The 72,089-nt window shown below is 40.9% G+C and overlaps 3 protein-coding genes and 1 non-coding gene across 5 annotated transcripts in view; all 4 read right to left on the reverse strand.

The window, feature by feature from the left end:
- The window catches only part of SAXO1 (stabilizer of axonemal microtubules 1), a 30,341-nt gene extending 15,760 nt beyond the window's left edge, over positions 1–14,581 (reverse strand). The window contains exon 1 of the mRNA XM_075727146.1: positions 14,505–14,581. Within this exon, the coding sequence (XP_075583261.1) occupies positions 14,505–14,581 (77 nt within the window). The remainder of the gene's footprint in view (positions 1–14,504) is intronic.
- Positions 14,582–16,044: 1,463 nt separating this feature from the next.
- HAUS6 (HAUS augmin like complex subunit 6) lies at positions 16,045–34,194 on the reverse strand. The gene is made up of 18 exons (XM_075726437.1): positions 34,100–34,194; positions 33,439–33,534; positions 32,616–32,694; positions 31,451–31,583; positions 30,718–30,865; positions 27,016–27,081; positions 26,841–26,892; positions 26,455–26,637; positions 25,636–25,820; positions 24,903–25,032; positions 24,206–24,308; positions 22,322–22,412; positions 21,711–21,719; positions 20,842–20,905; positions 19,989–20,174; positions 18,965–19,100; positions 17,581–18,594; positions 16,045–16,105 (listed from the first exon to the last, which is right to left on the reverse strand). Exons 1-18 carry the CDS (start codon positions 34,192–34,194, stop codon positions 16,053–16,055), a joined length of 2,823 nt encoding a protein of 940 aa, XP_075582552.1. The 3' UTR covers positions 16,045–16,052.
- On the reverse strand, positions 21,007–21,136 carry LOC142596766 (small Cajal body-specific RNA 8). Its single transcript, XR_012831888.1, has one exon.
- Positions 34,195–35,143: 949 nt separating the features above from the next.
- Positions 35,144–49,287, reverse strand: PLIN2 (perilipin 2). 2 transcript variants are annotated; one of them, XM_075726533.1, is made up of 9 exons: positions 49,253–49,287; positions 46,829–46,885; positions 46,550–46,745; positions 45,768–45,850; positions 44,958–45,243; positions 44,453–44,637; positions 43,562–43,696; positions 42,564–42,854; positions 35,144–36,050 (listed from the first exon to the last, which is right to left on the reverse strand). In XM_075726533.1, exons 2-9 carry the CDS (start codon positions 46,856–46,858, stop codon positions 35,916–35,918), a joined length of 1,341 nt encoding a protein of 446 aa, XP_075582648.1. In that variant the 5' UTR covers positions 46,859–46,885; positions 49,253–49,287; the 3' UTR covers positions 35,144–35,915. The 2 variants fall into 2 exon arrangements, with proteins under 2 accessions (XP_075582648.1, XP_075582647.1); XM_075726532.1 differs by having other exon boundaries at positions 46,550–46,748.
- Positions 49,288–72,089: the final 22,802 nt, after the last annotated feature.

Raw genomic sequence — 72,089 nt, forward strand, 5'->3', positions numbered from 1 at the left:
TTGGATATAGACATCATGTTTGGCCTCTACATAACAGAGAGCTGAAGCAAAATCTTGGCTACCTAAGCATCAAAAGATTGAAGAAAATTTAGATTTAATTCAAATGTTGATGATTTCACTTCTAAATAGAAAAATCTGTCAGACTTTTACTAACTGCTCCTATTCCAGGTAATAGTTTGCTGTATATACTCAAACAAAGGAAAGTACAGTCCAGCTAAATGATGGGGAAAAAAAAGTAGAGAAATAATGGAGAAAGCTGAAACATCCATGAAAACCGAGAGGAACCTAAGCTATCTAGCAAAGTGCACAAGTTTCTCAATAATAAGGTCCAAAGTTGCTCTCCTTCACACCATTGCAAAGCGTGGGTAAATCCAGAAAGCCATCTGAGGCATGACAGAAGTACAGAAATGATCATAAACTAGATGTAAATTAGGCCAACTCTCGTTAAAGAAAATGGTGAAATAGATATAAAAGTACTCAGGAAAAATGGACGGAGAAGGGTTTGAGAGTAAAACTGAATGCTCAAATAATAAGCTTTATAATGATTTCTGAGATGTGAATTCATCAATTTCAAACAGAAGAAGTTTCCCATGGTTTTGTGCTAAATTAACAGCTGTTGCCTTTACCTCTGCTGAGACAGAGCATGCTGGAAAATGAGAACAGAAGGTATTATTCAGAACTGCAATGGTATGCCTCCCATTTGATCTTGAGATGCTCCTATCTAGTGCAAGCTGCTCAACAAGGTTCCTCTTGAGGAAAAAAGTGAAAATATTCTATCTCTGCTCATAGGTTTTCCAGCACTGAATCTCACTTAACTTACACACACACCCCTTCCCCAAAATAAGAAGAGTTAGCATTGTCTTATCTCTACCAGTGGAGCAAAACCAAGACTAAGTGACTCCACAGAGGCTGCCAAAGGAGACTGTATTCAATCCAGTGGCTGCTGCATTCTGGCTCCATCAGTATCTGGGCCATGTGTCCTGTAGGTTGTGCTTTCTGCCCTAGCACTACACCAGGAGAGCGCAGCAATGCAGACTTTATACCAATAACAGAGTACGATAAGAGGGACCCAAAAGAAGGAGCCAAGCCCAGTTACCATTCGCTCAGCAAGCTCATGTTGTCTTAGCCTCTGCTGCCAAACCGGTTAAAGAAGCGCTATGCTCTCCTTCCAATCAGAAGGGGTAACAGTCCAATCATAACAATGATGTGGCCATTGCTACTTGAAAGACACACAGGTCTAAACCAGAAGTCATGCTGTATAACCATGTTTAATGGCAGGTATGTCCCTCAAAGGTTAAGAGCCAGGACAGAAACCTCTGCAAAATGAGAGGCAGAATTCTCAGACAGGGTTTTCTATGAAAGCTTACGGCCTTGTCCTCCTTTTGAATTAGGGCTACTTTACCTTGTTCCATGACACAGAGAAGGAATAAAACTTTTCTGAGCAGAAGACTGAATTTCCCATGTCTGAAATAATAGGGTGTCTGCACTGAACTGTATCTTCAAGTGCCTCTTTACTAAAAATACAAGAAGAAAACTGTGCTACACATGGAGACTTCTTTGATACCTGTATAAGAGCCTTTAAAGTCCAGTGTGGGAAACCTACTCTGTATATTATAAAAGACTGTCAGTTGTCACCACACCAAATAGGATATAACACAAGCAACAGTGTTTGAAAACCTTTCATCTGAAGATATGTATTGACAGAAATCACTGTGAACTGCAGTTTTGGGTGGGAACTGCCAGAACTGACCTCAGAATTGGTGCAGAAATTTATTTCTACATACACAACACTTCAACTGCCATTAAAAACACCAAAAACAACAACCCAGCCTTCTGGATGCTGGAGAAAAACCCAGCACCAAAGCAGAAGCAAACAACCAAATTTTCAAGAACAGTAAGAGGGAAGGCCCTGGTAATTACAGGCCTGTCAGTCTCACTTCAGTACCTGGTAAAATGATGGAGAAGGTCATTCTGGGAGTTACTGAAAAACACTTGGGAGACAATGCAGTCATTGGTCATAGCCAGCACAGGTCCATGAGGGGAAAGTCCTGTTTAACTAACTTAATTTCTTTTTATGACAAGGTCACCCATCCAGCTGACCAAGGGAAGCCAGCAGATTTGGATCTTTTGGATTTTAGCAAAGCTTTTGATACTGTCTCTCACAGTATCCTTCTGGACAAAATGTCCAGCATACAGCTAGACGAGTCCATAATATGTTCAGAGAAAAATTGGCTGATGGGTTGGGCTCAAAGAGTTGTAGTAAATGCAGTTACATCAGGCTCGTGGCCAGTCACTAGTGGGGTTTCCCAGGGCTCAATTTTAGGGCCAGTGCTCTTTAATATTTTTACAAAACATTGGACACAGGAGTTGAATGTACATTAAGCTTGCCTATAATGACAAATTAGGAGGAGCTGTGCACTCCCTCGAGGGTAGAGAGGCCTTACATAGAGATCTGGATAGACTAGAGAGCTGGGCAATCACCAACCACATGAAATTTAATAAGAGCAAGTGCTGGATTCTCCACCTGGGACAGGATAATCCTGTTTATACGTACAAACTGGGGGACAAGAGGCAGTAGAGCAGCCCCACAGAAAGAGATCTGGGGCTTTGGGTTGATGGCAAGAGGACTATGAGTCAACAGTGTGCCCTGGCAGCCAAAAGGGCCAACCATGCCCTGGGGTGCACGAAGCCCAGCATAACTAGCTAGTCAAGGGAGGCGATTGTCCCACTCTACTCTGCACTGGTGCAGCCCCACCTCGAGTCCTGTGTGCAGTTTTCGGTGCCTCAGTCTATGAAGGACATCAAACAATTACAGTGCATGCAGAGGAGGGCAACCATGATGGTGAAAGGCCTCGAGGGCAAGACTTATGAGGAGTGGCTGAGGTCACTTGGTTTGTTCAGCTTGGAGAAGAGAAGGCTGAGGGGTGACCTCATCACGGTCTACACCTTCCTCAGGGGTGACAGCAGAGGGGGAGGTGCTGATCTCCTCTCTCTGGTGACCAGCAGTAGGACACAAGGAAATGGAATGAAGCTGCATGAGGGGAACTTCAGACTGGACATTGGGAAAAGGTTCTTCACTGAGAGGGCGGTCAGTCACTGAACAGGCCCCCCAGGGAAGTGGTCACAGCACCAAGCATGTCAGAGTTCAAGAGGCATCTGGATGATGCTCTTAGTCATATCGTTTAGTTTCAGGTAGTCCTGCAAGGAGCAGGGAGTTGGACACAGTGATCCTCATGGGTCCCTTCCAACTTAAGATATTCTATGATCCTATGATTCCACAGAGTTCCTCTACATCATGGTGGTAGCCTGAGTCCCTTCCCTCTGCTCACATATCCCACTCTTTTCTCTCTGAGAGACCTTCTTCTTTAGAAAGGAGAAATTCTCTGCCCAGCAATCTCTGATTCCTCCCAGAATCTCACCCATTTTTTCAAACCTTGCCTCAAAACATGCAGGCCACAAGCACTTCCACAAACCTGGCCTGGAGCTGGTGGAAATCCCTAAGGCAGGTGGAGTGGTGATCCAACCCGAGTTTGCTCACTTTGCCTATGACCTTGTTTTTCCTTCAGATTTGTTATTGCTTTAGTATGTTCTGTATCTTGGATGATTTACCTGACACAGCAGTGGGATGCTGTGCAATCTGTAAACATATGGACCACAGCCCAGTGTCCTCAAATTCAATTAAGACTTAAAATATTTATTTTTTGTAAAATAAATCCACCAATTAATTTCTGTGTTATAAAAAATGGGAAGTGATTTCCATTGATTTTATGGTAAAACAATAATTTTGTTTAAGAGACAGCTGAAGAGGACTTTAAAAACTGCTATAGATTCAGACAACCTGGAGCAATACCTTCTGCAGGTAATTTCATTTTACACCAGTGAAATGAGGAGCTGGTCCTCTGTAGTCAGTAGATTTAAACTGGTGTACAACAGAACAGGAGTACTTGAGAGGGAAATAAGGGCCTGTGCTCTAACAGGACCTGAGCCCAGTGCTGTAGTAAAAATGAAGGCTTCTGCAAAACAATTTCCGAAAGCATGTTTTCACCAACTGCTCCAGCTTTCAGGAAGCATAAGGCGAGTGCTGCTAAAACTTTGCCAGAAAGTGTCCAACATCTACTTGCTGTGATCTGTGTCATTTCTAATACACTCTGCATAATCCAAGCCAAGAAAAGAAAGAGGGAAAAAAGAGATTGACAAACAGCTTTCTCACTCCTACATTAAATTTGTCCCTGTCCATGAAAAAGGAAAGGCAGTTTTCCACTACTACTTTTGTATTAAATTTACAACCTGAAGTGCTATGGAAAAGTCTGGTTACCAACATGGCAATACAGTCTGACAATATAAACAGCATGGAAAGATCATAAGCTGCTCTAGGAGTCCCTCTAGCTTAGAGAATTGCAGGCAAATTTTGGCTAACGTTAAAAGAGATGGTCACCTTGCTTTGCCAGGACGGAAGTTCTTAAGCCATAAAAAACCTGTTGATGGGAAAAAAGTCAAGTGGAGTAAGGTTACGTCAGGAAAAAATTAAGTTTCCTGTTGAACTATTCCCTGTATAAAAGAATTCCAGCCCTGAGGAAACTGTCAGAAATCCTGAAATTCTTAACAGCTTTCCATTTCCGGAAATAGAAAGATGGACAACCAGTCATTTTTCACTGCTGACAGGTGAGGGGCTTCCATATTTCCAGAGTTATAAAATAATAACTCAATCAGCCCTTTTGGGGAGAGATTAATTTCCTAGTCAATCCTTCCCTGTAGTGAAGTTCCTTTTGTATTATCATCTCTGTTTTATCAGACTTTCACCATCTGTAAGTTTGAACTGGATCCTGAATTATCGACAGCTTTTCTTGGTCAATTTTGTCTCATCCTAAGAAAGCAATAACTAACAATAACTAAGAATAACTACCATGTCTATACCTTGGATAGGTTCTGTTAACTATGGAAAAAGCACACATTTCTGGTGAAAACTTTGAGCAGTCTCACTTTCTGGAAACAGATACACATACTTTACATCAAATTGGACCTACTAATGGTGCGTTCATCATAGGGCCCTCTAAACAACAGCCAAATAATGTTGTAGCTACTACCTCCTTTTTCCTTTTTTTCATTGACTTGATTTTTTTTTTAAAGTGTGGGAATGGCAAGTGAAAAAAAAAGAGACATATAAACCTTGCATATCTTGTTTCTACCATGATGTTTACATTAGACATTTATATTACTGTTGCATGAGGCTATTTATGCTCTAACGCTAAAAGCACACATAACAGTTGATAGTCACTGTTACCATGCTCTTTATCATGAACATTTCTACAAATCTCCCTCACATCCCTTTTTAAATATTAATCAACTACTAAAGTATGTTTCATGAGCAACAATGAACAACGAGAACTTCAGAAATTCTTTGCATGTATCCCGTCAAGCAAATATGGAAACGGATATGGAATTTAAGAAAAACTATTTTTTTTGTAAGATATTTAGCTAGCATATAAGCTACCTTCTTAGAAATGGAGGGCAGAAAGTTTAGAACTCACAACATACATTAAAACTATGAGTTATTCTTCAATTACAAACCATTACTTTTAATGCAGGTACCACACAAAAATCAATACATTATGAAAGAAGTCATACTAGGTAATCACATGTCCTTCCAGGCTTGAAATTTATTTACAAAGCAACTTAAAGGATGTAGATATCCATCTTCCCTTACCACAGATTATTTGCCTTCAATATTTACAAGTATTTTAAAAGACATATATTTCTCAGAGACATGCTAATGCACTAGCAAATAGTTTACAACCATTCATTCACAAGGGACATGAGCCTCTGGAGTATGCTCTCTTTGCCTTATTTCAGTACTAGCAATACTATTCTTTCTGCCAACTTGTACCACGCTGCAGCATGTCAAACTATTCAGTCATGAAACAGTTGTTTGAACATTTAAATAAAGAACAGTAAGAATTATGGAAGGATCAGTGACATTCCACACATAAAATTTGCCTGAAATACTTTTCTTGAAGCAAAAATTTTATTAAAGGGCCATTTACTTCTCCTCTAAGAAAGACACCTGCATTTTCCTCTCCTTACATTCCTCAGAAGGAGGTTTTTGCCAATGGTGAAGCTATTTTGCAATATATGAATGCACTGAAAATAGAAAATTCATAAATGTATCCAACTCTGACATTTTGTGCTTGTTAACATGCTAAACATTTACTATGGTGAAGATTAATTTATGGCTACAGGGTAAAAACCATCTTTGTTTCTCTGGCTAACATAGCTTATTTTCCATTAAAGATATCGCTAAAACATCTGCAAGAGCTGCTGAACTCCACATTTTTAATCAATATTTACATAGGCTTTTCACTGAAAACAAGAATTCTTTCTGCATCATGCAGTGTCAGTTCCAGTCCCTTCCATGCTTTTGCTGTCTCTGTCACAGAAAGCATGCATTCACATTTAACTGAAGTTTATTGCCAGGTAAATTCATTCTAGGAACAGAATGAAACATTTGCCTGAACTAAAAGGCAATATGCAACAAATGCAAACTTATTTAAGCAACAGCCCTACCTGCCTTGATTTTTCTTCCAAAATAAATTCTCTTGAAAGACTGTCAAATGAAAGCACATCACTGAACAAGGACTTGCAGAGGACTTGCAGGCCAGCAGCCAGCCAGACCTACAAACCCACAAAACTGCTTGACATGCAATGCTTTGCAATGCCTGGCTTCTCACTGTGAGCTATGGTAAACTATTCAGTTCAAAGTACTTAGCACAGTATCTCCACATTTATCCAACAGTGAGCAGCAGAAATGTTTGTGACTAACATCAGCCTGCTGCCATCTTCTGGTGAAAAGTTCAGAACATTAAACAACCACAAATACAATCAATTCTTGCTTGCTCCCATTATCTTAGGCTTTTACCTCACAGTAAGGCAATGCAGTATTAATTGTGCAGTATAATAGCGAGAAACAAGCAGGTTAGTGATCTTATAGGGAGTAAGGATCCTTTTCACAAATCCCCTTTCACTGACCCTTTACCATACCTGCAATAATCTGGATAGTGAATGTCAGAGGAACAAAGTGGCTTCAGTGTTAAGTAGTAGCTATTATTTTACTTGGAAAAATACACCAATCCAGCAACAGTAAAATATACTTCAGAAGCCATCTATTTGCATGCACTGTAAATAGGAGAGACAAAACATGAGTAAAGTCAGGAAAGGCAGAATACAATACTAAAAAGGCAAAACAAGGTTACATTAACGAAGCCAGAACTGCACGAGTATAAACAGATGCCACTCCACTCACTTCTCCTACCAGTTAGTCTTGACTCTTGCCTGTTCTTTACACTAAGCATGTGCAGCTGGGAAATGCTCCTCACAAAGTGACACATCTTGGGACATGAGAAACCAGCACATGATAATTCCAAGGGGAGATACAGGATTCATGTGCCCAAGTCACTTCTTCCCATATTCACAATGAAGAGCAGCAAATTCTTCACTGCAGCATACCCAAACTAATGGCAAGGAAAAGGAATACAAACAAGAAAACTACGTTAAGTGCACTGTGGTATTAGGTTTGATGCTTAGAAAAGATGCAGCAGAAATTTGCAATTTGCAATCCTTTAGCCCATTTAATCCAACCATAACTAGCTCTTGATGAACTGAGGTTGACTCACATGAAAAATTATTATTGACACACAGTATCTCAAACACTTAGATGAACATGCTCATGTAAAGATTACTCAGAAGACAGTGCTGACATAGTTGAACTGAGCATCAAACATTAGTAGGGGTACAAGATGCAGGTCTGCAAATTACTCTGGCTGATGAAGCAACAAAAAGTCAGATGCACTATTTGCAGAATGCTTTACAAGGCTGAAAAAAAAAAATAATACTGTACTCATATGTAGTATAGTCATTCCGTTCCTTAAGGAACAGGAAATACCTCCTGGTGCACTCAAACATAAGCTTCACCATAGCCTGAAAAGCAAAGGCTCTAGTATGGAAACTGAAAATGGATTGAAGGTCACAAGTTCCCAGCTGACTTCAGAAACCCAAAATCTATACCAGTACCTATCTTCAAAACCCTGCCAAGAGCAACTATCTGTGCCATCATAACACTGACCCAAGTTTTAATAGAAAGAGACAGTAATTTTTGACAGCTGTTTTCCATCAGAAGGTACTGATGGAAATAATCCATGAAAATAGGTTGATTTTTAGGCAGCTTAAAACTATTTTTGTTTGATTTTTAAAACAGGTGTGTTTTCCTGTCAATCTGTCTTCAAACTATCCCTTTTAAACAGTTTAAAGTTTTAATGTTTTATTTCATGTTCAGGCATTTTATGCTCTTGTAATGCCATATTGATGCCTCTGAAAGAAGTTACATCAAAATGTATTGACATCACAAAAACTGTTCTCAATCCACTTGCGTTACAATTCAATAAATAGAAATTTTGAAATAACATGTAAAAAAAGATTAAATTTGCACTCCTACATATGCAATAAAGAAAATACTGCCAAAGCATTAAACGGTAAGTTCTTGATAAGTCAGGATTTTCTAACAATTAGCACTCCCCACTATTTCAGAAACAACAGTTGTAAGAAGTATTAACTGATGATTAATACTGACTTCCAAATCTAAATCTGCTAAGCAGCAGGGAGAAGCCTTAGAGACAAATATTGAGTAAAGCTTACTCTCCTGACCAGCATGACCACAGAGATTGTTCCTCTTACTGTAGAAAACCTGCCTAAAAAGTAAGCCAGCACAGCTGCTCAAGCCCCGGGAAATTACTCTTGCTGCAGCCAATGGTTTGCATCTTTCTTCAAGAACAGCAGCTTTGATTTGCAAGAACTGGCTGTTCATGCTGGTTTATATTGCCCAATTATATTGAAGAGTGAGGGCATGACTCCGAATCTCAGTCTCAGCCCTGGTCTTTACTGGTATGACCAGCTTTCAGCAATCTAAGGTCCCTGAGATCAGTGGGGAAAGTCTGGGACAAGGAAGACTTACCCTTGGTGGAGGAGGAGCAGGTTAGGAAACAAAACAAAAGGCATGCCCATGTCCATGGAGCACCCACAAGCACTGAGGGAGTTGGCCCATGTCATTTTGAGGCCTTTCTTTTTATCATTGAAACACTGTGACAACCAGGGGGAGTTTCTGTAGGGCTGGGAGAAAGTAAATGTCACTCCTGTCTTCAAGAAATGCAGGAAGGAGGATCTAGGGAACTACAGGCAAGTCAGCCTCAATCCCTGTGAAGATGACAGAGTAAATAATCCTGAAAAACCAATTCCAGACACTGGCTGTCAAAAGGGCTGGAGGAGGTTATTTGGAGTGGTCAGCATGGATTTATGAAGGGGAAATCATGCTTAAACCAAACTGAAAGCCTTCTACAATGAGAAGACTTGACTTAGTAGATGAGGGGAGAGCAGTAGATGTTGCTTATCTTGACTTTGGTAAGGCTTTTGACGCTGTCTCCTTTAACATCCTCATTGACAAACTGATGGAAGTATGGGCTAGATAAGTGGACAGTGAGGTGGACTTAATAATGCCTGAGCTGCTGGACTTGAAGGGTTGTGATCAGTGGGACAAAATCCAGCCAGAAGCCAGTCACCAGCCGTGTGCCACATGGCTGGATAATCGGGCAAACACTATTAATTATCTTTATGAATGACCTGGATAATGGGACAGATGGCACCATCAGCAGGTTTGGAAATGATACAAAACCAGGAGAAGGGGTCAACAGACCCACTGTGTCTGTTGCCATTCAGAGGGACCTCAACACCATGAAGAAATGGGTCAACAGGAATGTCATGAAATTCAACAGAAGAATAAGGACGAGGCTGAAGGGAGACCTTATCACTCTACAACTACCTGAAAGGAGGTTGTAGTGAGGTGGGTGTTGGTCTCTTCTCCCAAGTAGCTAGCAATAGGACAAGAGGAAATGGGCTCAAGCTGTGCCAGGGGAGGTTTAGGTTGGATATTAGGAAAAATTTCTTCACAGAACAGGCTGCCCAGAGAGGTGGTGGAGTCACCATCCCTGGAAGCATTCAAAAAATGGGTAGACGTGGCACTTTGGAACATGGTTTAGTCTAGTCTACTCTTAATTGGTTTAGTGTGGACTTGGTAATGTTGTTAATGGTTAAACTGGATGACCTTAAAGGTCTTTTCCAACCTAAACAATTCTATGATTCTTTGATTCTATGAAAAGGAAATGCAAAGTCCTACATTTGGAGAGGAATAACCCCAGGCAGCAGGACAGTCTGATGTCTAACCAGCTGGAGAGCAGTTTGTCAGAAAAGGCTGTGGTGGTCCTGATAGACAAGTTGGCCAAGAGCCAGCAACATGTCCTTGTGGCAAAGGCCAGTGGCGCTCCGGATTGCATTGAGCAGAGCATTGCCAGCCGCTGTGAAGGGAAGTGCTCCCTCCTCTACTCAGCACCAAGGAAGAGGCATCTGAATGCTGCATCCAGACTGGGACTCCCCCGGTATAAGACGTGGACATACTGGAGCAAGAGGCCCCAAGGATGTTAAAGGACTGGAACATCTCTCATGCGAGGAGAGACTGAGAAATCTTAGAAGAGAGAAGGCTCAGAGAGAACTTATCAGTGTGTATAAACAGTGAGTGGGGCTGGGCATAAAGAGGGAGTTAGGCTCTTCTCAGTGGTGCCCAGTGACAGGACAGGTACACCAGCCACAGAAGCAGGTAAGAAGTAATCCAAAATAACCCTTGCCACACCAGCATCCAACAAAAATACAGACAGGATCCATGTCCTGTCCTCCACAGCGTCTTCTTCGTTCTACATACTGATTCTTTTTACACTACTTTTTTTATTGTATTTGATACAAAGCCGTTGAGTTAAGCAGGACTGAGAAGTTATATGCACTTTTGCTGATTTTATGCCTTTTCCAAATAAACTCTGTGCTATACTGAAGACAAGGACTCTGAGTACTCCAGGTCTGAGTTTTTAAGTAGTGCTTAGTGTCTCCATCTCCCATGGGTTGAAATGGGATTTGTAGATACCCTTTACTGGCCACCCATGTCTGCCCCATTTTTTTCATTCTTCAAGCCAAGGCCAGAAGAATAATACCTTATCTTTCCCAACACCATGAAGAATCAATTACTCACTTTACAGCCTTTAAGCTGAGGGAAGATGTTTCATAAAAGGATGAGAGCCGTTCTGCATGGGCCCAGTGAAAGTTAAGTACATGAAGAGATTCTGCCCCCCCCCGCCCCGAAGTCTCTCCTTTGACTACTTAATGTGAAGTATACTTTAAACATTTGTTCTGTTCAAGAATATCACAGGAATCTAGAAAATACTTCCAAACCTTTCTTTTGATTTCCCACTCACCACCCACAATCATTTAAACATTATATAGACTGAATATTGGAGTCAATAGCATACAGCCAGTGGAGATGCATCAACTTACACCAGCACTGTAAAGATCTAATGCAGTAATGCCATCTAATGACCTGATGCCATGATGTCTTCCTGCATTTTGGAGATTAGCTCAGTCTGAACATTACCTTTTCCCAGCTGGAAGTATTTCATAACCCCCAACCCCCACCCACCCCCATTTTCTATGAATATTGCATGGAAAGAGAAGGGAACAGAAAAGGGTTAAAAAAATTGTCTTGAAAAGACAGAGGACCTCTGTTCTTGCAATGATAAAAGACTAATGTCTATAACAGGGGTTTAATTCTAATTCACCATCTCCTTCAGTGAAAAGATGCACCCAAGTGTCCAGAATTGGCATAACAAAGTGTCAGGTGAAAAAATACTTGCAGTATAGCTGCACCTGGCACTTAGTCTTGAAAAAAAGTTTGTTACAATTGGCTTGTTAAAAGACTGTTATTTTCACCATAGATGTCTTACTATGCAAAATTACATAATCAAATATATATTCAGTCTGTTCAGACTTTTTTTTTTGACACTACCCTTAAAAAATTCCCTTGTTACATGATGGATGAAGCTTTTAAGCAGTGCCCAAGCCTATGCTCCCAACTGTTTCCTATAAATAATAAGAAGGAATCTGATCTTTTAAATCTTTTAAAATAGTGAACAGCAACTGACAAAAAATTTTGACCCCAATGACAGGAAATAAAAGAACTGCCCAAAGATTCAAAGATAGGAGTACCATGCCTCCATCCATGATCTCACACACATACCATCCATGAGTGAAAGAAACTTGCTGTGAATTTGCCCCATAAGGAATGATACATGTATTTCTGTATCTCTCCATACATGTATATATACAGACACATCCATCAATGTCACTTACTATTTAACAGTTGTGTGGTAAACATCCATACTGAGAAGTACGGAGCAGTGAACATCCTGGAATCATTAGAAAATTTGTAGCTCTCACCTGGGACCCATACCCTAATGGCCTGGTCACTGTTGTACGTAGTATATTAACTAGAACAGCTAGGTCAAAAGAGTCTTTCCCCAACATCTCAAAGCTATGATGGAACAGGTCATCTTAATTAAAAAAAAAAAAAAAAAATCTCATAGCCTCTACTTTTTCTGCCTTTCCCAGCTGATAAAAAAAACCTCAATCCACACCATCATAGACAGTACAGAATGCATAAATTACGCCCTATCTTTCTGCCTTTATGCAGAATTAACATCCATATTCTATTCACAGCCATTCCCAGCACAAGTAGACATTTTTTCTCAGCTAGTGCTACCACTGGCTACAACCAACCATTCTAAAAGCTGTAGTTACACAATAGAGGGGACTTGCTGTTCATTAAGTCTTGTAATTGAGACTGTATCTCCCATTACTTGCAGAAATCCACTGGCAGAACTGTATTTGCATTTTTCAATGCTCAGTGAACTACCAAAAATCAATGATTTGTTCTTTTAGCTTTACTTTTCAATAAAAACAGACTGATATATGCTCAGTAGACAGAACATATACAGGACAGACTGGAAACAGTTATCTTTTATCCTGCAAAAGTTGTAGCAATCTATGTTTTGTTATAGCTACACATTATTTGATTACTACTACCAAACATTGTCCCACTTGATACTATACTTGGAGGAAAGATATTCCAGACACTTCATACCTTTATGAGAAATGCATATATGCTTTGATAATGAGAGAATGTTAGTATAATCTTCCAAAGTAAAAAAAGAGACCAAGGAGTATAGAAGTTTGTAAGCCTGTCCTTTTGGAACTCAGCTGGTAAGGATGGGCAAATCTAAACTGCAAAATACTGACTGCTCTGCAGTGCTGCGCTACATTTTGGCATATTCTCCTCTGGAAAGGAGAGTGAGGTATTTGCACTCTGTGCTTCAGCTAATGACAATCCAACACACCTAACTTCAGGAGCCCAAATTTCTATTTCTTAGGAAGTTAAATGAAGGAATCTTCTGATTAATAAGTTAATGAGAAAATTAATTTCCCAAGCTTAATGGGCAAGCAATTCTGAATGCTATTTCAGGATATATATCTTAGACATTTAACACTGTACATTATGAATACTGTATTCCTGTTCAGCAAAACCCGAGTTTTAGTGAAGTCACAAAACTATATACAAAGCTGTATTTGTAGCTGCTGATAATACCCTGCTATTCTCCCAACTCCCCCTCGCTAATCAGTAAGTCTCTACAAAGTCAAATATAAATACTGATCAAAAAAACGCAAATGGTACATACAGAATGAGGAATGGAGTGAGGAGATACACTTGTACCTTACAAATAAGAGTTTGATGAAAGTACTCAAAAATACAGTTTGCAATCTGCTTGGTATCAACATTTCTATTGGTCTCCTTTATGGAGTACATGTGCTTGTTACTCATGATGAATAACAACAATGCATATCAGCCTGATATAAACTCTGGGTGGAATTTTGTACTTTTAAACTCTCTTCACAATTATTTAGTAGCTTTAAAACAAACTAAGGCATGCAATCCGAATGAGTCAAAGATTCCCACCCCGCCCCCCCAATAATAATCTTATTCTTAACCTGCAAATATGGGTGAATGGATGTTATGCCAAAGGGCCTAAAGCTAATCAATTGCTTTCAAGAAAAGTTTGCATACATTCCGCAAGACTAACACTAACAAAACCGCTAACGAATATTGGTACTTTCAGTTGTCTCTTCCATTTGTAAGGCTCTACCCCTCTATCTTTTCCAGAATTAGCACATTTACAGAGGAGTACCATTTTGTATTACATTAAAACACAGACTCAAAGCCAGTAACACCCATTTGAAAGCAAGTTTGTGGCCAAAAAGTGGAAAGCTCTCCTCTTAGAGATGCAATCCACCTACATAAGAAAAATGGGAAGCCCCCCTGCCATTTGTTTACTCCTATGACAAAAACAGGAACCACGTGGTTGAATACGCAGAATAGGGTAAAAATACTTCCTGTTTTAAAGCTTTAAAAATGCTTTAAGATACCTTTATTTATAATTTTTCAAATGCAACTTATAGTAGCAAATAGCAGTGCAGCCTGCTAGCCAAATAACCACTAGTCCAGCTTCCTTCCCCCAGCCTCTTTTACATACCCACAGGAGCAGAGCTGACAAATGCACTTCTTCAAGGATGGAACAACATGCAAAGGCACAGGTGATACAGGAGACATGTTTGCTTAGAAAAACAGTTACAGTTCAGGTCTTTCCTGGCAGATGTTCTATTGCAGAACAAAAAACAAAACAAAAAAAACCCAAAAAAAACCAAAACAAAACAAAAAAAGAGACAAACAAAAAACCCCACTCTTCAGCAGCAGTCCCTGGAGACAATTATGTCAGAAGAAGATCTAGGAACATCCAGAAGCAGGGACAGAGCACACGACACTGGTACAGACTGCACTACACATCCCAGCTGACCAGCTCCTTCCTGGGGCAGCATGCCCAGGTTCCTCTGGTGGCATCCCAACCAGAGCTTTCAAGTCCTGCTTTCAAGCCTCTTCTGACCAGGGCATGAAAGCCTTGACAGTCACCTGGGGAACCTTTGTGAAGTCATCAGCACTGAGCTCTAGAGTTCTAGACAGATAGCTAAGGTCAGACCTCCCAATTCTCTAGCTGCTTGACCATGATTAGATCAACATGTAAATGGGCTACTAAGAAGGACTTCCGTCCTAGCTGTTAACGTGTCAGCAGCCACATTATAGCTTCCACAATCAGCCATATAAATCTCTTTTCATAAAGCTTGTCAAATTCTGCTTTATAAGGAAGATATCAAATACAGATGGGGATTCTTCTTAAAACCTATTTGCAACTGTTTTGGAAGAAAGAAGGAGAAAGATACACTAAAACAGAAAACCTATTTTACTTAGCAATGATTCAAAACACTGCAAACACATCAGGTTAGGGGCCAGTACTTTTAAAATAAGTTTATCTCCTGGAACATCAACTTTTACATTCCCATCCCACCACAAGCAGTATCATCAGTTATTTACACCATGTCATAAAAGTATATCAACTACTGGAAAATAAACTGGCATTAACACTACCACAAGTCATAAATTTTTACAACTGTAACGTAAAACATTTATTTGGTAATACATCTACAAAAACAGGCACTTCAGTGGAAGTTCATAAAAACAGACCAGCCTCTGTCAACAGCTAGAACTGATGGCAACATCGACTAGAAGTCTCAATAAGAGAGAAGAATCCAATGAATTCAGAGCACCAAGTAAAATTTGGGTGTTGGGGGTTTTTTTTTTGCTTTTGGGGGTGGGGGAAGGAGTAGAGTGGGGTGGCAAAATTAGGGGCAAGATGTAGACACCAAAGACTTCACTTTGTTTTTCCATTTTCTATCTAGGATTGTGCCACCTACTCAACATCTGCTATTTCAAAGAAACATGCTTAGAAAGGAATACATAGTTCTATACATAAATGATGGGCTGCACATAGAAGGCTACTATGGATGACAGGAAATTGGAAGAACCAAGAGCAGGCAACGGACACTAAAAACAAGGAGACTGGAATACAGTCTCTGGAAAAAACAGAAAGGAGTCCAACTTCTCCATCTAGGCAGTGCCTGGAGAAGATGCTTCGTGCTCAAGCGAACCATAATTGCGCTACTATGGTTATGCTTCTGCTTTACAAATTCTATCCTGATGATGGTTCCTTTGTGCCCGGCTTCTCATTTAATTGCTCTTCATCTGGAAGAAAAAGCGTATTAGTTAGCACTCCATAATATTCAATTAATTGACAGAAATACTGCTCCAAAAGTGTTTGGCATATATTGGTACTTCTGATTTTGGTAACTGTTCCAAGTAAGGTAAGATCATCTGCTATCAGTACAGTCACAATTTTAAGCAAAAGCTAAATTGCAGCAAGCCTTTGCACAAAGTATAAATCTCACTACTCCTTGAGACTAGTTTGTTGTGTTAAAGTCCTAGTACTCCATTAAATACCACCTGTTTTTGTGAAAGTCTTCTGTATAACCATTACTGGCTCATTTTTATTAATACATTTCAAAAGTTGACCTCACATGTAACTAAACACTGCGCTATTGGTTAAACAAAGTTGACACTTCTGTTGGAAATGGAGTGACAGGGAAGGTAGGCTGGAATGCAGAGTATTTCACAATAAAAAGTACATTAATAAAGTATTACAGAGTATGAACACCTGACTGACCTCACAAAAGTTCCAATTACCTACAACACATTACTAAATAGCCAACTTTGTTCAGAGGAAACACACTATTTCAAACTAACTTTGTGAATTCTCAAAATTTAATTTCAGATTACTCCACTGCTAATGCACCTTAAGTCTTTTCTTTCTTTCTTTAATAGCTGCAGATTACCTCAGAAAGTCAGATGAGCACATTTTCTCCTACTTGCAAGATGTTCATACAACAAAAGGAAGCATGTTTCCTTTGGTTTTATGTCTCATCTTCCATAAGGAACAAGCATACAAATCATCTGTCTCCTGTCCTGGTTTTGGGTGGGATAAATTCTCTTCCTAGTAGCTGGCATAGTGCTGTGTTTTGGATTTAGGATGAGAATAATGCTGATAACACACTGATGTTTTAGTTGTTGCTAAGTACTGCTTATGCTAGTCTCAAGGACTTTTCAGCTTCCCATGCTCTGCCAGGTGCACAAGAAGCTGGGAGGGGGCACAGCCAAGATAGTTGATCCAAACTGACCAAAGGGATATTCCATACAATATAACATCATGCTCATTATGTAAACTGGGGGGAGTTGGCTGGGGGGCAGCGATTGCTGCTCGGGGACTGACTGAGCATCAGCTGGCAGGTGGCGAGTGGTTGCATCACTTGTTTGCTTTTTCTGCCCCCCCCCTCCCTCTGGGTTTTGTTTCTCTCTCTCATTGTTCTCCTTTTCATTACAATTTTTATTACTATTATTATTTTTTTTTATTTCAATTATTAAAGTGTTCTTATCTCAACCCACGAGCTTTCTTACTTTTGCCCTTCCGATTCTCTCCCCCATCTCCCCAGGGGCAGGGGGAAGGTGACCGAGCAGCTGCATGGTGCTTGGTTGCCACCAGGGGCTAAACCACATCTCCCTACACTTCCACAGCAGGGTTCAGCTATTCAGAATAGGTTATTTATGGTAGTATACCCAGTGGCAGAATGGACAAAGTCTTGTTGCCAAAGTACATGGACACTTACCCTTCAATTTACGTAGTAAGTCTAATGGGATTTCGTGTACCATTGATGCCATTTCCTCCAGACGTTGACTAGATAACAGCAAAGATGACAGGGAATATTTTCTTTCATTAAGAGATATTGGCGATGGTGTCTTGGTAAATTCTTCATCCAAGCAGAAGAGTTCTAGAGGACTGCACAATTCATCTCTCTCTCTTTTTTCTGGTGCAATACTTTGGTCTGATCTACAACTTACAGATTCACCTCCATTATGTGTTTGATGCAGCTCCTCTTCACTTCCAGATACAGCCTTTTCCAGTGCTTTATATGTGTTGAACAGGGACTGTAGATCTAGCTTTGATTTTTTAATATCCCCCTCATTTTTTGAACTACTTGTTACATACATGCTGTCCATTATATCAAAATCAGACTCTGACCTTGCAGATTTGTTGGAATCTATGTTATCAATTTCTTCTGGAAGTGTCTCATCCACTATCGTCAAGCAGGCAGCTTCACAATGGATAGAACTTAACAATGGAGATACATTCCAGTGCAGCTTCCCCTCCATTAAGGAACCCTGAAAGTGGTCTGAAGATAGAACTTTTGTTCTACTATTATTTTCTGAACAAACATCTGGAGTATTTATGCTCTTCTTTACACATTGAGAAGTCTGTTCCTCTGTATCTTCTACAGAACTTCCATTCAAAACAACACATTTTAATTCCTGTTCTTCAGTTGTCTCACTTTCCTGCATTCCAGGTGTTTCCAAAATTGGAGATTCAACAACACGACTTATCCTCATCTGCTCTTGAGGTCTAAACTCTGTAGAACTTAATTGGGACTTACTTTCTGACAAGGGAGGATCAGCATCAGGTACAGGAGATGCAAGGGTAGAGCACATACAGTCTGCCACCTTCTGCATTATAGGTGTAGCATCCTTTGGAGCTTCTTCTATCATTAGTTCAGTTGGGGCCAGCTCTATGTCTGATGAGACCTCAGTCTTAATAGCTTTTCTCCATGAGCTTCTAATTTCAGTAACTAAATGGAACAAATCAAGGTAAAATTTCAGTACTTTCACACTCTCAATCCGTTTTTCTTCTGTCCTTTCAGTAACATAAGCAATCGAAGAAGGAAGACGTATAGCTGCTTTATATTGTTTATGCTTACTTTTCTTCCTCAACACAAAGGGGATTCTACACAGGAAAAACATCCATGTTAAATCAAATTCACAGTATTCACATCTTATTAGGCCTACATCTTATTAGGCCTACTATGTTGTGTTACAGAGTGAACCATTATGATGACTTGCAACTTAACTGAAATAATTATCTTGTGTGATGTGTACAATGTCAATGAACTAATCACATTCCTATCAATGAGTATTATAAAAAGAGAGTTTTAGACTTACGCAGATTTTCTGGAGTTCGGGGAATTTGTTTCCTTGTTACAAATGGGTTTAAAGCCAGTGAGCTAAGGAGATCTTCTAATGCCATTCCTTTTTCTTCACCACTCTGAGGTGACTCAGATACCACTGTTCTTGCAACCTGTAGGATGTTATAGAGAAGGGCAAATCCTGAGAAAGCAGAATTATAACCTCTTTATTTCTGTCAGTTATAGCTCAAAATAAATCCCATTCTCCAAATGATCTGAAGAGTTTGAATCTCCTGACTCTTCTTCTGCCATTTACTACTTAGGCTCAAAATGACCACAGTGTCCACAAACACAAAATGAAGATAGGGTACTGAAATCAGAATTCATTTCTAAGTTCCCTCATCATCTATGAATCCATCTTTAAAGTAAGAAAATGTTCTCAGATAGAATATATTTAAGACACCAGTCAAGAACTGCATAAGCATGAAGACTACAGCTATATTTACATAAGTAAAACATTTTAGCAGATGAAAAATAACTGTACTATTTCAGTGAAAGATGCAATTTACTTTTCAAATCAAGCAGTGGCACACTTCACAGTAACTCTTGTGAACCAATTCCTCAGTTAAATCTCAAACAACATACCTAAAAGGGGAAATACTTAAATTCCTGCTTAAAATTCCCAAGCTCCTATTAAATATTTAACCTGCATAACTTCAGAAACAAAAAGGACTGATGAATTCTTAATATATGCATTGGTTCATAGATTAAAGTATGAGATGTGATGGAAATCATACCATGATTCTACTCAAGAGTGCTATTCACTTCACCATGATTTGTAAGTATGACAACTACACAAGCTCCATACTTTCAGGGTGTACTTAATTGGGCAGTCATCCCTAAAACTCAGGGACACTGATTACTATCTAGCAGAAAAAAGTAACTTTTGATGTATGCAGATTAGAAGAGGCATTTTATAATATAATTAGTAATTTGGTCTCTGAAATTAATGACCATTTATTTAAAAACAAACATAAAATTTAAAAATAATTTTTCCCAACCTCTTCTGCCAGTTCATCACTGGCTTTCTTAAGAGGGTCTTCTTTTTTGACAGGAGACTCTGCCTGGATAACATGATCACCTGCATTCTCCCACACTTCTGAAATGGCAGACTCATCCTTTCCATTTTTTAAGATCTTTGGAGGCACAGGCTTTTTTTTCCCCTTGTGAGTTTCAATATGCAAGTTCTAGAAGAATACACAGGAATTATTAGAAGTTTTAAACTCAGAGGTCAGAAAATTAGCATGAAGAAACCGCTGTACAAATTCTGAACAGCAATGGCCTTAGAGTTTAGGCAATAAAAATATTTCAGTCTTAAATTCTAACTAAACACAAAATATTTTTACAATTGTATTTAAAGTAGGACATTAAGTAGTGGCCAGGATAGGGTGTTGCATAGAAAACAGATAACTTATCTGCAGCTACCTTGAACACACTACAGTGAACAATTGCGCACCAGACAACTGTACATGCAAGTTGCTTTTAGGCCACATTATAAGCCTTAAGTTCACACACAACTTAAAGAAACAAAGTCTGACCACTGCTCAGACCAAAACCACTGTTTCAACAAGCAGTGAATCAGTGACATGCTGTACGTTGTACTGGAAGTCAGCTGCAAGTGCACCTACTTGCTACTGTCCTTTCCTAAGGCTTAACGAAGTCCCTGGCAGTTAGCTTTTACAGTTTTAAAGGACTGATTCAGATGCATAAAAATACTACTTTAAAAAAACCCAAACAAACCCAAAAACCCACAACCCTCCCCCCCCAAATACTAAGTCTAGGCTTCAATCAATGTAAAAAGCAATTAGCATAAGATTAACTTCTTTGACAGGTAGGAAATCACTGAAGAATAACCTTTTCAATTAACATGTCTCTGTTGTCAGATGCTTTTGACCACTCCAAAGGCACTGAAGAGAACCTTGGCGGGGGCGGGGAGGATAAAGAGAAAAAAAACAAAACAAAACTATGTTTTAGAGACAAATTAAACAAGTGGCATGCAAGTCTTAGTAGGCCATTACATATTGTGTGCCCCGTATCTGTCCGTTACGATTTCCCTCAATTCGTCCCGGTCATCAGAAGGCAATTTTACTATAGGGAGAACATGTGACAATTAGAGCAGATTTAGCCCTAGTTGTGTATCAGCCTCCCAAAATTAATAAGTTATGAAACTTTTCCCTTGATTACCAAACAGAAAAAGAAGGGATTTTGCGATACATTTTGTAAAACAAATCTTCTGTATTCTGCAAAGGTAACTGGAAAGTCTTCTGTAGACTTGATAATGTTCTTTTCCCTAGATACTCTTCCTCTGAATTGCTATCCACAGGTCTGTTCCTACATGAACTTACTGACATTTAATGATCACCTGGCTACCAAAAACTTGAGTCATCACTTCTGATAAGCATAGTGCTAATTGCATAGCTCTCTGAAATGTAAGGTACAGTTCTCACTTGTTCGGAAGAACACACCATAAAATGTTAATATTTACTGTCTTTACAATCAGAAGCAGACAAAAATCCGTGCTGTATGAAGCCACCAGGAGAAATCCAGGTTTTAGTTGTTAACTACTTGGACAACCTGTGAGACTTATATGCAACTACATCTACTGATGTCTAAGTATAGGACAGCCTTCCTTTGCTAACTCCCTTTCTCTCCTAGAAGGCAACTTTCAAGTATCTGTAGGAGTCATATTATGAAATACAGTGTTATTCAAAAGGTCACAAAACCTTCCTGGACTGATTAAATGACAAACAGGCCAAAACTTTTTAGAATACCATTGTTTTCTGTTCTATCCTTTGCTGGAACTGTAGTAAGAGAAGTTACAGAACTTCTTTAGTTCTGTAACTTTAGAAAATTCATGAGAAAAGCATTGTTAAGAAGGTTTAGCACAGTAATTCTGCTTGGGAGTCAGGGGTTTTTGTTTTGGTTCATAGTTGTTTTTTCTTAAACACAAAAGAAGGGTTCCTGTGAATGTCTGTTCTTTTATTCTCAGGCTACACTGAACATACATGTCTACCTCAACTCAGCCTAAGAAACAGAATTCTCTGTTTTCTCCACCCACCTCTTAAAACTTGAAAGAACATAGTTGAAAAGTGATATAAAAACCTTGCAACTTGGCTGCTGTACATCCTATTCAGCAGCAACCAGTTGATCAATCAGTCACCAGCTGGAGAAAGCAGCAGTTACTTTAGGACTATCTTGCTAAATCAGGTGGATGTGACATGTAAGGAGTGAGCTCCTTGGACTAAGGATCAAGAGATGCAATATATTCAATTCCACCAAGTAAATTTCTATTTTTTCTACTGCTTTTTTTATCAATTTCTCATTAACATCATACCATCCTGGTGGTGGTGACAACTTATCCATTGTAGTTTCCAGTGCCCCACCATCTTTCTCATAACGTACTTCATGAACGGAGTCAGAAACATCTAGAAAAGTAAGTCAAGAGTTTTATTATTGCTTCCACTTTTTTTGCTCAGGCTTTCCAGGTGACACAGCTGACTTCAGACCACTTCTGTACAATATTCACAGGACGGACTTTATGAACACTTAAAAAAAAATTAATACATAAGCAAGACAGTGAAATCAGTCCTTTTGCTCAGGTACCACCTGCAGCCACAGATGCCACTAGCAGCCAGCACCTATTCGTTTTGTTCATGAACGCATGTTTGAGAGGCATGATTCTATCTGCTGCCCTGCACGTATCAATCATACAGTCCACCTCTCTCCAAACTACAATCCCAGCCGCTTGTCATCATTATCCCCTCCCGTCCACATACACATCAATTCCACAAAGCAAAATTCTACACGTTTTCCCCACCATCTTCACCTGCATTTATCAATAAATATCTCTGTGGACATGCTCGTCCCTCTGATCAACTCTGCCTCAGTCCAACCAAGGCAAGGTACGCTATAAGGAAATGTTTTGCATGTTATCAGAGGTACACGTACCTCAGCTCAGGACTCTCTGGAACAACAAATATCTATTTGGGCACATCATTTGCATAAACAGCCAAAGTTTAACCTCAGTAGTTCTCTACTAACCCTAAATTTCAGCTTCTGCAAACATAAATGGCATTTCCTTTTATATTCAACCTCAACACCACTTCCAAAATCCAAGCTCACTTCAAGAAGTTAGGTGAGGTTAACTTTTTTTTAAAGCATACCATGTTAACAGGCAGAAGGTTCTTAGTGGCTGGATTCTCAGATCAAGTATCTTAACCACAGAGTAGAGAGAACGCCACAGACACCAGTTTGTCTCAAGCTTTCTGGTATCACCAGAAGCTCACAGCGTTATTGCACAGTGCTTTAATCTTTGAAATTTAAGGCAAATGACCTTCCATTTGCAATTTTGTAGCCTTTCCTTTGCAGCTTCCAGCTTTATACCTACACACCCTCAGACCGCTGGAGCAGTGCTTTCACCTTTGTAACCAAAAAGATCTCCCTATTGCTTTGCAGCTTGAAATTCCAACACACATCTGCTGTCATTTTTCCTAAAAGGGACTGCAAATGACATATGATTCAAGCTCTCTTCCCCTTCCTTTTTAGCTTCTAATTGATAACTCTACACTAGGGACAGTCAACACTTGGTCAATAAGCGCTATCGAGTAAAATACAATCAGCTCATCAGCCAATTAGCATGGGCAACGTCCATGTCTGATCAAAGTGAGCTCTCATCAGCACTGTTAACCTAATGACTGAAAGCAACCAACACAGAGATCAAGTAAAGTCCTGATCAATGGCACAGTTACTGTGGAATAAGTATTTCAGAACACACCAGGGAAAGATGCTTACCTGAGAGGACACCTTCAATTTCTTTTCCCAGCTCGCCAATGGGAAAAGTTTTATCTTATTTCTCTCTTTCCTATCACTCCTCCAACCTGGAGAAACTTTTACTGTCAGAGTGAATGTATTCTCTAGAACCCATGAATGAACTTTGGTACACAGAAATCTGTCTCAATATCCTTCATGCAAGAACAACAAAATACCAAACAGCTCCAGCACTGGTTTTTTGCCATATCAAAAGCTTCAGAGAATCTCTGAGATATGACAAAGTTAGAAAATGTAAGGCAATCGTGGCAAGGAGTCATTCAGAACCAGATTATCAGATACTATCAAAGATACTTGCAAATGTGTGCAGGGAGTATTTTCAAGTCCAAGTTAACTTTTAAGAGTTGTGGCAGGGGGGCAGAAAGAAAAGAAGCTTCTCCTGTTCACCCACCTGAAACTGATAGTAGACGTTGACAAAAGACACTATTGTCATCATCATCTTCTTCTGCAAGATTAAAAGTATGGGGTGGCAAAGCTCTTAGCAGATCAAATTTCTTTCAAAAGAAAAAAAAAGTTATACAAGCAGGCTGAAGAAAAATCCGCATATCAACAGCAATTAACAGCCAATTATTTACAACAGCTTTTCTGCACACCAGCTGTCAGACTCAACATGAAACTTTTCCTCTCTCTGCTGGGTAGCTAGGCAAGGGTAGGACCTCAGATACCAGTATCAATGTGAGTGTCAGAATGGAAATTATTGTTCATTCATCAAGCAGATCACTTTAAAAGGGAAAAACAGAACTCAGTGGATGTTCAGACTGATAGCACACAAAAGTTCAACTTCCATACGGGGGTGGACATGGACAAAACCAAAACCAATCAGCTCGCTTATACACTGAACTACTGTCTTGACAAGATGGTTCCATCACCCCATCTCAAATGAAGACACCAGCTGTCATTAAGTCAAATGTATCTTCTTTAAGAAAGACTACTTCATAAAGCAATTTCTGCTATATTGTGCTATCTAATTCCCTAACCTTACATATAAAGCTTAAGTGTTGCAATAGAACACACCAACTTAGCTGTACATCCTCTCTCACCTTCACCCCTTCTCTTCCCCAGAATCAGATAAATTGAACACTACTTACTGGATCCTGACCTAAGATGAAATTAAAAGGACAGTGGCCAAGACAGCTTTTCCACTTCACTTCCCAGCCTTCCTGATTGCTAGAAAGAGATCCACTCACTGACACACAATCCTGTTGCTCTATTTTTAGCCTGTAACACATGAGCATGGAAAATGAACATAACACATCTGTTGGTGGAGATAACAATTCTGCATAAAGATGGAGAGTATTACGTGTTCCCCTTCTCCTGCAAAATCTTTGATTGTATCAACTTATTCATGCATTTGTGCATGCACTAAGAACTAACTGAAATTCACAACCTAAAACGCAGCTGCTAGGTAGTCTTCATGTTTCTTACAGTAGAATTGGAAGAACTATACTAAAGTACATACACACAATGGGATACACACATAAACTTTCCCTAAGCCAGCTTCAGGTACAGTTTTAAAATCCCAGAACTGATTAACATAACAAAAAAAAAAAAAATCAGATCAGCTAGCAAATGAGATCTCCATGAGTAAGGCCTAAACATTAATGAAGCAAGGGCAAAAAGCTGAAGTTACCTAAAGAAGAATCTCAGTTAAAAGTTATATAGATAAATCAAGACAAATGTGAATTTCCCAGAGGCAAAGAAAAAAGACTGAACCAACATGTTCTCACTATAAACAATATTACTTTAGAAAAGACTCCGAGGTAGGAAGACATGACCTTTAGACTAAAGATAAGGAACCAGAGAAAATTTCCAGGCAATTACCTCTTTGCTTCCAAATTCTGCAGTGCTTTACTGTGAAGCGTAATCTTATTCTCAATGACCTGAAGTTGTACTTGTAATTCAGACTGACAACGTTCATCCCTCAGTGTCCTCAGGGCTTCATTTAATAACTGAATGACTGTTAAGAAATTCAGTTTTTCAGCTTCATATACATCTCCTGTACAAATCTTGAAGTATAGCAAGCAAGAAAAAAAAGAATTAGTGAACAGCATCAATATCAGAAAGTTGCATCTTCTGTAGTCAGAGCAGGGATACAAAGTTTCACTTTGTATTTTGATTCAGTTTCTGATTGTTTCATTTTTCAAAAAAATGCACTCTAGATTTAAGCCTCAGGTTTGTTTTATAGAATCAGCTGCTTAAAAGCAGCCTATAAAGCAATACTAACTAAGAAAACATCAACTAATGAGGTATTCTGTTTAACCACTGGCCCAAAAGACATGGCAGGCCTAAACAGCACTATATACTACACACTGGAAACAAAAGCCCATTAATTAAAGCAGTAGTTAAACTGGTCAACCTAGTTTTAACATCTAAACAAAAAAAAAAAAAAATCAAGTACTAATCAGGCAGACTTAACAATGTAATTATTGAACTTAAAAAGTTAATGGTTGAAACATAACCAATACAAAACAGCAGCATAATCATAACAAACTCTTACATAGGAATTAGACATATTTTCTTCAACCTTGAGCAATCATGTCTTACCACCTGTGAAGTACTTTTCTTTTTTAAGGCATCTAATTACACCCCTGGGGTCTAAAATAAAAATACAGTTTAGCAAGAAGGACAAAACTTACTTACTTGGTGTATGTCACGTTCAACTCTGTGAACCAACAGTGGTGGAACACTGACAATAACATTAGTTCCATCTAAAATGCACTGACCAACACAACCTTCAAGTGCATCAAGTACAGAATCCACAATTTCCTTTTCCTTTTTCAGAGATGTAAGCATTTCCATTATAACTGTCCACATACTGCGGACCTTAATAGGCAAGAAGGATAAAAATGCTACGTTAAAATGTTTGCCACCTATAGTGACAGAGTATTAGAACACAAAAAAGGCAGATGAAGGGGCTCGCATAATCACAGGTAGACAAGTGGAAACAACAGTATCTGAGAGTAAGCATTGCAGAAATGTAAGAAGAAATACCGTATGCTGCCACAGCAGAAAAAGAAATTGCTCACCTTTTGAATTCTCTCAGTTCTGTCATTTTTGTTTCGGTCATTTTGTTTCATCCTATATGCACATGCAAAACAGAAGTTCAAGTGGACTACAACGAAATTATAGTTCATATTTCATAAAATTGAGTAAGAAATAGATTTTATATATGCTAACTTAGTAACAAGGAAAAACACTTACTGACAAGACTGTGTCTGAAGGACTGCATATTCAGACTTTATCTGTTGTATTTCTTTACTTAAAAGCCTAGGAAAAAAGTTAACAGTTACCACAGATTTTTAAAAAAATCCAAGTTTCTACTCTGCTATTCTCAGAATTCCTTACAATCATTAACCAATCATGCTCATGCTTGCCAAATCTGCATACTGAGGCAGTTTTGGAATGATTGAAAAAAAAAAAAAAAGAAAACAAAAACAACCCCCACACAAGCCCACACAACCAAACCCTTATCCTTGACTTCCTTACCATGACTTTGTGCAGAAAGACAGCCCAGAAAGCCACTAAAATATCTGTAAATTGAGCAATTAAGCTGTCATTTATTCTACTGCAATGAACAGCTTTTGTTAGACCCAAGAAAAACAATGAAGTTACTAGAAATGTATTCTATCAATATAGGGCAACGAAGCTGGTGAAGGGTCTGGAACACAAGTCTTATGAGGAGCGGCTGAGGGAACTGGGGTTGTTTAGTCTGGAGGAGGCTGAGGGGAGACCTTATCGCTCTCTACAACTACTTGAAAGGAGGTTGCAGTGAGGTGGGTGTTGGGCTCTTCTCCCAAGTAGTTAACGACAGGACAAGAGGAAACGGGCTCAAGCTGTGTCAAGGGAGGTTTAGATTGGATATTAGGAAAAATTTCTTCATGGAAAGGGTAGTCAAGCATTGGAACAGGCTGCCCAGAGAGATGGTGCAGTCACTATCCCTGGAAGAGTTCAAAAAAATGGGTAGACATGGCACTTTGGGACATGGTTTAGTGGACATGGTGTTGGGTTGATGGTTGGACTGGTGATCTTAGAGACCCTTTCCAACATTAATGATTCCTAGTTTTTACTTTCATTAGAAATAAGGCAGCCACCAAGCCAGGAAACACAAAATTGCTACTCTGCTCTTAATTGGTTTAGCGGTAGACTTAGTAATGTTAGGTTAATGGTTGGACTGGATGATCTTAAAGGTCTTTTCCAACCTAAATGATTCTATGATTCTGTGAATATAAACCTCCAAATATATTCACCAATTTTACAGTACCCAAATCCCTCACTTTCAAAAAACGAGAGAACATAATACTGGATTACAAGCAGCTGGACCACCAAAGTTCTTTTGCCAAAGCACTTTTATTAAATTTTTAAGCATGTAAAAACAGAGTGACCTGATTTTCAGGAACACTGGGTGCCTGAATCATGCTGAATTCTAAAGGATCTTCAGAGTTCCGATGCCTTGTTGAGAATGAAAAAGCTACAGAGAATTACATTTTTGAAAGGTACCACTCACAAGGTAAGCAAGAGCACTAACACTTTCCAAGCAGTGTGAGAGGAGATGCAGAACTATAGAAAGCAGCGAAGTTCAGGAGACTTTGACCTCTGGAAATTATACTGTTGAGCCTTCCACTGAAAGCAGAGCCTTCAACTACGTCACTCGTGGTCCTGTCAAGCCAAGCCTTGGATGATCCCAGCAAGAAAGATTCCACCACTTTTCTGAGCAACCTATTCCAGTGTTTAATTGTTCTCACACGAGATTTTTAAATTTTTTTTTTTCATACAGATGGAGTCTTCCCTTAAGCACCTTGGGCCTGTCGCCTCTTGTCCTGTCACCATACATCCTTGTGAAGAGAGTACCTCCACCTTTTCTACAACTACTTTCTAGATATTGCAAGATTGTGACTAAACCCCCTGAGATTTGTCTTCCTTAGGCTAAACAGCTTTTACTCATGTGCGTGAAGTTCTCCAACCCTCTAATCATTGTGGTCCTCCGCTACAATCTCTCCTATCTTTCAATCTCTCTCCTCCACTGGAGTATATCATGGTTTAACCCCAGCCAGGAACTAAGCACCACGCAGCTGCTTGCTCACTGCCCCTGCCCTGGTGGGATGGGGGAGGGAATCGGAGGAGTAAGGGTGAGAAAACTCCTGGGCTGAGATAAGAACAGTTTAATAATTGAAATAAAGTAAAATAGCAGTAATAATAATAACAATATAATAGTAATAATAATATACAAAGCAAGCGATGCACAATGCAATTGCTCACCACCTGCCAACTGATACCCAGACAATTCTCGAGCAGTAAGCGCTGCCCCCCAGCCAAGTCCCCCAGTTTATATACTGAGCATGACATCATATGGTACAGAATATCCCTTTGGTCAGTTTGTATCAACTATCTTGGCTGTGCCCCCTCCCAGCTTCTTGTGCACCTGGCAGAGCATGGGAAGCTGAAAAGTCCTTGACTAGCATAAGCAGTACTTAGCAACAACTAAAACATCAGTGTGTTATCAACATTCTTCTCATCCTAAATCCAAAACATAGCACCATGCCAGCCACTAGGAAGAAAATTATCCCAGCCGAAACAAGGACAGGGGACCAAAACTGAACCCAGTATTCAGATGTGGCCTTAGAATTGCCAGGTAGAGTGAAATACATCTCTTGATCTGCTGGCTGCACTCCTTTTCATACAGCTTAGGAGGCTGTTGGTCTTCTGCACTACCAGAGCACACTGCTGACTTGTGCTCAGCTTGTCGTTCAACACTACTCTCACCTCTGGTTCTTCTTAGCAGAGCTGCTCCCCAGCCAATCACCCACAAGCCTGTACTGCTGTTGAGTGTTATTCCATCCCAGGTGCAGGACTTCACACTGATCTTTGTTAAACCTCACATAATTCTTGTTGGGCAAATCTCCAAACCCAGCAAGGTCTCTCTGTGTAACAGCCCTTCATTCCAGTATTTCTACCTTTCCTCACAGTTTGGCATCATCTACAAGTTTGATGGGTTTACATTCAATCCTGTCATCCATATCCCTGACGAAGACAAGGAATAGCACAAGACCCAGTATCAACCCCAGAGGAACTCCACTCAAACTCTGAGGCACTACCATCCTTTGGGGTCACCCCTTTAGCTAGCCTTCTATCTTTCCTGGTATAGAGGAAGAGGTGTATAGCAGTCATCCACCATGAGGTCTCCCTTGATGCTAAACCCTCTGATCTTGATCCAAAGGCATGAAACAAACTATTCCTCTTGTATGGAGCTATGCTACATGCACTAAAATGCTCTTTTACCTACAGTGCAACTCCTCCCCCTCCTCCTTTTTTTCCATTTACTGAACAGCTTCCAACTGTCTGTGACAGTGCTCCAGTCATGTAAAGTATCCCACCCAAATTCTGTAAATTCCAATGATTTATAACTCTGTGCCCGCACAGAAAGTTCCAGTTATTCTTGTTTCTCAAACTGGGAATGTTTTCCATACACAAGAATAAAGAACAGCATAATTTTGGTGAAATAATGAAGGATTAAATACATAAGATGTGTCCCACAGCGATTAAGCAAAGACCAAATGTTTCATCCTGAGACAGTTATATTCCAAGATACGACCCTTCAAATGTTAAGAAATCATAGTGCTATACATGCAGAATTCCCTGATCACTTTTAATGCCTTAGTAACTATATCTTCCAAAATATAGCCTCTCCTAACTGAAGAACTAATTTCTTTAGACTACTATGCTTCACAAAAGACCCTACAAACAGTAGAACTGTCAATTAAAGGAGGAAAAGGGGGAAAAAATGGGAAGCTCAACAGAACTCATGATGTAAAGCAGATGCAGCCTCTTCAAATCCTTTTAAAAAAACCACGCATACAAAAGTCAGCTTTCATGAAAAGACTCAGTTTCTTTAAATGCATTACTTACTGTGCTTTTTTCTCATATTCTTGAGTAACAAAATCTTGCTTTTGAAAAATTTGCAGAAGTTTATTGTATGCAACTCTACGTCTTGCATCTGCCATGTATCTATCCTTAGGTCTCAACTTTACAGCTTCAGCAAAAGGTATATCAGTACCTAAATAAAAGTTAATGTTTGGATTACATCGTTCACTTTTAGCAAATAAACAACTTCCTAATCTACCTAGTTTGAATTTAAAGAATCGCAAATCAAGACGCCCATTGTACCTGGACTGAAATAGAGTATGCAGTGTACTGTCTTTTTTGCCAGTTCTTTCTGTTGTATACATTTTCATTCCCTCACCCTCACTCCCTTTCCCTGTTCTTTAGAGTACCAAAACAATACAAGACGCTTGGAATATACAGTTCTAATCCCTCAGAATTCCTCAAGTTGTGAGAAAGAGTACAGTATTGTACAGTATAGTGGTCCAGTACTTTTGGACCAAACCATTGCTTGTGTGGGTAACGGTATACAGCATTACACAGACAAACCTTGGAGCAAGACCCACAAAGCAACAGAATGCAAAGCAATCTGCACTGTTCTACCAGCAGTAGCGCTATGCAAGTGCACAGAACACTGAAAGATTTTGAACTGAGCAGCCAACTCAGAACTACTTAAAGCTCTTGGCATATATTAAATACTTGACAGATTCACTGTCAAATATGACAAATGAAGCATTTTTATTGTTCTATTACAGCTTACCTGTGGAGTTTTTTTTCATGTCTTCAACCGCTACGTATCTTGTAAACCAATACAATAGGTGAATAATTTTAGGACCAACAGGAGAAATAAATGAAGAAGGTGCAAATCGTGGAATATAGACTTTGTTTTCCTTCTGGAAAAGTTAAACTGGTTTTAAACACAAAACTAATCTAAGAAATAAAGCTGAAACAACAGCCATCAAACATCTAGCTGAGTATCAAAACAGTGAAGACTATCTGCTAGCAAGCTTGGTGCAAAGCTAAACTACTTTGCCACCACAGTTAACATCTACTATAGACAGCAGAGGAGAGAAGAACTTTTTGAATGTTCTCCCCGCGCCCCCCCCGCCCCCATCCCTAGTTCTGTACGCAAAAGCCAGTTTCAATGCAAAGACCAAAATCAGTGTTTGGTAAATGTTAGAAATTTCTGCCCTCCTCACTCCTAACTGGTAATCCCTACCCTTGAAAAAACATTCATGTTTTCTTTCATATTTTCTGCTGAAGTCATTAATCAGTGTACTTTGTTCTGCTTTTATCTGACTCAAAGATCTTGCATTGTTGGCTTTCACCTTGTCCATTACTACTAAAAAACAAAAGTACATAAAGACCTGATTTCTAGAACTATCATTAAAACAAAGGCAGCATGAGAAGATAACATAATAACTGACAATCCCCGAAGCAGTCAATTTTGGTTTGACTCTTTTCCTTTAGAAAGCTCACCTTAAACTTTAGTCCCTTTCCCCATATATAAGGAAAGACTAATGTTAAAAAAAGTTTTTCATGCATCTGAAACCACTTCACAATAATAAACACCTTCCCAGGCAACTTAAGCAAAGATCTCTCAAGCTGAAGAAAATTATTCTCACCCAGAGGTAAGGAACCCTCTAGGCTTCTGTTTAATCAAATACCACTATTCAGAAGCAAGCCACAGCAGTTTTGAACACCCAATATTAACTCTCCATCATCTAAATTCCACCATGCCACAATTTTTAACTCAAACAAGTCTAAGATAAACTATGTGAAATAAGACACAAGGTAAAACTGAATTCTTTGGTACGACAACCTTATTTAAAACTCTTATTTAAAAGCACTACATATTCTCTCAAAAAAAGAATAAGATCACAGAAACCAGCAGAGCATCAGTTTTCACTCTTCATAATACTCACTGCAATATCTTTTAGCCATATAGAGCACTGCTTCCTAAATCCAGGATCTGTGCAGCTTCCTAGTGCAAAGGAATAGCGTCTTTCCATTTAAAAAGGATGGGGAAAAAGAAGGGATAAAAAAAAAAGGCAAAAGCAATTTCAAAACATGTTCAGATATTCAGTTGCCTAAATAACCATTATAAGAACAAGACTAAGACAAAGATTTCTTAGTAATGCCTCCTGGAGGAGCCAGAAAATGAGGGGATAGAGCCAAGACCAAGAACAGCTAAAAGTTTGTTAAATGGCAAGGTTTTCTTGCCATAATATGTTAATTACAGACTATTTCAGAGACAGATTTGTCTGCAGCTATTTTTAACTCAGGAGAAAGAGGAAAAAAAAAAAGGGTCAGAATTCTGACAATTTCCCTATCACTGGTCTTCCTCTAGTGATTTCTTTAATGTGTAAGCTAAAATAGCTCAGCTATACAAGGAAAAACATTAAGGAAGACAGGGTTCTTGCCATGTTGAAGATTGTGGCAGCAATCCACAACTGGGAAATGTTACTTGCTGTTTGGTCAGGGAAATGAATGGGAAAGGTAGATTACTTTGCAGCTATGAAAGTTTTTGCCAAACTCTTCAAGGCACAGATACTAGCAGAATAACTGTAATTAAGGCAAGGTTTCTGACACATTACAGAGTTATGATCAAGAGGAAACAAATTCTCTGACTGTATGTTCTTTTTCCACAACATTCCCCAAGACACCACCTTCTTCCCCCCTCAGCAACTTCATAAACCATATTCTTGACTATGTGCACAGCAGTAACCTCACAAGCCAAATACTTACCCGAAAACTCGTGCTGTGCGGGATGGATCCAGCTTAGTAAATAAGAAGAGGACAATGGCATGAAAGGCGCTGCTGTTTGGCTTATCAAACATCTTCCTAATACACAAATAAACAGCTACATCAGAAGTAGTCAGGATACCAAATTAACACAGCATTTTTACTGGCCGCGCAAAATTACAAAATACTACTTTATATTAAAGTGTTACAAGTTATACATTGAATGCTTTATTTTCTGCGTACTTAAAAACATACATCCTCCAGCCTATTTAACAAAGCTGAAATAATTTCGGTGAGAGCATTTTCTCTCAAAGAAGTTTTCAAACCACGAGGTACGGAGCCGATCAGCTCACGTTCTCCCCATGACTGTGCGGGACGTATCAACGGGAGAGCAAGAGTTAACGACTATTTCTGGGTTTCCTTTCTTCACACACAGGTAACGGATCACTACGGCAATTCAGGCATTTCCTCAGTGTTACGCATCACCAAAGGCACCGAGCCCCACGGAGGCCGCGGCGAGACCGACCCAGCCCCCGCTCCCCTCCCGTGAGGCATGCGCTCCTGGGGCGAAAGCCAGGGCCCCGCTCGGGGGCTGGCGGCCGCAAAATGGCCCCCACCACCCCCTCCTCTTCCTCCTCCTTCCCCAGCTCCCCCTCGCACTTACCGTCCCAGCACCAAGACCCTTTTGCTAGTCGCCCGGTTGAAGCCCAGGGCCAGCAGGAAGAGCCAGAGATGCTCCTTCTCCCACCGGGCGCCCATAGCGCCGAGCAGCTCACGGAGCCAATCCAGACGGAGACGGGACGCTTAACTGCTGCCTAACTGACGCCTAACGGCCGCCGCCATCTTCGCCCGCCAAAAACTGCCGCGCGCGGGCCCGCCCACGCCCAGACCCCAGCGCCGCGAGACCGCCGCCGGGCCGCCCTGCGCCGAGCGGGAGGCGGGCGGGGCCAGCCGGCGCCGCGCGCTGCCTCACGGGAGGTGTAGTCCGGCCGGCCGCTCGCCAGCCAGCGGGCCCTGCGCCTGCGCGCCGAGGGCGGCCGGAGAGCGGGGCGGCCGCCCGCCCCCCGCCCGCCGTGGTGGGGGCCGACGCCGTGCCCAGGGGACGCCGAGGGGGCCGGGCAGCGGCGGCGGGGCCGCGGCTGGAAGCCCGCGCCCAGGAGGCCCCGAGCGGCGTGGGGCGCCCACAGAGGGCGCGGCGCCTTGGGCGGCGGTCGGGCTGGACGGCCTCCAGAGGGCCCTTCCGACCGAAATCGTTCTGCAACCGGACCGCAGGATTTAACACCGAGTAAAACTCGCACCGGCAGCAGGCTGTGCGGTTCAAACTTTTATTCCAAGGCATTTCAGTGACTGGACTTCGAAGTTTTCACCACAACAGCCGACTGTTACATGACGAGAGCGCCAAGGCGCCCGCCTCACAGCTAGGCCGACCGCCGAGCGACGTTCCCGCGGCCGTACGACAGACAGTAGCAGCGCGCAGCACCGCCGGACTCGCTGCCGCCACGCAGGGGATCTCTGCGGGAGGAGCTCAGCCTCATTCCCGGGAAGAAATGTCACGAGCCTGCCTCCAGCCCGTGTCCCGTTCACCCCAACTCCTACAGAAGTCACTGTCTGCAAGCAAATCAGGATTCAACATTCCTTAGCAAATATTTGAGCTTTTATTTAAACATAAAAAGATCATCACTGTCACCAGAAGTATCCCTACCTTCAATTCTCTTTCTTTTTTTGCAATTTTCTTTTGTCCCACACCTGTATCTCTTTGCCCTCCATTTTTCCTTACTTTTTACAGCCTCTTCCCCTTTCTTTCTTAACTGTCAACCTTATTCGTGGAAAACTTTCCTTATTAAGCATTTACCCTCTTCTAGTCTCAGGCCCCACAACTGATAGCATCACGATGGCCAAAATTTTTGCACACAGAAGGCAAGTAGAGAGAAAGGGAGTCCTTTTGTGCATAAAGCGCTCTCGCCAAAGGGAAGCTCTAAGCTTCAAAGCTCTGTACGTACAGAGCCTAACAAAAAGAACCTGAGAGAATCTGAGACAGACAAAGTCTCTTACCCCTTCCAGCAGCAAAGAGGTAGATGCAGAAGTGCTTTTTGTGTAGACTGAAAGGGGAAATTTTGTGGGCAAATCCTCATCAGCTCCTTTTGTTGGCAGCCCTTTATGCAAAGCACTGGAGTGTTCTCATGCCTGCTGCCAGCAGGAGAACAAATCATTAACAAAGATTATATCAGTTGGATACACTGGTTAGGCTATACCTGGCTTGTAGAATGGGAGCTTGACACACACTAATGAATTAATGTAGCATGCATTCCTTAGGTGGAAAAAAAAAAAAAGAGAATTTTGATGCACCTAAGTGAAACAGTACTGATTAAAAAAATATCCCCAAAATCCCTAAGCTAGGCAGGTTCATCTTTAAAAAGGAGAAATATAAGTTAAACATGGCAAAAGTACATTGTATCAAAAAGACATTTTTATGCTTCTCTTTATTCAGCTCTTTGCCCTGTAGTGTAAGGGCCGTTTGTGCGTGAGAAGTCTTGCTGCTCATCTTCATCCAAATCCAGAATATCTGGGATCTCATCTGACTCTGAAGACAGGTCTGTAATAGTGAAATCTGGAACCTGCATAGGAATGAAATTTCAATCAATTTAAAAGTGAAACTAAATTTGTGCAGAACTCCTCACTGAAGTCAGCAAAGATGCTCAGCATCTCTAGAAATCAGACCCAAAATACTGAATAGAGAGTGAAATACGCTCAGTCACATGTGAAACACATAGCATTAAGACAGATCAAATACTAGGCAAGATGTAGCTCAGTTACTTAGAAGCAGGATTTTATAGTAGAGATGGAACAGAGCTGAACTTAGTGGAGTGTATTTAGTGAAACTGGTGACTGGAAAATTAAGAAAGGAAGTTTTTGAAAGTATTTTGCCTTTCTTTTTTCCTTGGGAGCAATGGGCTATACAAAGGAACCTGCCCCAAGGAGTTTGATACAGATTGCTCTGTACTGCTCTGCCTGCCTACCACATCAAACCTTTCCTGAGGAAACAAATATCCAGAACTGCCATCCCACTTTGGCCTCTGTTTTAACTGCACGTATAGTAATCTGTACTGTTAAGCAGCACCACGTTTCAGGAATTGCCAGAGACATTAGTAGATACATGGATGTTACACACTTCTAAAAATGTTGGCTAAGATACTTAGGAGCTTAAGTCCCAACACTTAAGTCCCCTTAGTAGGACTTAGACTACTTAGGCACTTGTGAAAAATGGGATATAATTAAGCAATTTACTCATAGCCAAAAGTTTTTTGCCCCAAGTGAAAAATACTTATATCTATAGTTTGATTAGGTTTGACATTGGTGAGGTGACATACCTGGAGCCAGGCACAGTATCAGCACACGATGATTGCTGCGTGCTAACAGGGCTTTGGTTCTACATGTACAAAGCAGCAGCAAGTTGAAGAAGCTTCTAGGCATTTGCATAACTTAAGCTCAGCGCTGACTGGGGAAGCAGTTTTAATCCATTCCTTAACTGCAAAACACCTTGCTTATGACTTACTTTTATGAAAGATAGTATGTAAGACAAATCTCTGCTTTGCCTGCTATGAAGACATGTCAGAAGAACAGAGGACACATCAAAGGATAAAGGGATTACTGTTTCAGCTTCATCAGGTTGTAGGTAGCACTGAAGCACTGAACGTGAATCAATCACTCAGTTCCTTAGAGTGTAAGTAGCCATAGGGCACCAGGGACTTATAAATACTAATTAAAATAGTAATTAAAACTGAGCTTCAGAAGAATTTAAGCAGCACGTCACTTATCAGGCACTAGTGTGAATACAATGAAATGCATAAACTACTTTGAGATCCTAAGCTTGATCAACATTAAATCAGTAATCTTTATCTCTGAAAAAAAATCAAAAGGCACTAGGAATGGGAGAAACACTTCTTTCTACCAGCAATAATTACCTTGCATCTTTCTGCTTATGGCAGTTTACCTACAATTCTAATTACTGCACTTAAAGAAATCAACAAATTTGCCCATTATCAGCACATGACCCCATATTTCATACTGCAGTACAAATGGGGTTATCTTAACAAGACTAAGGCCAAGTAGTCCCATGTGGAAACTCATTTAAAAACGTGCCCAAATGGATGGTTTAAACAAGTTGGTTTATTCTGTATTTACACTGAGCAGGACACATGATCGTGTTCAGTAACTGTGTCTGACCAGTGATAGCTTTCACTATATCCTAGACTTAAGACAGTTTTATTACTTATATCCACATTGTTCTTACTGACAACAGGATAATTGCTCAAATTTAAGTTTGTGCTTTCATCATCTCCTTAATGCACACTTTGTGAGCAGCTGGCTCCTTCAGCATACTAGTATGATGCCATGAAAGAATTTCAGATTGGACTGTATCTGTCAGCATCAGAGTAAAACAGGGTTCATGTCAGTATTATTTATCTCAGTTTTGAACATGCTAAGTTTTATTAGAATACCATATTCTAACATCTGCACCAGTCTAACTAAACAATGCAAAGCCCTCTGTGTTATGGGCTTGCTTAGGTAAAGGACCTTCAGTTCCATATCACTTTTCACAGTTGAAAGGATAAGGCCAGATATGACTCTTCTTTGTGCCATTTCTCTGTAAGATGCAGTTAGATCATTTACACAGAATAGCGCAAGACTTGCAAAATCCTTGCATAGAATAGTGCAAAACATACTTCAGTGTTTTTCTGTCTTCATATACAAATGTTAATGTCAATACTAACTTAACTTTAAATTAATCCATTTTTTCTTGCTTAATATATTTTCAGAACTGGGCCACTACCAATTTGAGAGATGGTTATTTTGTGCACTTTCAGAACAAGCACTTATTTTTAGTCATCATGTATTATCCAAAAGAAATAAGATTTCCATCTTAGTATGAAAAGAAATGCATTTAACAAAACACTGTGCACAAGACCTCCAGTAAGCTGTTGCATGTAAGACTTTCTGATCATGCAGGTGACCAACAGATCATGCTTAGAAAATAAATCCGGTTCCATTTTCTCTTTTTACTTAGATGGCTTAGGTAAGTTTTTGGGTGGGGTTTTTTTTTGTGGTGTTTGGTTTTGTTTTTTTTATAAATAATTCATCCGTGGTTTCCAAATCCTTTCACCTATGTTACTAGCTGTATAGTATTACTGTAAGTTGGAATTTGGAAAAGAGTTTTGCAAAAAGGTCATCACAAGGAATGGGAGATATTTCAAAAGCTTTCCACCTTTCTTTAGTTTGAGGCAAACTAGCTATGTCGCTGCAACTCCAGTCCTTACACAAATCTTGTAATTTGAATTTGACCAACGTGTGTGCTGCTATAAATGTTTGCAAAACTTTTATATCATATGGAATGCTTATATTCAAAACTTTCGTAGTAAAGGATTATCAGCAATGAGAGAATAATAGTTCTCTGTTAAATGAGCTTGGAAAGGGGAAGTTTTAAAGGCATTAATGATTTTTGAGTGATCTCTTAAATAACAGTTTTCTGAATTCTAAATAAACCCTAGACAAACTTACCAGTGATAATTACTTTGTTAGCATTCTAACCTTTACCATCCCAGTTTTTGTGTGACTAGCAGCCTTTGACACTCTGTTCCATTTCATCTAGTTTATCTGCCTTGCTGCAAATAAGATCAACTATTTCCTATAATTTTCAATGTCTCTGGTCTTACCTTTTTTTAAAAGGCTCACAGCTTTCTAGCCCAAGCTATATCCTCAAAGGTGGTTTTGGACTAAGAGCAAGCAAGTTTCTGTGCAGTGTAGCTGAGCTGTTTGACACATGCAATTATAGAGAAACAGGTAAGATGGCAGGAAAAATTTACAAGCAGGCTCTGCTCTGTTAATGTCTTGGGTTTTCCTCCTTCCATTTGAGAGTGTTCAGCAGTTATTAGCATGCACTGCAGCATTAGTCCACTGTGGCAAAAAACCCAAAGGTGACCTTGGAAGGTGTTCACATCATTCTTGCCTCCAGTGGGCATTTTAATAGTCACCCTCTCTAACTGTGCTAGAGAAAAAAAAAAAACACCAACTTTTGTCTGTAGACTTGTAATTAGAATAGAGTCTAGGGATATGCTGTATTAGACTACCAGCAACAAGATACCCGTGCAAGCTACAGTTGCAATTCAGTTTAAACATCCAGCGCTGTCCTTATTAGGAGAGTCTAATAATTTCAATCTAGAGACTTTTACTCAGTATAATAAGCTAGGAATGTACTGATTTGCTATTATTCAGCTCTCTTCCTCCAAGGAAGGGTTCCCAATTCTACTGGGGGCCAGGGGAGCACAACAGAAACTTACACACCAGGATCCAATGAAACAACCACACACCACAACAGCATGATACAGGAGCCTGTATACAGCATTTTGGTATAACAGACTATTAACCCAACCATTAGGTAAGCACTTAACCATGCACTCCTCTATTTGCAGCCACCAGTTGTAGGTCAGCTATCAGAAGTCGAAGTAACTTCTACACAGAAGCCACCCAACAGAGCATGGTGAGGGAGAAGTGATTTGAAGGTCTTGGATGGTAACATTTTTAACTTGCTTTCTACTTCACCTGCCCTCATTTAGTAAAGCTGAACAGCCATCCAAGAGAGTATGAAACAGTAGTGGAACTTAAGGCAGAACAGACAGATGTATTGCTCTTGCAATTAATACTAGATGGTGCTGTTTATTTCAAAAGACAGTGGACAGTTTGAGTATCTTATTTGATTGATCACCTCAGAATGAAGGCCCACAGCCTTCAGATTTTGAAATACATGTAAGAATGGAAATTCCCTTCTTTGAACTGCCAGCCACTCCCAGACCTGGTTAGTCTCATTCTGTTCCTGAGCACCTCCACAACAGTGGATGCACTCTACAAATTTTATTTCAAATTGAGATAAAAAAGGATATTCTCTGGCTGGACTCATTCAATACTTAAAGCAAAACAGAATTAATTGCTCAAAGAATTCCAGAAGTCTTAACTCAGGCCCTAGCTGGAAAGAAATATCTCACCATCTCATGTTAATTTCATGTTAAACAGCCCCCTTACAAAAAACAAGTATTTGAAGCTGGTGGTTACAGAATCTTTATCTGTAATCCTCTGTTGTTACAATTTTGTTTAATAATGTGCTTAAAACACAGTCTTCCTAACACTTCTAGACCAACCCTGACTTAACAGCTAAGCAAGCCCTCTCACATTAGGTGGCTAGACTACATGTAATTTGCTTTAGTGCCCGCATTGTACCAGGTGGAGGCATTGTTCCATGTAGCAACATGTCACTAGGTGACAAGCTTCCTTTTAACTCCATCTTTGCTTCACAGTATTCGGTGACCTCTTTGAAAATGGTGGCCAGCATTGCTATACAAAATGATTACAACCCAAGTTGCACAGGGCGTGCATTTAAGAACACAGACACAACTTACCTGGACAGCCCTAAACCAAGAAAGCTAATTTCTTAGCAACTGTAATTCACAGGATTTATTGAGGAACAATTCTACCGAGTGACTAACACATACTAGCACTCAAGTTCAAAAAGAGGATAAATAAAGTTAAAGCAGGTTAAAACTGATATTTGCAGTTGAGGAGTATATACTGTTTATAGCAAGCCAGCAGCCAAAGCAGGTAGCCAGCAGTCTCATGCACACAGAACACCTACTGCTAAGGCAGGACAGGGTTTTTTTTTTTGTCCATATCCCTCTCAATATTAGAACATCCATCAGGTCACAGCTTAGGTTGTCATTAAAGGTAGGCAACAGCAAGCACCGAAAAAGCAGCAGTAAAGCTAAGACTGAATGGAAAGATGCACAGAAACTCAAAGGGAGGAAGGAAATGCTGCAGCAATATCTTACATATCTATCTAGACACACACAAATACATTTTCAATGTATGTCTATTTCATTTGCATTTCAAGCTTGCTTTCTGCTGGACCCAGTTTGAAGGAGTCACAGAACAGCAAGTTACATTTACTTTAAACACCACTGAAATGGAGACAAACTTTGGCTACTGAAGCATTTATTACTAACATACAAAATGAATTACAAAAAGACAGCTACAAAAAAAATAAACAACAACCCACACAACAAGCAGGCACCTGGGTACAAACAGCATGAATCTTGTCTTTATACTGCATATTAAAAAGAAAGTATTGATAATGATTTGGTCAGTCACCCGAACAGGCTCTCCAGGGAAGTGGTCACAGCACCAAGCCTGTCAGAGCTCAAGGAACATCTGGATGATGCTCTTAGTCATATGGTTTGGTTTTACAAAGTCCTGCAAGAAGCAGGGAGTTGGACTCCATGATCATTATGGGTCCCTTCCAACTCAAGATATTCTATGATTCTGTGGTCAGGTTACTGTGTTATACAATAGTTCAGGTTACTGCATTATACAACAGTTAAGTTTATATAGTTAAAGTTAGCACTATCACAGTGTTTAAGTAACTCCAGCTGACTCATTCAGAAACCCCACTTTCAGCTTTGGAATTCTGCACTCAAAGAACTTTTGTCATGAACTGTGTAGCACTAGAATTTGAGACAGTCAGATGCATAATCAAATACATGATCTGCAGCAAACATGGAATTCAAGCATACCAAGCTAGACTGCAGGGCTTTTAAATGCATTTTATAGCATGTAAGGCTTTTATATCATTCTGGTACAGATTAAGCAACAAATTGAATGCTGTAAGCTATGGTAGGTTTCATTTAGACTAATGGTATTAACACTATTAATAAGCATAGTGAGGTTTCTTAACTTGACAGACAAACAAGGCATCTTGACAACTGTAGGCTGCCAATATTTAGGCATTCAAGACAGGCTGAGTTTTTAGAGTGGCTTAACTACACAGGACAATACATCCCATGTGTGAGAGTGTCCTTTCTCTGTATCATTTCCTGACTCATATGTTTATGGATTTTTCTCCAAGGCTTTTGACAGCCACACTTGCTAAGGCCACTTGTTTGGTCAGTCAGCAGAGTACATGCATGCTATGCAGTTTATTCAGCAGCGTGTTCAGGCTGTTTGTCTTTCTGGCTGGAATTTTTCTCCCCTTCACCTTTGCTCTCAGCATGCTGAATGCCAGGCAGTTGTGGGTAAAAGGGACCTACCAGCCAGTTGAGCGGCGTGTTGTTAACAAGATAATCCATCACATCATCCAGAGACTCCTTCATTTTCTTCAGCTGTCCTTTGCTAGTGGAAAGAAAGCTGTCTGATAATTCTTGGAAGGAGGATGCTGACCGAAAGCTCTGGTAGACATCACCTGCCATTGACCCAACACTGTAAACCTGATCCTGCACATTCTGTGGCAGCCCCTGTAGGCTTGAGACTAGTGTGAGGCAGGTGGTCTGAAGCTGCTGAGTGAGGCTCCGTGCAATGGCTAGGGTTCTTGACTCAATGTGCTGGAAACAAAAAGCATAACAGCACATTAGTTATCTTTTTATGACCATAGCAGCTTTATGTTGCTCAAGATACACAAAGAAGCAAAGTAAAGGGGATGTAAGTAAAATAAAGCTATAGCAAGTAATAAAACAGGTCTAAGTCTAAAAAGTCACAGAGTTGAAAGTACTTGGTATTTCTTCAATACTCAAGTACTTTGTGGAACAGAAACATTGGTAGCTTCTACCCAGCGACAGATAAGAAAGCTCTTTTTTCAACTCTGGATAAGAAGTCACAGCAGGTAAATATAGACTAACCAGTGAACCACTGTTTAAAGCTACATGTAAGGCTTAGTGAGTCTGCACCTAAGACTGCTGTGTGCTGAAAAACCGTTATTTCTGGCCTGGTCATTTCAGATAAGCAAGTCCTAGCTGATCTAGATATGGATATCCCAACATAGGGTTCACGTGCGAAACAGGATGAGCATTCTCTTGAAAGGAAAATGAACCCCAGAGTGGTTGCAGGAAGTAGGCTCATTTTAGAGTTTGAGTGTCCCCTACTTTTTGTAGTAGTCACTAGTCAGCTGCCCTGAGCTTCAGCATTCAGGTTCCACATTTGCACATAAGTTTCTGTGCTGTTAAGATACTGCACGCTTTGGGGACTGTTAGTTTGCCATTACCTTGACAGTACACAATCCATTTATTTCTGGTTTACATTTACATCTATTTACCTCAGCGCTATGCGGTTCATCACCATCATTTTGGCCTGTATTTTTCTTCCATTCTGCCCAGGACTGATAAAGCTTTTCCTGAGCATCAAGAAGTTTCTGATTGGCACTATTCATGTTCTTTCTGGCATACTCAATCTGAAATACAGCCAAATAAGGAAGTAAAACAAAGAGTCCAAACAGTTCCATTAGGGCTACCCTATCTTACCTGCTTTGTAATCTCCTTTTTAAATACTTTAAAAGTTCAGTATAAAAGACTTTGGGGAATATAAAAGTGTGTTCCTTCTCTTCGAAGAGAAGAAAACTGGAAGCAGTTTTGAGATGTTATGTAGTGTATCCCTCTGCCTCAACTATTTCCCCTTCCCCACAAGCATCCTACATAAGAATTTGAAAGTGTATAGAAGGCCATGACTCTTTATACACAGTTTGTCCTGCACATAAAGGTAGGTTGTTAGGATAAGATTACTGAAGTACCCCAGAATGCTCAGAGATACCCACAGCAAGAAGAGCAAGCCCATAATGAATCTGACATTTTATTAACAAAAAAACCTTAAAGGACTGAAGTGTTCCTAAATTACATGACACTTTCATCACTGAATGAAGTCTGTGTCAAACCCAGCACTCTGAAACAGTAATATCATTTTAAACATGTCACTTCTCTTTCTGCAGTGCTTAAAGTTACAAGCAATTGCTGGTTAGTTTACAGCTCAGCCTGATTTAGGACCTCTCCTGAATGGTGGTGAAAGCTCTGAATGGGAGATGCTTTACATTTAGAAAATGGATTTAGTCTGAGAGAGCAATTCCAGTTTTCCTACGCCTCTTTTAGCTATTTTCTGCACTCTAAAGCTATGCCAACATTTGCTTTTTATACTTCAAGTGAAAGCTTAAACTTACCAGACTAACAGTGTGGTGGAGCTGAGAGATTGTCTCCTGGCTTCTCTGTTTAGCATCTCTAACTTTGTTTAAGGCTTGTTGGTAGGCACGAGTGCGGACCTTTGAAGACAGGGATCCTAGTCTAATGTAGTAGCTTGGCTTTTGAACTCCAACTTCAAAGCCTTCAACTTTTGTAGCTTCTTTCTCTAGATATGTAGAAAGGAAGCAAATTGACCACTGGAAGAAAACTTAAGAGGTCTGAAGTAATTTTATTTGCTTAGTAACAGCTGAATACTGCACTGGTTTAGTAGCCCTTTAGCACCAGGGTAGGTTGATAGACCACCACATGTGGAAATTCTTAGTTTCACTCTGCTTCCCTGTGAAGATGCTATTACAACCAGCAAGGCAAGAGGTAGTTTGGGAATCATATGCCCCCTCCCCACTATGAGTAAGCAATAAATGGATGATTGCTTGCTTCTCTCCAATACAAGCATTCCAACAAAATCAAACCTTGAATTGGTCTTACCTAGTTCTGCTTCTGTAAGTGGGAGATACTGGTCTACAAGGGTCTCCGATTTAGTGAGAGCACTGTCCACTCCACTGCTCACCATTTGCACCACACGACTTCCTAGGACAGTGTTTATGCTGCCATTGACAACCGACTTGGTCATTTCTACACTGTCTTGCATTGCTCCTTTAGTCTTGCCCACAACTCCAGTGATTGTGTGAGCAACAGTTTCCTTGGCACCAGTCACAGTTGTTGTTACAGCTTCTCTGGCTCCAACAACTACATCCTTGGCATTGGCGACAACCTGCCATAGGAAACAGGCTGATTCACTACAAATATTTTCTAGGGAGAGCTACATAATCCAGGAAATATAAGTTTATGCTAACACTTGTACAAGTGTTGGTTGTCTAGGAGAAATTCAGCCCTGAAAACATATGTACAAGGCAAAACAAAATATGACTGCCACACAGCCTTCAGCTCAAACTACTGCAGTGAGAAATGCCAGAATGTAATTCAGGCAGTATTTACTTCACACTGAGCAGGAAAGAGACAAGGACTCAAATTTTAAAAAGGTCCCCACCAGTGAACAGCAGCTATAGATAGATGTGTCAAATGGTGGGCAAATTTAAAAAAAGAAAAAAAAAGGCTTAATGGCCTCCCACAGGCAACAAACAATTCTACAGAAATACCTTTTACTTCCTCATTGCTTCTAAGCTGTGCTTCAGGTGTGGCTTATTGAAATCTGTATCCCTGTATTTTTAGTGATAATAGGAAAGAGGAAGGCTGTATAGTTCTTCTGCTTAGCATATGTACATGGAAAGAACTTACCTTGTCAGTGGGTTGATTCAGTATGGGCAGTCTCTCTTCAATTTTGTCTAGACCTATACATGCATAGTTGTTGGCAATTACAACTATAAAAGAAATTACAATAGTTGGTTTTAATTTTTGTTTTTTTCCTTAGTATATAACTCCAATTGAGAATTTCTCTTGAAACAGAGCTCATGCAACAATGGTCTTAAAGTAGTTTCCTACCCTTTTCAGTGAAATTTGAGGGAGCAAAGCCCAAGAACAAGGCAGGTTTACAGGGCCAGGAAAAAAGCTCACTTGCATGCAGAGAAAATCCATTCGATACTTTACAAGCAACTGTTAGAACAAGCCAAAGCACCTGGCCTTCTGCCACTCCATGAAATCAGGCTCCTGGTTACAACAGCCTTGTGACACGGTTGCCAAATTTAACTAGGAGTTGCTCTTGGTGAGAGAAAGTACAAAGTAGCATTTGAAACCAGGGGAAAGGTGAAGAAGGTATTGAGCAAGAGACTATGTAACCATCTTGCATATCAAGATGAGTCAGTTTAGTATTACAAAAGCTGGAGTCTGCTTTGGCTCTGGTTTTTTTTTTTTTTTTTGGGGGGGGGGGGGGGGGGGGGGGGTGTTAAATCATACCCATCTGTAATCAGTTACTCAACAAGCCAGCCAACAGGTTCAGTCAGCTACCTGAAACAGCACTCCAGACCAGCATGACCAGGCTAACAGGCTAAACTGTAAGTGCATCTGGATATATAAAGCAATCATTTGAATTAAATTTATCAACAGCTCCATCTTTGCCTTACGTTGCGGTTCCAGTTTCTGGATGATAGGCATAGCACTTGTCATGGCCACCGAAGTAATTGTCTTCACTCCTTTCTCTGCTATCTCACATACTGACTTCAGATAAGGATGGTTATCCTTTGTGGTGACATAAGCTGTGGACACCATATCGTAGGTGGAGCTCACCAAGGGAAGGCTGACAACCCTCGATACAATGTTCTGCTTAAAAAAAGAAAGAGATCAGTTGACTCCTAGTTTTCCTAACTAGACATAAAAAAACTATGGGGCTAACTCAGACATACCTGCTGTGGATCAATTGCTGCCAATGCCATTTTTTCAGGTCTTGATTCTTACACAGCCTGTGAAAAAAGAATATCTGAGCATCCTTATATCCACATCATCTAATCACCAGACTTTGAAACCAACAACCCTTTTGTTATTAACGCCATTGATCAAAGGGATTAGGATGTTCACATTCTTGCATACAGGAATTACATTTTATTGTAACAAATTAGAAATCCAAAACTTTGTTTCCTAATTACTTTGTTTGGTTTAGGCAACGCAAGTAAAGCACATGCAAGGCACAGGCTTTGAGGTACAGCAGATCACTGCACAATTACCAGACATACCAACTGGAGGATTAATTTCTTTTTCTAGAAGAAATAGACATCCTAAACTAGAGTTTTAATGACTTGCTGGCTGGTGTTTCTTTGTCCTGGCTCAACAGATAAGCCCAAGTGAGTCTAAGTCAGATGAGAAATCCACCACCAATATCTTTAATCAGGTTAGATCTTCTGTTAGCATAAAGGTGTCAAGTTTGACATTTGAGTCATCATTGCTGTCCAAATCTTGAAAACACATGGAAGACTGAGGTGAAATACTAATTTCAGTAACCTCAGCTCAATTCTCACAAGTCATTCCACTAAACCTAAGGAGTTCATTATCTCTAGTGCCATGCCTGATGCCCATGTAAGGCTCCCCCTGCTCAGCTTGCTCAAAAGTTAGCATTCCTATAACACACAGAGCATAGGACTTTCCCGTTGCAGAAACCAACTTTCCTTTATGCTAATTTAGGCTTAATTATTACCCATCCCACACTGAAACAGGCTGCAGACACCAGTCATTCAACAAGCCTATGTGACTCAGTTATTTTCCAACATGTATTCCCATGGAGAAAATACTAACAGCTCTCCCCATAAGAACCCTATAAAAGGAGGGGAGTACTGCAGTACCACATAAGGAGAACACACAGAAGTGCACTGTCATCCTACACACGCATGCAGGCGGAACTAAATCTGTAAGAAGCACTTTTTGCATTGATGGTTTCAGATGACACTTAAATTCCAGAAGAACCTGCATACATGAAGGCAACAGAAAGACAAGCTAAAGGTCAGTCCTCGAATGGACCGTGGTTTTCAAGGCTTTCTGACAGGTTTGTCAAAGACCCAACAGCAGCCTTCTCTCTCATACGTATGAGAACATCAAAAGGAATGTGTTAATATTCTGCCTGGGGTCAAGTAAAACTTCAAGTAAAACTTTTCCCGGTTATATAATGGGGAACAAGGACAAAGGCGTGCTGTTAACATTTTACAGGCATATTTGCCCATATTAACACACATGCCATAAGGTAACACCTGTAATGAGATTAATCACTGCACATGGAACATACAAGCAGGTAACAGACAAGGGTTACAGTGGTAACAGAAGTTTTCCTTCCATCTATCCATCCATCAAGTACTGAAATACCCCCAGAAACATTGGGTTTCTCATATAGCATTACAAGTCAGATTACTTAGAGTACAACTGAAGTTCACTTTGAACTGCAAAGCATGCTGTAGAACAGGAGAAGAGACTAACAGCACAGAAGCTGGCCTCTGAAGGAAGAAGGGCCCTTACTTTAAGGATTATTCAGTATTTGTAATGCATCCCAAAAGATCCAGCCACACATGGCCTGGATTTGAATTTTAGTCACTAGAATAGGAGTGTTAGTCTGTGAAGTTATTCCTGCTCTTAAAGACAGGGAAGATAGCTAGGATCTTGCACAGTTTTGGAGATCCCTTGAATAATTTCAGCTCTGGCAAAAGTCAGATCAGCTTCACCGGACGGGGTGAGCAAGATGCCTGACTCAAAGCCCAAGGTACAAAAGCATATTTTAGAGACAGCAAAAGATCCTGAATAGGAAAGTGAATAAAGCAAGCCACAAATTTAATATCTACTTTCCTCCCTCGCTACAGAAAGAAGTTAAAGACCAGAAAGCACCACGACGAGCCATGCAGACGAGCCGAGCAGCTTGGCCTGGCTAACCGCGGCACCCAAGGGAGGCAGGCGCCCCAGCTTTGGAATCATAGAACGCTTTGGGTTGGAAGGGACCTTGAGAGATCATGGAGCCCAGCCCCCCTGCTTTTCAGGTATCACCAGGGCCCCTCCAGGGACGGGGCAGTCCAGCGCCTCTCCGGGGGCGGACCAGCGCCTCGGGACTTTCTGGCCTCGGGAGTGCCTTAAGCCGCCTACCGAGACACAGCGGGATTTGGGGCGGGGGGACCGCAGGGGCGATGACGGAGGCAGCGGGGGCGGCCCCGCGGCGAGACGCAGAGGGGAGCCGCCGCCGCAGCCGCCGCCGCCGCCGCCGCCGAGCTCCACCATATTGCCGAGTCAGCCCCGCCGGGCGAGCGGGCGCCCACCCCCAGCGGCCAACGAGAGCCGGGCCGGAGCGCCGCGGTACTCACCCGGCGAGGGAAGGAGGGAAGATGAGGAGTCGTCGTCGCTGCTGCTGCCGCCGCCGCCGCCGCTGCCTGTGGAGGCCCGGCCTCGCCCGGCTACTTATGGGGAGCGGCCGCCGCCGGCCGCGCGCCGCTCGCTCTCTCGCGAGAGGAAGCCGCGTCAGCGCCGCGCGTCAGCGCCGCCGCTGGTCGCGTGGGGCGGGCGTTGGGAAGGCGCTGGCCCTGAGGCGGGCGGGCGCCTGAGCGGGGGGGCAGAGCCTCGCCCGGAAAAGGGGAGCTTAGCAAAGGAAACGCGCGCTCAGCTGATCTTCCTCAAGACCAGTTCTCGGTACCGCAGCACAAACAGGAGAACCAGGGAGAAGGGGTTGATCCAGGCTTTCAGCCGGGCTGTGCAGGCCCACAGGTAGCCTAGCCAGGGACAGACAGCAAGAGATTTGGCTGCGTTGCTCTTAAATTAATCACCTCTCTTCCTTCACCCAGCGCCTCTTAACCAGGGCTTGTCCCACGTGGGGCTGGAACACGGCGTGAAGTGACACCGGGGGGAACTGACCCTGAGGCTGCCCCGTAGCGGCGCAACCCTGAGTGAGCCTCCTGCTCGGAGAGGCCTCCAGTCTTCTCCAGCGCTACAGGTTCAGTTCAGCATGCTCACAGATAATCACCTCAGCAGATTTAAACATGCATTTGGTTACAGTGTGCTATCGCTTTCCTAACTCCAAAGGTGCACTTCACTTCTAACCTATAAATAAATGAGATGCACGTCACAGTTAGGGGTATCAAACCGGCAGGCAAAAATAGTTGTGGGCAAAGGTCCAAATCCATATTTACAATTAAAGTTATATTTAGCTTGGTGTTGTAGTGACAGGGTGTCAGACAAAAACAGCCTGACAAGAAAGATTCAGACCTCAAGGGTAATCACATGCTACAAACAGGTACAAAAAAATGCTACTTGGGCCAGTCATTTTTGCACAAATATTTTTCCTAAAGGAAATTTTAACTTCCTGCCCAGAAAACTTCAATTGTTTTAATGGTTAAAATTGACAACAGACTACCTTATCTCTAAGCCACAGAGTACAAAGACTCCTTTATGCTGTTTCTGCTCCCTAAACAGAAGTTGGCCATACAGGTTCTGTTTTAACTTCTACTGCTTAAAACAAATACACCTCTCTTTCTGCTCAACAATGTGACAGGACAACAAATTCCACCAATACAGAGCATGACAGTAAGAAATTATCTGCCCAGGACAGGGAAAGAAGGCACCTTTCTTCACTGGACTGACCACCAAGAAGAGTCTGAGTCTACCTATAAGGAAGAGAAGACTTCTTGCAAAGTCCTGGTAGCAAAATGTACAAGCCATCTATTCTTATTATTTAGTTACTATGTATAGTCACATGTTACAGTATCATAAAATGTCCTTTGCTTACTGCTGGAGAGTTTCTGACCCATGCTCCCACAGAACACTATCTTCCTGGGGTGGGGGAAGCCTATTTCAAGATGACCTTCCCAGAATGGTCATTCAGTTTGCTTCTGAAAAGAAATCACTTCTCTCTTTTTGTTCCAGAGCAGAACAGGTAGAAGACTGTTCTGGAATTAAACAGAAATTTTCATTTTCTGAACTGCTTTATTATGCCTTTATTAGGATGCATACCAAACACTTCACAGGCACTGCACTGTTTTCCTTACATTGTTGTTATCTGAGACCTCCATTTGTTTCTCATTCATAGTCATGTGGCTTCTCAAGTGTAAAACATTCAATGCACCCATGGAAACCACAAAATGAATTAACCCCTCTTGTCAGGGGTGCCTGTACTGGGAATTCTAGAGTGTTCCAGGGTTTCTAGTTACTAATATGTATCACCATTATTTGTAATACAGGAACACCTGCGACTTACGCAGCCCAGGGGCACACTCTGCCAGAACGCAATAATTAGAGATAGTATCAATCCTTCAACCATCCTTGGCAGGCTAAGAATTCAGATTCTGGACACGTTTTTCTTCACAACCACGTCCCCTTCCATGTTTGATGAACTCAGAGGGTCTTATCCAAAATTCTGAAAAACTAGGAACTTGCCTCCTGAGAACCTTTTCTTGGTAACAAGGCAGAGGGAAGGGCAGGGGGTGTTACCTCTTGGACAGACCAAATTCCTCATATATCTTAAAATAGAGATAGGTGTAGTCCCAGTCAAGACTGAAGAAGAGGAAGGCAGGACAGCATCGAGTAAAGCAGTAGTAATGGATAACACAAAAGCATGCCACACCAGCCATTGCTTAAAGAGGAAGGCAATAATAGAATACCCTACCCTTCTCTTCTGGGGCAAAGGCAGGTATTTAAAGTAATGTAATGCATCTAATGAAAGAAGTTTCATTCTTTCAATCTGAGTGACACATCAGCACATTCATCCAAGTCCATTTAATTAACATTTTAGACCCGAAGTCAACCTACCTATCCTTAACTTCAGAAAAAAATGTAAAAGGTATGAAATTACGGATCAGATAATAAGCATATCTATCCTCTGGTGCAACTCTTCCAAACTTACTATAATACCCTCCATGACAGGGAATAGCTCAGGTTTCAGCCTCACAAGCTTTGTAACATATCTCTGCTAGAGATAGCAGCAACAGATAGAACTCAGGTCCTCCAGCTTTTCTTATGACCTTAGTACAGTGAAGAGGAGGGGCTGTGCTCCTCTTGCTTCAATGTTAGGGTCCTGTGTGGGCTGGTGGCTTCCCAGCAGCTGGGAGCCGTGGGGACTCGTCGTGGGGGCAGCAGGGCTGGGCCCAGGAGGAGGGCAGGAGCAGGGAGCTCAGGAGCAGGGCAGGCGGGGTGGGAGGTGGGCAGCTGGGGGCAGCCCCAGCCCCAGGAATCGGGAACCCACTGGGGACCGGGATGGGCAGGGCCAGGCTGGGACGTCAGCCCGGGGGCCAGGCAGGGCTGAGGGGAGCTGGAGACCATCCCCACTGCGGCGGGGCCGGAGCAGGGGCTGACAGCCCTGGGGGGGGTGACATGGCAGTACGGGGAAGGCGCTGGGGGAGGCTGGGCAGGGCTGGTAAGGCCTGTCAGTGCCATCGGGGCCCTGACAAACAGTCCCATCTGGTTGCAGGTACTTTCACTTCAGCTACAAACCTCATGAGACCAGGGTATGAGCTGTTCACTAATGAGATGACAGAAAGGCCAAAGGGGAGAGCAGTGATGTCTGTAGGGACCTGAGTGGGCTGATACCATTCCTTTAGGAACAGGTATAGTCTAATATGCTGAGCCAGAGCCAGCTGACAGTTAGAGCGCTAGTGTACTGGCAAAATCTGGTACACAGATCTTCACTTGGCCTCATAGCTGGTGGATGGAAGGATATCCTGGGGAATCAAAACTGGGGGAGAGAGACATCTCCAAACAGATTAAAGCTACTTTTATTTAGAAGTAGGCATGCTTCCACATCAAGATAGCTAAGCAGAGTCTGTAGTCAGTCTTTAGGATGACTGTTCAGAGCAATGAAGTGGTGACATAGTCTTAACCATGTTTTGCCCTGCAAAACAGAGAGCACAGAAGGATGACCCTTTGGAGTTATCAAGAAAGCATGTCCAGTCACAGCCTTAGGAAGCTGGCAGGCTTTAAAGGACTGCCTCCAGCCACAATTTAAGGCTGCCTGGAGTGAGCTAGAAGCATAAGAAAACTCTGACATGCCTTCTGTGCCTTGAGTTCTTACCAGTAGCACCAGCACTGCAGCAGTTTTCAGCAGTCAGGATTGCCGTAGGGACACAAAGAAAAAGAAGGTGTTCAGAGCTGTCATAGATAGATTGTTCAGGGTCCATGACATAGAGTCAATTGTTTATAACCATTCCTCTGGCCTTAAAGAATTATAATATCCAAAGCATGTTTTTCTTTTCCATGTTTATAAAAGTTGCTTTGTCATGTGAGATGCAAGTGATTCTACTGAACTGGGAATCAACATATTTGCATTGGACACCCTGAGACTGTTATCTGTGAAATAACACAACTGTCAAGGCTATCTTCCCTCAGCTCTCTCACTTTTCCCCTTTCTTTCCAATCCAACAGTAATCCATTTCCAGGCTTTGTAATCCTGCCTTGCACAATTCTGTCTGTGGACTTGCAACTAAGTCCTTATCCAGTTAAGCTGTCTATCTACCTTACTTCTTGGTTTTGGGGTTAAGCCGTTTGTATGTTCCTGCGTGAAAAGCTTTCCCCTGGTCTTGGTTAATCACATCAATAGTTTCCCTGCTGTGACTCACTTGGTTTTTGCCTCTCCAGGAGAGGATATCAGATTTGTAAGGCATGATCTTCCTTTTGTGAGTCTACACTAATTGTTTTTACAAAGAATAGCATCCTTATTCTGCTCTGCCCAAAAGTAAAGCGCTTCCACCTTTTTGTTTCTGAGCAGCATGATCTGCAGGTTTTCTCTATTACATGCTCCATTTCCTCTGGAATGTACTTATCTTCTGATGTGTCTTATCTTTTGTTAGCTGTCCAGAGATCACTACTTCTTACCTCTTCAGCTGTAACTGAGTTAACCAGACATCTGATTCAAAAGAGAAGAACTGGGTAAAAGGTAACTCTCCTCTGAACACTTGAAGAAAGGGAAGGGCAAGCAAAAGTACTATCAGTTACAGGCAGACAGGTACTATTACCCATGTACTGAGTATCAACAACCCCCACAACAGACGTGACACATTTAATTAAGACAGAAGAAGGGGGAAAGGGGGTGAATCCTGCTGGCTTGACAGGTACAGGGAGCCAATTACACATATCTACAAACTGTTCAGGAAATTTTTATTCATTCAGCTACTGTTGTCTGTAACCCTGCCGGAAGTCCTTGGAAAGCTAGGCAGCAACGTGTTGTTATGGTAACATGCAACATCTTCAGAAAGATCACAGCAGGCCTTCATGCCTCATGTGACATATGTTATAACTCACATCAGCCCACATACAGCCCTGTAGTTTTCAGGCTTTACATAGTCCAACAAACTAGATGAGGCCATGACAGAAGTTATCAATAAGGTAGTCTGTTTTAAAAGACAAATTACTTCATAATGAAATATCAGCAAAAAGAAAAATAAATGTCCTAGGTATTTGGCAATTATCTAGCTACCACTGGTTAAACAATGCAGCAAGTTTTGTTTTAATGTTAACACAATCCTGTAATTGTTTAATTGTATTGCAGTTATAGGTGAGGATTTTGTTATGGTAGATAAAACACAAACACAGGACAAAAGTATTCAGGCCCTGTTCTAGAACTAAGGAATGGATCTATTATTGCTAGAGGATAAAAGACAGCAAATTACAAGGATTTAAACTACGGCAATATCATATTCAATGCAACTGAGAACAGACGTGTAACCGTAAGTCACCAGCTGAGGTGTCTGTGGGGACATATCTGAAGTCATAATTTATAGCTGCCTAAAAGCTGCAGCAGAAACTGTTCTGCTAACCAGAGGCCAGAGAATTTTGTTCTTAAGCACTTCTGACAAGGACATGCCTCCTTCACATGCAGCACACGTGCTTAGATGAGGGCATAGAGCAAGGTAATTATGGTTAGCACTGCTAAGTCCATGCTACTGAAAAAATCCCAACTGTCAGTTTTCAGACTGCTTTGCACTTTTCTTAAGAAATCAGCATTCCAAAAATGTTTCTGTGTATTTATATAAAGTTATGGCTTATTCCTCTTCGAGATTATAATGCTGTTCCATCAACATTACTCAGTGATGCAGCAGTTCATAGTTGCCATCAGTGATAACAGTGACATTCAAGAATTCTCAACATGATGCATACAAGAAGTCCCTTGAAGACAGTCCTTTCAGTATTAGCCTGGTGAGTTTCATATGATTTAATTTTCAGGGAATTTAGTCAGGGTTTTTTTATTTATAACAGTAGACCTAAACCACAGACTCCTTTCTAGACAGTAAAATTGTGATATATTTACTAAGCTGCATAGAATAATAGTTACCATTTGTGTTTGACTGATGCCATAGGAACACTGGGTGCAACACAGTAAATGGATTGTGCTATGACAACATTATCAATCTATTAAGCTATTCCAATACCTTCACTCATTTCTACTTCACCAAAATGCTTTTGTTTTACTCTGTATACTATGCCCATGAATACCATCATTGCCTATATATAAGGTGATCTTCTCAGTCACAATTTGTAACGTAACCAGAGAACATTCTATTGGTTGTTTTCAAAGCATTCTAATGTGGACGTTATTTTTAAGAGTGCACTGCTATTTCAGTAGACATCTGTGAGTTTGAGAAGGATAAGGGGTTGAAGAATAATTTGATATTGGCAATTGCTCTGCTAGAGATGTGTTCTCATATTAAAGATCAGTACATTCTAGGCAACAGGGAGATAAGAAAAACCTGTTTCCGTACAGTGGTTTACTTGTCAGCTGGTGGTCTGACAGAAAACTGGTATAATAGTGGAACACAAATAACATTCAACAACCATCACGTTTGCTCAAGAAGTTGCACAAAACCCGTCATGTTGGTGAAGCCTGTATTATCTAAAGCAACACTGAGAAATTTTAATAAATCACAATGATAGTTTATCAAGTGTGTTGCTGGTCTATTGAATTTCATTTTGGTATTGGTAGAAATTAGTTTGGTGGAGAACTAGGACATCTCTGAAGGCAATGGCTTTAAGTGTCAGGAATGAAAAAGATTCAGACCACTCTTTAAGGAAAAAAAAGCTGTGAGTCAAGGGTGACCCCAACCCAGGCAGTGCCCTCAGTAACAGGGTGCAGTCCTACAGGGTCTGTCTGAACGGGGCACCCAAGCAGGGTCAGGTTCAGGTTGGTGATGATAACAGGTCCCATCAACAATCTAGTAATCATCAGATAAGGCAAAGTAATGCATCAGGTTCTAGGTGAAGTCAGGAAATCCAAACAATTCAGGAGCAATAGAAGACAGGAATGGAGAAAGGTATACGTACAACACAGCTCAGGCCTGGACTTAAATGGGACTCCTGGGCCATGGGTAGAGGGTGCGTGGATGATGGTCCCCAGTGAGACCAGTTAAGGCAATTAAGGCTTATAAGTACACTCATGGCCCTGACATAAAGTTTCAGTTTGCACCCTTAAGAAGTCCTGTGGATGCAGAGATTTGTATATTTTCCTCCACACACTCTCTAGGTGATGATAATGACTCTTGATCAGCTGATGGGATGACAGTTATCCTAGAAAGAGAGGGCTAGAAGACACATTAATAGGTCATTATTTCACTCCCCTGTCTGAAAGGAAGAGCAATATGTCATTTCTGACAGAAGTCTGTTCAACCTGTTTTTAAGACCCTCTGACAATGAAAGTTTCACATCACACGCAGGCAATCTGTGTCCTACCATTTATAAGGTTTCCCTAATGTTTATGCTGAGTCTTTCCCAATGCATTTCAAGAACATTGGTGGGTCTTCTGTCCTCTACAATGATAGAGACCAAGTATTCCTCTTCTTTTCTTTACGTTGAAGAACTTAGTTCATCCAGCCCTTCTCTGGTCACATTTATTAGCCTGATGATACTAATTCTCATCAATTATCTCAGCTCTTTCTCAAGTAGAACCACTGTGCTCAAACTGAAACCCTCCTTGTCAATCCATATTACCAGGATCTCACTACAATATTGGCCTCTGTCCTAGTGTTAAAGCAGTGTTGAGCACATAGAGCTAGCCTGCAATCTGCTATAATTCTCAGAGTCTTCCCTGAAGAACCTGCCTGACAAATTGTTCATTGTCCAGTGCCTGTGTAGGTATTTTGATATCAGACAATATCCTGCATTCAACTTCAGTACATTTCATAGCATCCTTTTATTTAGACCGTATCTTCAACATCTCCAATAAACCAAGTTCATTTTGAAAGCTGATGCTTTCCTTCATATTTCAAGTTATTTATAGTGGAGTATATTTCCTTGTTTCAAAAGGATGACTGTCAATGTAACATAATACTTCAGACAGACAGAGTAACATTCAGATGCCCTTCGTAAGTGTGCAATGAGTTACTGGGGTTTTCTGTAAGACCTGTTACTATTAATCATGTGACTACTGACCTTTGCAACGTGACAAGGTGTGACTGAGATGACTCATTACATTATCTACTCCACTCCTTAAAAGACAATACAATTTCTTTGTTGTTCAGTAGCACTGCAAGTGCCTAACTATTCTCTAGGACCACAGTGCTTAACAAGGTGCAAAGCTATGTGACCCACACACAGTTGGGTGGGATGCAGGATGAAAGGTTGCTGTTATTATTTACATGAGATATGGAAAATAGAAGTGACTTATTTGAAGTCTTACAGCAGATCACTGTCAATACTGAAAGGAGAACTGAATTCCACCAAAACCGATATTGCTGCACTGAACAGTAAAACATTTAATAGTGTCGACTTGACAAGTAGTACTCAAGCCTTCACTAATGGCAACACTTCCATAGTTTGAAATCATACCAATGAGTCAGCTATCTTGAAATAAAAAAATAACAGGAAGGTCTTTGTTTCTGATTTTCTGTGCCTTCTTCTGCAACCTCCTCAAGTTCAACAAAAGACTGAACATAAAGAGAACCTCTTCACTGATTTAGCCCTCTCTACTGCCCTTGGGAGTTTATATTACATGCTACTAGAAATTTTCACTTTCAGAGAGCATTTCAGATCACTTTTTTTTTAAAAGCAGTATTAAACTTGACCACAGAAAGTATAGTCTATATGAATGCTGTATATTTAATTAGCTTTCTAGAATACATCTATACAATGCAGCACACAGGAATACAGCATAAATAAGCTTCTCACAGGGAAGCCTAAAACAATTAAATCAATCTGGCTGGCTGTACCATAGGAGACCCTATCCTTTTAGTTTGATTTTCCTTATTTATCTCCATTGTACAGTCTGGTTTTTAAGTTATGATGAAAAGCTTTTGTTATAGTCAGATCTAGGTCCCATTATTCCTATGCTGAATCCTGACTGTGGATTCCAAAGCAAACAAGGAAGCAAGATTGGGTACCGCCTCTTGATATAGACATAGATGGGATTTGGCCACTTTTATCACATTCACTTGCAAGACCCATGCACTTGTAAAGGAAAGACCTGTAAGGAAAGATGGAGTGATTCTTGGCTGATACTATGTGTGAACAGTATTTTCTTTTCACAGCTTCTTGTTTTGCCTCCATAACAAAGAATACTATTCTATCCTGTTTTCCTTATGACAGAAGAAAATTACCAGCAGCCTCTAATACATAATGGATTAAATCCTAAATAAAACATTAACTGGCTGAAGATGGTAATCTTAAGAAAAGGCTTTAAAAATTTCTTAAGATCCTAGGAAAAACATGTTCCACAAAAACCCAATCAGCTACTCTTCGTCAAAGATAAAGGTAGCTCCTTTACCAGAGCATTCCCAGTTAGAGAGGTGCTTTTCCCTCCTTCTCCCATAGGCTGTCATATAAGACTTGCCCACTACAAAAGCTAAGATACCTCCTGTAATTTTCAACCTAAACAACTTCTTTTTTTTTTTCTTTTAGAAACCAGCTACTTATTAGCAACTAACTACTCCTTTTTCATCTGGGTCTGAGAATTTCCTTTATTAAGCTCAGAGAAGTTCCTTACCAGAAGGGTATTTATTCTTATACATTACATAGAAATTGAAAAGGTGTGCACTACAAAACATTCAAGTTTTCTCTACTTACATCTCCTTTTACTTGCTAGAGAAAGAGAAAACAAAGCCAGACAGAGCTACTTTAAATCATTTTAGCATTACTGACTCCAGGGGTTCTATGCTGACTTAGCTGCAAAAGATCTTAATGCAAAAACCTTTGGAGACAGAATCAAGTCTCAGGTCTGACAGCGTGGGAAATGGTCTTCTTTTGGAACCCAAGGACACTTCCACTGCAGCCTTGTTCTTGCTTTTTCAGATATGTCCTTCCTTGCTACTCTGAGATTTCCACAAGCTCAAGGCTAAATGTGTTTCTCTTAGAAGCATGTTAGTGTCCTTTTGACAAGACATTGGCTTTGAATATGAGCTGCTGGTGTGCAACTAGTGCATGGAAATGTTAACAAACCCTGGGTAAACTCCACTTGGCTGCTTTGCCACAATCTATAAAAATGACTCATCTTTTAATGTAGTACAGAGTTCACCAACCTGCTAAATCAAACATTACTACTAAAACAGGCTGTTAGGTGCTTCCTGAACTGTACTGTGCAGAGCAGGCATAAGATGCCAGAATTATTCCACGTGTACACAAGATGATGTATTCTGGACAGTGATGCAGGGGAGTGAGAATCAGCAGATAAAGATTCAAAATCCACTTGTAATTCAGAGGGCCTCCCCTAGACTTCATACTGGCTAAACACAAAACTGGTGATCCAGAAGGTTTTATCACCATGTTAGCATGCCATTCCTCTCAAAATCATCAGTTCCATTGAGAGGCAGAGCATTGAGAGGCAGAGCTTAGGCATCCCATTTCATTAATAGTGTTATATGGCTTCCAGACTGCAGATGCTTCTCTCCCAGTCAGACTGGAGCATAAGGCTGTGGAACTGGAGTCCATCTGTGTTGACCTACCCTAACTTACAGAATATGGAACTAGTTACTTCGTTTCTCCATATCTTCTCTGGAAGTGCTCCACAGGGATGCTGTGAGGTTTAACTTGTTGTTTACTTTTGAATGCTTTTCTCACATTCAGAAACAGAGCCCCTCACCCACAGTGCTCAAGAACAGCAGTAAAGCCAACTTAATAAACAAATAATGTTAATGTAACTGGTTTTAGATTAATATCCTACTGTGCTTTATAATATAGTGTTGTCCTTTTTCAAACTGGAAAGCCTGGGCAGGTAGCTAACAGGACTTTGCACAAAGGCAAACTTTTCCTCAGCCCCAACTGGAGTTCCTGGATACCCAATGCCTCTGAAAGGCATGCCCAAGTCAGACATTCAGTATGAGGCCATGTTAGAAACTGAGTTCTAGCTCTCAGTGCTTCAATTTTCCCATCTGTAAAATAAAAATGTTGAGTTCACTTTGTTATTAATAGATGGAGATGCACTCAGTGACCTTCAGTCTCTGGGGAAGTTTTCATCTACAGTCCTACATAGATATGTCTGTCCAACAAATTCGTAATGGAGGCTCAGGAACATCAATAAGCCAAAGAAGAAAAGACTTCATAAACCAGATCCTTGTCTTTGATAGCATCGCAGATGGAACAGGAGTGACTGAAAAGAGAAGGAGGACTAATGGGACAACTGGACAACTGACAGCCAACAGAGCTGAACCTTAAGCTTACCAACCACAGGCAACTTGTCAATGAGTTCTCCTGACTGGAGAAACAGGATTAATCCAAGAATGACTCATATTTATTGTAAACTGGTCTGTTTGATCACTGTGAGGTTCATCCATGTTAATTCCCTTTTCTCCCATGGGATTTCCTGGCTATGTGCATTAGGGGTACTAGCTTTGCACAAAGAACAGAGCATACAGACTGCCAAGGGATATAACAATGCAGCTGGAGTACAAACTTAGGGTTGCTTGAAATATCTGTCAGAGGAATACTGGACTTCCTCTAATATACTTGTTAAAAATGTTTTTCTCAAGTCATCTGGTTTGTTAAGGGACAGTAAACAACAGCTGGTTTGGCAATGATTTGAAATTCTACTTTGATATTTTAATCCAGGATTTAATAGTCCCCAAGTCCTAAATTTCCCTTTGATTGAAGTATTGCCCACAGAATACAACCCAAACATCTGCTGTGCTCTTGTGGGGTTGAGAAGGACTAGTGAATTGCAGAAGAGCTGCTTTGGAGCTGCTGTTTCACCCCTGAGCTTGAATAATGCACTGATCAACATTGAAGTACTTCAAAATGCTTGTGAATGATGCTGCCACAGTCATTCTATCACGCACAAAGCTTCCATGTGCAAAGACATCCATGGATCCAGTCTGCCTTTAGGCAGACTTAACAGTACCTGTATATTCTCTGAAATGTTGCTGTTCTGGGCATTAGATCCGTATTGATTTTGCTGTAAAGGACTTCTATATTGGTGGGTGGTGAATTACAGAGCTTTGTGCACAAAACTGATTTTTGACCTATTGGTCATTCCTGAGTTTACATTTTTGTTTCTTAACATTTCACACGAGGCCTTATTTCATCCACAGCAAGAATCTGAATAACTCTGTGCTTAGGAGTTGACTCAATGCCTACTGAAATCAGCGGAAAAGCTCCTACTAGTTTAGAGGTATCTGTATCTAATTTGGCAGTCTTATAGCTTTGTCTTTGTTACACGAGGGCAAAAAGTTTTCTTTACCCAAGCAAGAAAGTGTTCTTCATCTGAACTAACGAAATCAAAATGGCTCCTAATGAAGGAAGAGTGTTTGTAGGTTTCATATCAGTGGGAGAGTGTGGGAAGCCTGGTACTTAATCTGTTACCTTGTGTGAAACCTATACCTTCATTGATTGTACATTCAGTAGGCTAATTTAAGAATTTTTTTTTTTTTTTAAGAGAAGGCTAAGAGACTTAGGCAGCATCTTCTCTTCCAGATGCACCTTTGCAAGCGGAAGACGTTATTTTCCCAAGCTGCTTGTCTTCCTTCTGCTGCATGAAGTTACTTTTTCCTTAGATTTATTGGCAAAGAACTTCCTGGGCGTGTTTCTTAATTTACTTCTGGCAAGATCAGCTAAGCTCGCTTAGACAGGTTCAAGGTAGACAAGAAGCAACTTGTGTTAGACTGTGGAAGGATGTTTCTCAATGTTCTATGGCCTGAAGTTCAAGGAAAGCTAGTAAAACAGACAGACACTGAAGGCTGTTCCTTGCCAACTCCTATTTCCACTTAAAGCAACAGGAGTACAGACATCAGCAAGTCCATGACAGTCCAAGCCTGTAACAGCAATTGAAATGGAGCCCAGAAGGAGAAAAAAATGCACTTACAACATAATGAAAAATTGTATCTCCATAAGCTTAGTTGAATTTCTGAAAGTGCAAGAAGTTCAGCTCTTATTTTGTTAAGCATATTCCAAAGGCTTAAAGAAACTGGTCTTCTTTCCCACGTGTCACTATTATTCCATCATCTAGGCAGTCTATACCACCAGGGCAGGTTTCCATCAGTCATGAACCTTCATAATTTTTTTTGGATATCTCAGTAATTACCTATCTTAATGTATCCGCTTGTATGAAGTTCACACATTATTAATGCATTAACTATATTAATCTCCCATTTGTTATGGAGGGGAACAACCACATTTGTTTCAGGATATTATGACCCAGTACTCTGAAACCTGTAGCTGAAATTTAGCATTAGCATTTAGCAGCTGAAATGCATTTTAGTCAATGAAACCACCACGTTCATATTTCTGTGATGCCCCTGCAAACAGATTAAATGCAAAGACAAAATGATACAAAGAAATGGAGAAGAAATTGCTGCCCTAACCTGTTCCCAGCTATCTACTCTTCTGTGCCCTGTCAGATGTCAATGCCCTCTCAGATCTGCCAAATGAGCCAATTGTGTAATACTTCCCAACCCATGTCCATCAAAATAAACTTGGCTATTTCAGATAGCTTAAATGACATTGTTAACTCATCTCTCATTGCCTCATGTGGGTTAATGAATGAATAATTCACACAAGCACCTTGACTGCTAGATCTGAAACTCTGGTAACCCTTAGTAAAGGATGACAAGCTGTTCCATCAGCATTGGTGAAACAAAAAGAAGTCATGTCTCCCCTGTACTACACTGTAATCATGCAGTAATATCATCACAGAACAAAACTTGGTAGAACTACATTCTTATCAAAGTAAAATTTCATATGCGAGTAGTCTTTCCTAGGATTTCCCTTTGAAACATTTTGAATGAGTGCTTGGCATAGTAGCCTGATATTCTATTTGTAAAGTCCTGTTCTGTAACCAAATGAACAACAGATGTTGATCCTATGAACAACTCTCCAGTAAGCCAGTGAAACTGTGCTCGTACGACATTTCAGGTCAAAGCTAAAATCAGCTCAAATTACATGTACAGAACAAGAACCAAACTCATTTATTGGAACTACATATTCCAGTCATACAATGGATCACATAAGAAACAGAGCAGCTTAACTACAAAAGGGAAAGATGTAATGGAACACTCAAGGCCATCAGTCTCTTTTGGGGAGTGCATCAATGCCAGCTGAAGCTGCAGTGGGATTTTGTTTGTAGATTTTCTTCAGATATACTCCTGGAAGGCATATGCATCATATGTACCTGTTATAGACTCGTGCAGTTCCCCTCTTTGGTCAGCAGTTTTCTATAAGCAGACTTAATTCTGGTTTCTAAGCTCCTAACCTCCTGGGTCTGGACAGTCACTGTCCATTGTTCTGACTCTGTTAGGTGTGTTCACAGGTGCAATTTTCTCCCCGGATACCTAGCAGTATGACTGCTTCAAACACCAAAATAAATGCCAAACCGTTATGCATGTATGTACACTAATATATGTAAAATTAGCAAGAACTCTGTTTAATCCTTTATCCTGTAAAACAAGATACCAGAAAAGTATTATCCCTTGATAAATGTAAGTTCTGTGAGTGAATCCCTCCTCCCAGAGGTTTGGCTCTCTGTGCTGAGGACTCAAGAAGGTCTGAGCTAACTGTCACCATGCAGCACAGGCTGGGTACTCCCTAAGGGAGGGGAGCTGGGAGCTGAGGGAGACCCCAAAAGCTTTCCAGGCACAGACCTGTCTCACAGCTTCTGAGCAAGATGAGTAGGACCTGCTCAGGTGTACTGGCTTTGGCTGGGATAGAGTTAATTTTCTTGATAGTAGCTCTATGATGCTACATCTTGGATTTGTGACCAAAGCAGCATTGATAACACACCAAAGTTTTATTGCTGAGTTGTGCTTATACAGCATCAAGGCCTCTTCTGTGTCTCACACTGCCCCACCAGCAAGGGAGTAGGCAAGAAGTTGAGAGTGGACGCAGCCATGACAGCTGACCCCAACTGACCATCAGGATATCCCAGACCATATGACGTGATGCTCAGCAATAAAAGCTGGGGGAAGAAGGAGGAAGGGGGAACTTTTGGAGTTACGGTGTTTGTCTTCCCAAGTAACCATTATGTGTGATGAAGCCCTGCTTTCATGGAAATCTCTGCCTGCCCATAGGAACTAATGAATTAATTCCTTATTTTTGCTTTGCTTTCATGCACAGCTTTTGCTTTAAACTGTCTTTATCTCAACCCATGAGTTTTCTCACTTTGCTGATACTCTCCCTCATGCCACTGGAGGGGAGTGAGCAAATGGCTGTGTGGGGCTGAGTTGCTTGATGGGGTTAAATCACAACACCAGAAATGGCAGCCCAGAGCTCAGGACATCGGGCAAGTTCAAGGTGATGAGACACGGTCAAGGTGAAGCCAGGAATGCAAGTCAGCAATTCAGAGTTAGGATCAGACCCTGTGAAGGTAACAAGTGATTGCCAGGGAGGCCCATAATGATGAAGAAGGTCTCCAAGGTCAGGCTGGGATGTCATCCTGTGGGTCAGGGTCTGGGCCCAAATTAGTGGGCCAGTGGCCAGGCATAGGCAGGGATGCAATGCAGTGGCAGCTGTAGCTGAGGTGGGATCCAAGCACTAGAGCAGCACCTTGGATCAGTTCCCACAGGAAGCTGAGGAGTTCCTGCAGTGCTGTCTGAAAGGGATCTCTCTGGGAGGGATCTCTCCAAGGTCACCGGAGGGAGGGGACAGTCCTCAACTGTACTAAATTGGCCCTGAGCACAGGCAGCCAAACCTCCGGGAGGAGGGATGGCCTCAGGGCCCTTAAAGCAAGTATATTTAATAGCCCCAGTAACTTTAATAGCCCCAGTAACCAACAGCTGCTGAAAGGAGAAAAAACTCACTCAAGACCTGAGAACCCTTCTCATGCTTTGCCAAACCAAGCTCTTACTCCTTCCAGCCTTCTTTGACTCTGTCCTTCTTCTGGCAGATACTTAAGATTTCTGTACTTAAGCTTAAAAGCAGAAGGATGATACAAAAGGGAAACAGAAGGGAATGCTTTAAGTTACCACATGCTAGCTAAAAAGAGGAAACAATATGTCTCTTCTTTTCCTTAAAGAACTTAGGCCAATAGACTCAGAAATTCATCCCAGTTTAGCTACTTGGTAAGTAAATAACATTAAGGTTGTGACTGCTCTTTCAAACAAGAATTAAGGCAGAAGTCCAGTAACAATTATTTAATTGATGAAATTGCTGATAATATCACATAAGAATGAACACCCAGAATCCTCTGCAAGTGACTTCTCACAGAAATCCCAGCAAGCAGGCACTGAGCCCACAGGTACACACAGATCCACTCGAATATCCATATCCTTCCTACCCCAGCAAGGGGAGGGTCCCAGAGGGCTTGCTTTCTGAAGACCTGTTTTCTGAACATCTGCAAAATACTATCTGGGAGGCATCTGCCCTTAGTATCTTAAGCAGGTGGAACCTACCTTTAACCGTTACTTACAAGAATATCACTAGTGTTTCTCCCTGACCAGGAACAAAAGCCCAGGCTTCCCCAGCTTTTCTCATTTTTGTCACAATCAGGTTTTATTGCAGGTATGTTTTTAGCTCTGTCAATATTCCTGTTTATCTAGACTGTCATTAAAAAAAAAAAAAAAGGATTGCATATCATGTAAAGTTAAAACTCATTCCTTTACTACTGCTTACACTTAAAAACTCAGGGTTTTTTTCTTGACTTTCCTCAGAACTATTCAGCTAATTCTGAAGTCCTCCTGAGGAACCACTTTTTCTGGATGTGAAGTAACAGTGAGTCAGTAAGTCAGCAGACAACAAGCTTCCTGAGTGAGGTCAGCAGACCATATTTCCCCTCTGTCCTGTAATATGGTAGGATGTGTCAGACAAACATTGCTGGACTACTATATATGTTTACCAGGACTGCCTCATGCTTCATCTCTGACCTTTCCCCTAGTTTCTCTTTTTCTTTTTGTACTTTCCTAGTCTTTTGTATCAAAATCAACACCCTTGATTTAAAAAATAAGGCAAGGAAACAGATTCACAAATTAGGGTATCTTCTCCCTCATCCTTTTTTACTTGATCAGCCCTCTGAGCAGTAACTACATTTACACAAATATTAAGGGCAGAACTAGTCAGGTAGCAGAAATACAATAATTTATGCCACTAAATAATTAATGTCAGAACCTCATTTTTTGCTAAATCCTTTCAGTGGGCCCTACTTATAAAGCTCTCTTTCTGATAAAGCTGGAAGATTATGGAGATTTTGGCAAAAACCAAACATCATGGCTTCCTTTACAGGGATGTAATGTTTCTCAGAACAGCTGCAACTAAGAAAAGCAAAGCAAAAAAACCCAGCTCCGTGCTATCATTTCATAAGAACTTTCAAATTTTGGAACCATTAACAGTGACATCTGTAAATGTCATTCTGAAGAAAAAATACTAACTTTCCAAAACCACAAGGGGCTTCTCAAAATGTAGTAAATACTATTTGGAGCACCAAGTATTCTCATGGAAACAATGCTAATAACACTAAGTAATAACAATACTCAGAATTATTTTGTACCAATAATTGATAAAGGATTGCCCTGGTTTTGGCTGGGATAGAGTTAATTTTCTTCCTAGTAGCAGGCATAGTGCTGTGTTTTGGATTTAGGATGAGAAGAATGTTGATAACACACTGATGTTTTAGTTGTTGCTGAGTACTGCTTATGCTAGTCAAGGACTTTTTCAGCTTCCATGCTCTGCCAGCTGCGCAAGAAACTGGGAGGGGGCACAGCCAGAATAGTTGATCCAAACTGACCAAAGGGCTATTCCATACCATGTGACATCATGCTCAGTGTATAAACTGGGGGGGTTGGCTGGAGGCAGTGATCGCTGCTTGGGGACTGGCTGGGTATCGGTCAGCGGGTGGTGAGCAATTGCATTGTGCATCACTTGCTTTGTATATTATTATTATTATTATTATTATTATTATTATTGTTATTGTTATTATATTGTTATTATTACTACTGCTATTTTACTTTATTTTATTTCAATTATTAAAGTGTTCTTGTCTCAATCCAGGAGTTTCCTCACTCTTACTCTTCCGATTCTCTCCCCCATCCCACTGGGGCAGGGGGAGTGAGCAAGCAGCTGCGTGGTGCTTAGTTGCTGGCTGGAGTTAAACCATGACAAGATTATATCACCTACTTCTTAGAATGATAGGTACCTCATACAATATGTTCATACGTGTGCCCTACATGCTCACAAGCTCTTATGTTAAGTATATTATTTCTTTGAACTTTTGTGTAAAAGTTACTTCTGCACAGCTATATGATTTTAAGAACAATTTAAATTCCTATTTCTCTTTACTGACATCTAAGAGACAGATAGTAGAAAACTATTCTTCCAGTAGTTTCCAGATATCATTTTGATATCATCTTGCAACTCTTACATGATTTTGTAACAACATTTAAAATAATGTATTTTGATCAATGTGGACTTACTGATATTTTCTCTCCTTCTCCAGTAACTACGGAAGTTACAAGAAATGATGACTTTTTTGGTTATTACAGCTCCTGCTGTTGTTAATAAAAAGTTTACTGCAGATATAAATGAGAATAAGTCTTTTGAAGAGAAAAATTAATGAAGACAAGGTAGTGAAAATACATCCAACCTTCTTTGTAATATTTGTATGTTGATTACTAAACGAAGACTCATTGTGAATACCTCATTTGTCTCCTCTTATGTTAGTAAGTTGTATGGCACATTATCTGCACCTGAAAAGAGTACTGCAGATGCTAGTCATGCCTATTCTGCAAGATATACATAAATAACAGTAAGAAATACAATAGGCAATATGATTTTTGTGACAATACTCATTACTGTGGGTACCTAATGACTTGTTTCTATCCTCCATGCATTCCACTTCATAGAATCACAGAAGCACTGAGGCTGGAACACACTTTGGAAGGTCTCTAGTTCCACTCCGTGCTAGGAGCAGAGTCAGCTACAACAGGTTGCCAAGGACTGTATCCAACTGAGTTCGGAGTACTTCCAAGGGTGGACAGTCCACAACTCTTCTGGGCAACCTGGTCCAGTGTTTGACCACCATCACAAAAAAAAAAAAAAGTTTTTTACTATATTTAAGTGGAACTTCCTGTATTTCAGATTGTGCTCATTGTCCCACATTATCTACTCGCACCCCTTATCAGGCATTTATATTTATATTTAGCCTTCTCTTCTCAAGGCTAAATAGTCCCAGCTCTTTCAGTCTCCCCTTGTATGACAGATGCTCCAAGCTCTTCATCATCTTTTTGGCTGTTTGCTAGACTTGCTCCAGGATGTCTGTGCCTCTCTTGTACCAGGGAGCCTGGTAAAAGCCAGGCTTGGGCACAGAACCCCCGCGTATCATACCAGCACTGAGTAGAGGGGAAGGATCATCTCCTTCAACCTGCTGGCAAGACGCTGCCTAGTGCACCCCATGACACCATTGGCTTGTTCTGCTTCAAGGGCACACTGCTGGCTCATGGTCAACTTGGTGTCCACCTAGACCCCCAGGGCTTTTTCTTCCAAGCTGCTCTTCAGCTGGTCAGTCCCCAGCATGTGATGGTGCATAGGGTTATTCCCAGGCACAGAGCTTGGCACTACCCTTTGTTGAACTTCATGAGGTTGTTATCAGCCCATTTCTCCAGCCTGTTGAGATCTCTGTATAACAGCACAGCGTTGATGTACATATTTAAGAGCATGCACCCTGGAATTCCAAAAGTAAATGAAAATTATCTGAGTTGGCATGTCCATTAAAAGAGATGGTTCTGCCTTCTCCCTGCCTTTGACTTTTTGTTCCTCTCTCTTCCTCTGCACTAGCCTGCTCTTTTACACTGGCAAAACAATCTGGACAGCTGCTTGGTTAATTAATCTGCAGAATTAATTATCATATTTCTAAATTAAACATTACTGTCAGGTTAAAATCATCATGACCTATATGAAGACCTGTGCTGACACTAAGGATCAAGGCAGTTGGGACAGAAGCAGGCTGCAGGGAATAAAAACAGTGGTATCCACCTTTTTCTGTGGCAGTACTAGTCTGACTCAGCTTAGAGCACTCATGAAATTTCAGCAATAATGCTTGCTTTAAGTTCCAAAAAGCCTGTGGATCCACAGCAAAGCTTTTGGGGGGTCAACAGCATAACTCATGCATCAAATGAAGTGCAATATTTGGGTCTACATAAAAAAGACACATTACACACAAGAAAAATGTCAGTACCGTACACAGATTTACATAACAGGAGCAACGATTTCAGTATGCTGCAATTATTTGTTGATTAGTGGCAAGATTGGTATTATGTATATGAAAGATAGCTCAAGAACCCGAGTACAATAGCAGGCTTTAATTGCACTGACTAGCCCTGTAACCATCATCCTCTGTGTTTTTCCTCTGAAACCTCTTTCCTCAGTGAACTAGGGGTTCATCTGTCTTTGTTCAAGATCTGGTCTAATCAATGCAACTGTGCAACCTTGGATGAGACTACTGTGAGAACAGCTGTTGGGAGAAAGAGCCATGGGACGCATCATCTGGGCCTCCACACATTCACCATCTGTCCATTGGCTCAGGAACTGGATTTAAACTCAATCTCTTGCTTTTGATCCTTACCTAATCAAGGCATGATATGTGTGTTCTGCCTGGATTTATACCTGACTAATCCTGAACCTGCCTTGCAAAATAAAGTTCATAGAATCATAGAATCATTTAGGTTGGAAAAGACCCTAAAGACCATTGAGCACAACCATAAACCTAACACTGCCAAGTGCACCTCTAAACCATGTCCCTAAGTGCCACATCTACATACCATTTAAATACCTCCAGGGATGGTGACTCCACCACTTCCCTGGGCAGCCTGTTCCAATGCTCAACAACCCTTTTGGTGAAGAATTTTTTCCTAATATCCAATCTAAACCTCCCCTGGAACAGCTTGAGGCCATTTCCTCTCGTCCTATCGCTTGTTACTTGGGAGAAGAGACCAACACCTACCTCATTACCACCTCCTTTCAGGTAGTTGTAGAGAGTGATAAGGTCTCCCCTCAGCCTCCTTTTCTCCAGGGTAAACAACCCCTGCTGCCCCTCATAAGACTTGTGCTCTAAACCCTTCACCAGCTTCGTTGGTCTTCTTTGCATATGCTCCAGCAACTTAATGTCTTTCTTTTACTGAGGGGCCCAGAACTGGACACAGTATTTGAGGTGCGGCCTCACCAGTGCTGACTACAGGGGGACAATCACTTCCCTCCTCCTGCTGGCCACACCATTTCTGATACAAGCCAGGATGCTGTTGGCCTTCTTGGCTACCTGGGCACACTGCCGGCTCATATTAAGGAGGTTGTCATGTTTATGTTCATTTAAGCCACTGTATTCAGAAATTATTGGGTAGCCCATCCAAGGCTAATGAAACAAACTAAAACTGAAAAGTCAATTTTGCCTTCAAAATTCTAGAAAGAATGCTGTTGCAGACAGCAGTGCTTAAAAATTCTTTTGCGGACTGAGTAAATAACACAGAATCCACATGGTTGCAGTGGTATCCTTCACATTTTTCTAAGAACAGGTCTAATTTCCTATCTTTCTTTAATTGTAATTCCAAGGGAATTTTTAGTTGAAAATGCTTTGCTAGATCTGTCCTGGTGTTATGCTGTGACACAGCTGGTATTACCAGCAATTCTAGTACATTATCCTTAGGTTAAAGTCTACAGAAGATACACAGCATAAACCCTATCACTATCATGAGTCTGATCAAAGTTCCATATGAAAGTAACAGTTCTGTTGTGCAATTCCACATACATCAGCATAAAAACTATCTGTATGAGAGTAACACAATGGTTCAAGAAGAAATTATTCAGAAGGAAGCACACCATGTTGCGTTAAGACATATATGAAACCTCTAACCATACTAGCATGACAAAAGTGCTGCCCAGTTCAGCACATAAATAATTGTTGAAGGGAAAAGTTAATTCCCATTACATTAATACTGATATGGATGTGCTGAGCACTAAGATTGACTAACCATACCAATTCTAAAAAACTTCTGTCCTTCCTGGGTACCTATTTATTTGCTCTTTTCTAAGAATTTTTGTTACTCCTACAAAATACTAAGAGACAGCCAACTCTAGTCACATGGCTACTGTGACGCCTCATTCTTAGAGGACAAACAATGTCAACCTAAACCACATGAAATTCCTCCTGACTTTTCAAGACTTCTCAAACAGACTAGATTTCACTGTGCCAGAGGACAGGAAGAGACTCTTTTCTAGAGGGTAAGGGCCTTCAATGGACTGAGACAACTAAACAGGACAGTTTCACTTCAGGAGAAAATATTCTCTGAATCAGACTCCAAGACAGTGACAACCAGTGGAGGTGGTAATTATCCTCCCAGTGAAAACAGTATGAGGCATTTCTACAGCACATGATGGTTTACAATTTCTGTCCCTAAAATATCACAGAATAATGAGTTGACAGAAATATTGTTTTTTCCTAAAGTACAGTTTTCTTTTTCTCCTCAATAAAACCACTTGGAAGATTGCTTCTGCCTTGCAGGTGTCATGTAGCCAATTCAATAATATTTTATGGCTTACAGTTTACAGGCTTTTTTAAACAAAACACATGAATTAAACATATTAAAAGAATGCTGGCTTCTACATTTGTATGTCACATATGGAAAGAAGAATGTGTCACAGCAGAAAGGAAAGTTTAGACAATTAGACACAATTTTAAATACCTTCTTATGAATGCCACACACATCACTAAAAAAAATTCCAGAATCTTTACAAAAGGCTGTAGCATGAAGGATGGTGGAAGGCAATAGCAAAGAATTCTTCAAATTATCTCCACAGAATATGAACAAAATAGAAATTTAAACAGCAGATGTGTCT

This window comes from Pelecanus crispus, chromosome Z, assembly GCF_030463565.1.
Source record: "Pelecanus crispus isolate bPelCri1 chromosome Z, bPelCri1.pri, whole genome shotgun sequence".
Lineage (NCBI taxonomy): Eukaryota > Metazoa > Chordata > Aves > Pelecaniformes > Pelecanidae > Pelecanus > Pelecanus crispus.

Coding starts and splice junctions, on each gene's coding strand:
- HAUS6 (XM_075726437.1), bottom strand. CDS start 34,194: ATGGGCGCCCGGTGGGAGAAGGAGCATCTCTGGCTCTTCCTGCTGGCC. Junction 33,535..34,099: donor AGGGTCTTGGTGCTGGGACG/GTAAGTGCGAGG, acceptor TTTGTGTATTAG/GAAGATGTTTGATAAGCCAA. Junction 18,595..18,964: donor CCGAACTCCAGAAAATCTGC/GTAAGTCTAAAA, acceptor TGTTCCATTTAG/TTACTGAAATTAGAAGCTCA.
- PLIN2 (XM_075726532.1), bottom strand. CDS start 46,858: ATGGCATTGGCAGCAATTGATCCACAGCAG. Junction 44,638..44,957: donor ACTTACAGAAGCAGAACTAG/GTAAGACCAATT, acceptor CTACATATCTAG/AGAAAGAAGCTACAAAAGTT. Junction 36,051..42,563: donor ACACGCCGCTCAACTGGCTG/GTAGGTCCCTTT, acceptor ATTCCTATGCAG/GTTCCAGATTTCACTATTAC.